General features: G+C 31.6%; 1 protein-coding gene across 1 annotated transcript; it reads left to right on the forward strand.

Annotated features, from left to right (window-relative positions):
- Nucleotides 1-17,774: 17,774 nt before the first annotated feature.
- Nucleotides 17,775-59,537, forward strand: LOC122503251. Its single transcript, XM_043613725.1, has 7 exons — nt 17,775-18,695; nt 36,373-36,798; nt 41,551-45,531; nt 46,641-46,718; nt 46,884-47,027; nt 53,013-53,156; nt 58,765-59,537. Exons 1-7 carry the CDS (start codon nt 18,236-18,238, stop codon nt 58,974-58,976), a joined length of 5,445 nt encoding a protein of 1,814 aa, XP_043469660.1. The 5' UTR covers nt 17,775-18,235; the 3' UTR covers nt 58,977-59,537.
- Nucleotides 59,538-72,089: the final 12,552 nt, after the last annotated feature.

The following is a 72,089-nucleotide window of genomic DNA, read 5'->3' on the forward strand; positions in this document are numbered from 1 at the left end:
TGTTATGTAACAAATTTTATTTCTTTGAGTGCCTGTGTCATTTTTTTCTTTTTCGGAAAATAATCTTTTTCAAAAGTTAAAACAGTAGCCGTGCTTGGTCGTGGTACCAGCCAGAGCATTCTGAAATCATATTTTAACCTATAACTTACTTTTTGCTTTTGATTTTTTACAATATGCAATACAATATTGTATCAATATTGCCATCTTATATTCCAATAAAACTTATTTATTTACATGAACTGTTGTTGAAAGGAATATTTCAAATTTTGTAAAATACCGCTGAAAATACTAAAGTAGACAAATTACGAAAATATATAACAATGTATACGTTTGTTATCAATATAAATGTTCCTTGCGGTTGTGGAATATACAACAGTTGATAAAAATTCAGTTAAATCATTATAATATATCTGAAATGAAATTATTTGCATTTTATGATGTATGAATAATGCAAACATAAAATAAATAACAATATTCATGCCTTAGACGTAGATCTTATTTTTGACTAGTTAAATAGCAGCCAAACTTGGTTACATGGAAGCTGCCACCATTTAAAACAAAAGTTTACAAAATTATAATTACTACACACAATATCACAATATTGCCATGAAATACTTCAAATGTTGCTTGACACTATCATAGCATTATTGCCTCGTAATATTTAGACAACTTTGTCTAACAGTAATATGCGATGTGTGAATAATCCTATATATTTTATTGAACATTTTTTGTTATTGTGGCTTATACTTATTTATTTATTTCCAAATTTTGACGCGTTTCGCTGCAGAATTCTGCATTCTCATCAAAAAACGAAATGTCTGTAAAATAATAATATAATAAATACACAGGTTTAGATGACTCATACATAAAAATATAAGTTTTCACAAAAAAAAATTATAAGCTTTAACATACGTTCCAGAAAATATAAAAGTCAGAAATAAATAAACATAGAAACTTATAATAACGTTCTGACATAACCTCAAAAAACAAAACTTGTCATAACTTCTTACATTTTCAACTTTAAAAGAAATCATATAAAAACAGTAAGAATCACGTTCAAAATAATAATAAAAACTTTAATTTACATAAGTCGACACGAAGCGATCCATCAAAGTATTAATTTAAAAAAACATTTCTTTCTTACAGGATTGTACAATAACAAAATAAAAGTTTTTTTGACATATGACACATGTTTTTCATGAAGTATATTACTTTATACTTTGTATAGAAGGGAATGGTGAATATATATAATGTAGACAAGGTCCATAGACAGCATGGTAGATGAAAAGAGAAGAATATCTCAGAAAGTCACTGTAAGGGAGCATTCACACGACTTTTGGAAAAACCATTCTTGTCTTTGTCTTTTCTATGACAAAGGCATAAGTTTGTCTCATTCTACATTTTCAATTTTTGGAGAAAGTAAGAAAATGTAGAGTGAAACAAACTTATATGCCCCTATCATTAAACAGAGAAAGACAAGAATGGTTTTTCCAAAAGTCGTGTGAATGCTCTATAAGGGTGCATTCCCATGGCACGTCGCTTTGCAGGGTGCCTCGCGATGTGTATTGGGATCTGAAATCACGTGAAACTGACCCACCCCTTAGCCTTTTTGTGGCAACCATCTTGCATTTTATCTTTTTCTTGAACGTATATCAAAAAGAGACGAAACAAAAGATGGCTACCACAACAAGGCTCTCACTAGATGGCGTATCGTAGTATTTCAGATCCCAATTCTGATGAAAATGTATTTGAGTTTAAATAAACGTCAATTTTGTACTAATAATAATAAAATATTAATATATAAAGGATATTTGTGAACATTTTGAAAATTTTATGTATTTTGTTCATGAATAATAAATAAATAAATTTTAATAGATTAGGTTAAAGTTCATTATTGTCTTTACTTGAAACTATTTTTCCAGTAATATATTTTTTAATTTTCTACATTTTCATTGTAAAAGAATTTATATTAATGAACACTCTATAATAAATTACATTTGTCAATAGGTTCTGCTGAGGAAGATAGCAGTAAGATTATTAAATTGAATGTTTAATAATGAAATACAGTGCATTGTAGTTAAGAAATCCAAAATTGTCCCAACACTTTCATTTGCAAAGCGCCGTGCAAGGCACTCTTTTGCAGGGTGATTCACACTGTATTTACCTTGTGCCTCGTAAAGCGCGTGAGCGCCGCGGGGTATCGCATAGAAGCTTCCGTAGCCAAGACAATATGTATGTTTTCGTTGCCTGCACTAAGTGTAAAGGCCTTTCTCCAATAGGTTACCACAAGTGTACAAATAACTGCGTTGCGTTGATTTTAGCATATGTTGCTATAGCAACCGACGCAGACGCAGAGTTTTAGGAACCTATTGGAGAAAGGCCTTAAGGGTACAGTCACACGATCTATTAGGTTAGGTATGTTTTCGTTGCATGCAGAAACATTTGACCGTTCACACCTCATTTTCCGCTTTCGTAAAATCATTTTTCTGTCGGGATATTTAAAATTAAGGGTGGAGTCCCATGACAGCGTTTTGCGTTGCGTCGTAATGGGAGAGAAAAAGACGCAAATATACGTTTGCTGCATTCTCTCTCATTACAACGCAACGCAAAACGCTGCCATGGGACTGCGGCCTAAGGGTGGAGTCCCATAACAGCGTTTTGCGTTGCGTCGTAATGGGAGAGAAAAAGACGCAAATATACGTTTGCTGCATTCTCTCTCATTACAACGCAACGCAAAACGCTGCCATGGGACTGCGGCCTAAGGCTGGAGTCGCATGGCAGCGTTTTGCGTTGCGTTTTGTAACTAGGCCATGAGTGCAAATAAAGCAAACATATATCTCCATCTCTCTCACACTCATTGCCTAGTGACAAAACGCAACGCAAAACGCTGCCATGGGACTTCAGCCTAATTAAAATTTAAAAATAACGTATTACTAATTATTACAATAGAAAATTAAAAAAATTGAACGTTTATTATAAGGAATTAATTGTAAATAAATTTCTCTTAATTTGTGCCATATTTTAATATTGTGCATTTGTATTATTATTTAAAATATGACACAAATTAAGAGAAATTTATTTACAATTAATTCCTTATAATAAACGTTCAATTTTTTTCATTTCTTATTTTAATAATTATTAATACGTTATTTTTAAATTTTAATCAATTTTAATTATCCCTCCAGAAAAATGATTTTTCGAAAGCGGAAAATTATGCCTGCATGCATCATGCAGATATAAGATCGTGTAACTGTACCCTTAGGGTCAGGTCAAACCTTCGCGTGCTAAACTTATGCATGCAGGTTGCCATAATTGCGTTCAAGAGTGAGAGAAATATGAAATTATTCTATCTCTTTCACTCTTGAACGATACCATGGCAACCTGCATGCATAAATCGTGCATGCGGAGGTCAGAACGCTCCCTGAAGAGAGAAAAAGTCAGTTAATAAATGATTATAACACCCCACTTTTTTTTGCTATCGACCACTCCATAGCTTTGTGATTTTATTTCTACCACCATTTTTTCAAGGTAAGTAAAATTAAATCAAACATTTGTTTAGTAAAAATCTAACTGTGATTGAAGCAACCATTGTTAAAGACTGTTAGAAAGTTACAAAGTCAAGACTGCCAATGAATTTAAGGCGTACTTGCGTTTGCGAAGGCAAAAAATAGGCCCCACTTTAATATTTTTTTTCACAGTCATTTTATTTAAAATATTAAAAACGATTTTTGCACCTTAAAGTACATTATAAAAACAAAAAAAAGAATTTTTTTTTTCGATTTTTAACCGTTATTTACGATTTGTCGAGGGCCCCAAACATTGCGATCTCAAATTTGTAAGAGTTTGCGGTGCCCCGCATAGAGCCTCTCCTGACTGTCTAAAATCAAAAAAACAAAATTTATTCTTTAGTATACATTAATACCTAGTGGACGTATATGATGAAATTTAAAAAAAGTAAAAAAAACGAAAATGCGGTACTTTTAAAGTCAAAAATTCAAAAGATCAAAATCATCATTTCTTAAAAATTGACTTTAAAAGTACCGCATTTTTGTTTTTTTTTTACTTTTTTTTAATTTCATCGCGTTAGTACACTAGGTATTAATGTATACTAAAGAATAAATTTTGTTTTTTTGATTTTAGACAGTCAGGAGAGGCTCTATGCGGGGCACCGCAAACTCTTACAAATTTGAGATCGACAATTTTTGGGGCACTCTACAAATCGTAAATAAGGGTTAAAAAACGAAACAATTTTTTCTTTTTTTAGTTTTTATAATGTACTTTAAGGTACAAAAATCGTTTTTAATATTTTAAATAAAATGACTGTGAAAAAAAACATTTATGTGGGGCCCATTTTTTGCCTTCGCAAACGCAAGTACGCCTTAAAACCCCTTTGGTAAAATGAAAATCATTTAAAAGTTAAAGTCGTGGATATTGGTCCTGGAATCCACCATAACATCTTGGAATTGGTTTTAGGAATTTCTATTTAACATACATTATCGTAAAAGGAACCTGCTTTCAGCCGCTTCTAAACTGTCATTTTATTTCAACACATTTCTTTTACAGGTAGGTACAATAAAACAAAAGAATTTTATTAATGAAAATTGAACATTGGTTTGTACTATCGTGATTAGAAATAAGTTTACCTATATTCTATAGTTTCTAGGCCTAGATTCAATCTAGGGAAAGCAGAATTCCCTGGAGGTAGTCGTGGTAACATATAAGAGTAAGAAAGTCATACAACTCAAATTATGTTTTCTCTCCTTTAATCCAGTTGCGGCTGCCTGCGCACTGCGCAGGCAAGCAACCTCCATAAGAGTGAGTGCGCCTTTAATATTCTTAAATTCGTATAAATATAAGGGTGCGATCCCATGTATGCAGAATACGTCGACCGAAAGCAGAAAATCATGAGAGTGAAAAGAACAACAATATCTACCTATCTCTTTTGCACTCATGATTTTCTGCTTTCGGTCGACGTATTCTGCTCACATGGGATCGCACCCTAAGACTGTCGGTAGAAAAATATTCACCAAAAAATGGCAAAATCGTCTTCACACGAAGCTTTAAAAGTGTTTTTGCAACAGCTTAAAAAATTTTTCAGCCTGGAGTCCCATGGTAGCGTTTTGCGTTGCGTTTTGTAACTAGGCCATGAGTGCAAATAGAGCAAACATACCCAGTAAAAAAAACTATTTCAAACGGATTGAAATGAATTAAGATTTTTGGTAAAAAGCGGGATTCATTCAAGCTCTTTGTATATTCGATTTAATTTGCCTGAAGTTGTGCAAACGAATTCGCATTCGTAAGAAATGACCAAAGCATGCATTGAATTCGTGCTGACGAATTAAAAAAAATTAAAGGCCCAAAAACTTTTCCATTGAATTAGTAAGAATAGAAGGTTAGGAAGTTCAATACAGTTTGACGAATTCAGGAAAATTGCAACATACACGGAGAGAAGAGAATAGTGAAGGCGACTATCGGTTCAGTTCTGATAACTAAACATTCTTGTTAATTTTCGACGGACAAATTTAACAGTCGCATCTACTACACTATAGTAGGAACGACTGTCAGTTTAGTCAGGTATACTAAACAGGAACTAAACCGCCAGGGGCGCTACAATCGCTCTCCATGTGTTTCTGCTACTAAACGCGTTTTGTTGTCACGGCTATAACTCTTCTCTCAGTGTAGCTCCAATTCGTATTTGTCTCAAAGCGGGATTCACTGAAACTCTTTGTGAATTCTTTTTAATTTATTTCAATTAGTTTTTGTTTACTGGGTATATCTGTATCTCTCTCACACTTCATATTCTGCATATAAATTTGCTACAATTTACTTTAAATTTAATGATTTACAGTAAATTTATGTGGAGAATATGCAATTACTTGCAATAAGACAAAAAAAGTATTTTTACTCTATTGTAGAAACACCTTTTCAGTTTTGTGTTAAGGCGATTTTGACATTTTTCGGTAAATTTTTTTCTACTGACAATCATATAAATGCACCCTTACTGTCACCGATATCCCCTCACGGGAAAAACCATACAGATATATATTCTACTATTAAAAATATAAAAATTCTAAGACTAGGGAGAATTGTATTTAGGAAGCTATAAAGTTTAATTTAAAAAAGGTATTAATATTTTATCTAAATTAAATAAAAATCCTATATTAACTTATATACCGCATCCCAAAATTTTGTATCAATATATAAACCCAAATTGTCCAAAACACGTTAGACGTATTAATGTATTAAAATACATTAACATATGACGGTCCGCGTCAAAAAAAGGATCGTCAGTACAGCTTTAAAATTTTAGGTTAACTTGTTAACCCTTTGAGGACCAAATTAATTTTAAAAATATCATGATTTTGCAGTTTTAAAAACGTTTTTCAGCAAGACTAATTAACGGTTTCTGACGGTATTGTAGTGTTTGAAATCGGAAATTTACTAGATAAGATGAAAATAAAAACGTCGTTTCGATATTCAGTTTAAAAAAAAAGTTATGCATGAGTTACCAAAAAAATTTTCATGTTGCTTGAAAGCAACCGTGGTCCTCAAAGGGTTAAGTTTGTGACAGATTTGAATATAATTATTTGAAATCTGATAAAGTTTTTATTGAATATTTTGCCAAAAAACTTAAACCGAAACAAGATATTGGGCGCAATCTAACCACGCCTTCATAACCCCACTAATACTGATTCACTGCTGTTAAGTCCAACGCACAATAGATTCGCGAAAATCGTTCGCGAACAAAATGCATGAGATAGAAAAGGACACAGATATATCTCTGTCCTTTTCTAACTCGTACTTTGCGTTCGCGAAGCAGTTGTGCTTAGGCCTTTAAGGCCAACGCAGAATAGATCTGTAACCGGAACCGCAATCGTAAGCGTAACCGTAAGAATGAGTTAAAGAAGGATAGGTATATTGTTTATCCTTCTCTAACTTCTTACGGTTCCGGTTACAGATCTATTCTGCGTTGGCCTTGAGTGAGAAAACAGCAGAGTTCGCACTCCTGTCTCTAATTTTCAGGCTGATTCCAGAATAGCTAAAAATCGTCTCGACTTTCAAGACGATTCGATGCGCGTTGTTTACTGCGCATCGAAATCGAGACGATTTATTTTATTGTGGACTCAACCTCATGAACGCACCACAAGTTGGACAAACTCCGCTCCACGTGTGGTACGAAATTACGTCACTTGCGTCCGTACGCTCGTGAGCCCTACAGGCTTCCGTAGATATTTGAGTGCTATTGTGGACACCACCTTACGATTTCAATGTGTCGTATTTCAGACGTTACTGTAGTTCATTGGTTTCAAATTGTGACTATTGAAAACTTGGCCTAAAGTGTGCATTCCCTATACAGTGTATTGCATCATTCTAATTTGCTCATTCTTTCTGGATATCAGTTACAACTTGTACGTTGATAATAATATGTGATTTTAAAAAAATGGTTTCACTCTTTCCTATGGATTCAACTTTTGTATTTAAAATACTAATATGAGTAAGGTTCGAGGTTTTATTCATTTTTTGTCTGGAGAGTTCAAATCACAAGTGTATTATTAGAAGGTAATATTATAAATATATTTAATGTTTGGTGAAAAATGTCTTTTAATCCATTTTGAATAGTACGAAGTTTTCGGGTCAGTTTGGAAGTTCTGAATTTTTTAGAGCAGATTAATGAGAACGTGCATTTGTTTTTATTTTATAAACATAGGTTTTGTGTAAAGAATATGTTATTTTTTAAAGCACCTAAAAAGAACGCTGCTTTTGAAAGGTATGTGTCTTCCAAACTCTCACAAATACTTACGACTATTCAATTTACGACGTATACAAATATCTATTTACTCTGTTAAGAAAATGCTATGAGTTTTTAAATATTTTTTTTTAATGACATTACTTCTAAAACCCTTTTTCAATGCTGTTAGATAATGATATTTGTTTATGTATTTTAAAAATCTGCCAGATTAATTTTGAAGCGTCGGTCATTGTAAACTAACACGACGGACATTTTGTTTGATATAACCTGCAAACCCTACATATTTTCTATAGAAAAAATATTTCTTTAGAAACATCTTTTAAAATGAACAAAATTTAAAGGAAGAAACAAAATTTACATTTTTATAAATCTAAATCATTTTAGTTATTAAGTTTTTCTTGAAATAGAAATAAATTTTCTAAAGAATTTGTAACTCTATAAAAACATAAAATTTCCAACTCCTGAAATATTATAACTTTATCAACATTAGAATTTGTAATTTTTCAAATTTGGACAATTTACTGTGAATAACAATTTTGCAGAATGGAAAATTGCTTGAATAAGGTTATGTTTCGTAACATTATATATATTTTAAAATTCAATGATCATTGTTGTTCTTAAGGCTGCATGACGCCAATTTGTCAAGCGCCAATTTGTCGGAATTCAGATTTTTTTTATTTTTGTTCGTACATTTTGATAAAATGATTTTGTATAATGATAAAGAAAAGATTTTTTTTTATTTTCTATTAAATAAAAAAAATTTGTTTCTTTCAGTAAATAAATAAAAAAAAATGAAATTATCGGAAATTAGGACTTTTTAAATTTACAATAATTTACTAACAGAGATTCGACATTTGTCTCTTTTATATTAGTAGAATGAATTTTAATCTTAAAAAGTACATTTCACAAAACCTAAGTAATCGATTTTTGTGTTTTTCTTTTTAACAAAGTCACTTACACTGAAAGAATTTTAGGCAGGCTGCTGGCTTTTCATGTCCGAAATTAGTGCCCCTTGCTCAGGGCTCGCAGCTCACCTCAAAAAAGCGAGCATCTACTCCCGAAATGTGAGCAGCTGCCCCTGAGGAGTTGCTGCTTACCTTTCGGGAGTAGATTCCTTTTTGAGGTTAACTGCGAGCTTGAGGCAGCGAGCTCTAGCGGCACTCATGTAAAGCCTGCAGCCTGCCCAAAATTCTTTCAGTGTATATTATAGGAAATTTTTACCGTACATACGCGAAAGTAGTGTTCTATAATGTTCAAATGCTACATACCGTTATTTTAGTTTTGATTGTGTACTTTGGAAATCAAATTCTTTCAGTAATCAATTTTTTAATAATTCAATTGTATTATTCTTTAATTGAAGGATAATTTGTTAGCATGTGTCGAAATTCAGTGCAACTACTTAAATAATTGTAATTAAGAACACTACTTTTTTTGAAATTTTAAAATTCCCGTTTATATTAGTGCGACTTTGTTAAAAAAAATCGAAAATTGATTATTTGTTTTAATAAATGTTATTTTTTAATTACAATTGGATTTTTTTAATTGGCGGAATTTTAACGACTTATAAATTTAGGTCAGTTTTTAATAATGTTTAAATTGACTAAATATTTACGACTTACGCATATTTATTACACATATCAAAGATTATTTCAGCGGCCAAACCCGAATACAGTACCGGCCAAAATTGTCAGTCCACCCGTTTTTGAAGGAATGAAAAAAAAATTTTAACATAAAATTCATGAAAACTAAAATTTTTTTGGGTTTATATTTTGAAAGACGATAAAATTTTGAAAAGTAAAAAATTGCAGGTTAATGCCTATAAGTAATTCTTATTCCTAAGAAAATGACCTTTAAAATAAAATTAAGATTAAAGATAAGATTATTAAAAAGCGTTAATTATTGTAGAAGTTATTCAAATTTTTGTAAAACATTGAAAATGACGAATTTTAAGAATATTTTCTACAAATTTTGGCCAAATGACTTCTGTAAGGTCTTATTCTTTTCAAAATTTTATCGTATTTCAAAATATAAACCCAAAAAAATTTAGTTTTCATGAATTTTATGTTAAAATTTTTTTTTCATTCCTTCAAAAACGGGTGGACTGACAATTTCGGACGGTACTGTATTTACCAGGAAATTAATTGTATTTTGGAAAGCCTGTTTATTTGGCTACAATTTTGCTATTCATTATTTTGCTGTAGACTGCGATCCCTGCGATATACGAATGAAAAAGTAATCAAAAATTTTTAACTATCCTTGCCCCAGTATTGGGGCAAGAAAAAAAAAGAATAAGAAAGAAAAAAAGAATAAAAAAAATCCGAAAGTTATAAAAAATCAGTAAATTTTCGTTCTCTTTATTTTGTTGGATTTAGACTATTCAATATTTATGTCTGAAGTATTAACAATATGTTTTGAACATTTTCTATAAATTTTAATTATTGTATTAAAATTCGACTGAACTAGAATCTCAGTTTTAACCAATTTTCTTCAGATAACTACAATTTCTTGGTCAATAAGCTTTATATTTCTAATATAATTACGCACTATTATGTATATCAACCTAAAAGGAACAATTAAACATTTTTTTTATAATTTTCAGTCGTATTAGCAGGATTTTACCGTGCCATATTAGCTCTAACTATCCTTGCCCCGTGGGGGGTCGAGAAGCCCAGATTTCAATTTTTCCTAATTTTTTGTGAAATGACGTTAATTTAATTGAAAATGAATACGATATTCGTGTTCTGCAGGAAATTCCACTCCGGAAGACACTTAAGTACATAAATATTCCGAGGTACTAACATAGAAAACAATATAATATAGCGTCACAAAAATTCCGTTGACATTTTTAAAAAACAGGTGTTTTTTAAAAATAAACTCCTAATTTCGCAAACGGTGGCATCCTTGCCCCATCCTACCCTATATAATATAAAAAAAATTGGCCAAAATTGTCAGTCCACTCATTTCTGAAGGAATAAAAAAAATTGTTTAACATAAAATTTATAAAAACTCAAATTTTTTTGGTTTATATTTTGAAAGACGACAAAATTTTGCAAAGAATAAGACCTCACAGAAGTCATTTGGCCAACATTTGTAGAAGATATTCTTAAAAATCGTCATTTTCAATGTTTTACAAAAATTTTAATAACTTCTAAAATAATGAACGCTTTTTAATAATCTTAGGCTTATTTTAAAGGTCATTTTCTACGGAATAAGAATTACTTATAGGCATTAACCTGTAATTTTTTATTTGGAATAAGCATGACGTCAAAGTTGGACAAAAAAATTGGAAAAATTTGAAATAAAATTTTTGTACTAAAAACTATTCTAGAACATATATAAAACATGATATGGTGTAGATTTTTCAAGAAAATTTAATAAAAAAATATGTTATAATTTCAAAAATTATTTTTCTTTTAATAATATCTCAATTTTTTTGAATTTTTTTGTCCAACTTTGACGACATGCTTATTCTAAATAAAAAATTACAGGTTAATGCCTATAAGTATTTCTTATTTCGTAGAAAATGACCTTTAAAATAAGCCTAAGATTATTAAAAAGCGTTAATTATTTTAGAAGTTATTAAAATTTTTGTAAAACATTGAAAATGACGATTTTAAAGAATATCTTCTACAAATGTTGGCCAAATGACTTCTGTAAGGTCTTATTCTTTTCATAATTTTATCTTCTTTCAAAATATGAACCAAAAAAAATTTTAGTTTTCATGAATTTTATGTTAAAAATTTTTTTTCATTCCTTTAAAAATGGGTGGACTGACAATTTCGGACGGTACTGTATACTAATTTCATAGTTTATCCAGAATATTAATTTTTTTCATTTCTTTATCTCCAATGTAAACATCTTGATATCATTGTTAATTTCACGTCATTTTGCCATTTGTATGATATTTACCATAGGGTAAAGTGCGAATAGATGCCCCCTTTCTCAGATGAAAAAATGTCCGAAATTTTTTAAATCACTGGACAAAATTTCTCATTACAAGAATCAAGGATATTTAACACGCTAGAAAATATTTGCAATTTTTTTCTTCCTTGTCTCAAATTAATTAGAGAAACATAAAATCGGCGTTTTAGATTTTTAATAATAATTATTGTAATAAATAGTAATAACTTACCGCAGGGAGCGTCTAATCCACCCAGGTGGGATATATGGCCCAATGCGTTATTTTTTCTTGCACACGGAAAAACTTTTTTCAAGAGTTACTACAAAACTTATGTATGGGTGATTCTCCGCGTAGCACAGAACTTGGGTTTTTTCATGTTGTAATGGAAAAATAATAAATAATTTTCATATATTTTTACAATTCCAACGTGAAAAGATTATCTATGGATGATTCTTCGCGTAGCGCACAATTTAATGTCCCTCATGTTTTTTAAGAAATCAGTTTCATATATTCTAATAAATTCAACGTGGATAACTTATTTTCATGATAACAAATAGAAGTCTATAGTCATTTTCAGTTAAAAGTTTATAATTTTACTTAAAAATCTGTTTTAAGGTGCCAAAACGTCATGGTGTAATCAGTCCCCACTACCATTTCATATATAAAATGTTATTTTTTTAGTAAAATATAAAAATTCACTTTCTATAAATATAATGAATATTGACATTTTCTTATTGTCTAAATTAGTAGAATTGAGAAAAACAAAACACTTATGGAAAAAAAAAATTATTTTTTTATATTTTTGTAGATATTTCTTGTCTCCCGTTTTCGCGTCATGGTATCATCACTTTGTAAAATTGCCTAATTTCCATAAAAAATCAAATCGAAAAATTACTTAACATTAATAAAAAGCATTAATAAACTCTCCTAAGTAAATTACTAAAAAAGAAATTAATAAAAAAATTTATTTTTCTGATTTATATGTGTTACACACAGTAAAAACAAAGTCTTAAATTTAATGGTGGCTAGTTTTAATTTTTGACTTATCTTAAGCAAACAACTTTATTTAATCATAAAAACTAACTGAAAATTAAAGTTAGTTGTACTCTTAGGGGCCGTCCATAAATTACGTAAGGTCATTTGGGTGGGGGGGTGGGTGGACAATTTTTCTATGTTAACTTACATGGGTGGGTACCTGGTTAAACGAATTTCTTACGTAAGATATATTTTCTTACACTACTCCATAAATTTCGGAAATTCTCAAGCTATGATAGGGTCGTTCCAGAATGAGCCAAAACGCAACGAAGACGCGACGCGTCCCAATGCCAAAGATGGTAATATTAAGCTAAATTTCTGCATTAATATTTATTATTTTGACCAAGGAAAAATATGTTTAATAAATTTTATATAAATTAAGTATATTCTAAGAAATTCAGAACTATACACTAAACACCAAACATTTGTTTATTGATTTATTTTATTAGTTAATAGTATATTAAGGAACAAGAGGATAAAGGCAGCCATTTCTTTACGGTGATTTTTGTGACACGAGTGGAGGTCGTAAAGAAATTGGCTGCCTTTATTCTCATGTTACTTACGACATATTTTATTCCTAATGCACAAAATGGGCGATTTCAGATAGCAGACGACAGGGAGTAAAAGTCATTCACTTGTTCGACTTGTATGAAAATGGCGGCCGTTTTCTCCCATGTGCAAGAAAAATGCATGTAAACAGCTAATTTTCTTGCCCTTGGGAGAACACGGCCGCCATTTTCATACGGTCGAAGAAATGAATGACTTTCATCTCTGTCGTCTGCTATCAGAAAGCGCCATTTTTGTGCATGTGGGATAAAAACATTTTTTTGCAATGCTACTAGTAAATTCTCGTAAAAAATACCTAAGCAAAGACTTACGTACACGGAAAAAAATAATTCGGAAATAGTTCCTGAATTCGTTCCGAAATTGAGGATATGAGCAAAAGTCGGTAATTATTATAGAGCTGTTATTTGGAAGAAATGTCGAACTTTCAAAATAGATATTCAGGAATTATATGGTAAGAACTCGGTATTTATGTGATAGCTTTACGAAATGTAGCGGCTGAGTATTTCAGATAGTCTGGACGGTAGAACTTCCGATGAGTTCGGGAAAAATTCAGAGGGTCGCTTCATATATGAAGAAGCTCTTATAAGGGCTACAGAATAGTTCCGGAACAGTTCCGTAGCAAAGAAAATAAAAAAAGAAGTTGTGTATATGCGTATATACTTGATCGACATTCGTCAAGCAAGGCGAACTGTGATTGGTTGAGGAGGATACACACACACACACACACACACACATACATACATACGTAATACACTTATAGCTACCTACATATATTCTAACGCACACATAATTTGTACACAAATAAACGCAAATACACGGCGCATTGAATCGCACGCTGGTTGTAGGGACCTAGGAAGTCTCTTATATACTAGACTTTACTTTTATTCAGCGCTTGTGAGAAACGGGGTCGGCACATCTTTTCTTTCGATGAAGTTCGGGAATTATTATGAAATTTAAACTGGAGTTCTCCTTGATTAGACGCTTGTAAATACTATTTTAGAAGAAATATAATTTCTACGACAAAATTTCGATAATATTATAGACCAGTCCTGTATTTCTCCAGGAATTTATTTACAATGCTGATTTTGAAAGTCTCACAAAAACCGTTTCGTAATTAGTTCGGAACGATTCAGATATACTTACATTGAATTTCTAAAAATTTCTGGAACTTTGCACAAATCCTCAATTATGGAACAAATTCAGGAATTCTTACAGAATTTATTTTTTCCGTGTAAGATAGGGGGGGTGGGTGGTTCAAAATCTTACGGAACCTTACAGACGTGGTTGCATGGGACAAAATTTAAGAAAAATGCCTTACGTAATTTATGGACGGTCCCTTATTAAAATAAAACTCATTTTGTAATTTATTTGTAGTACACCGGACTTAATTTCAGATCCAATGGTATTAATAAAAAGTTAGATGAAATTAACTTCTAATAAGGTACGCCTACAGCTGACTGTAAGTCTGACGAGGCTGAAACTGTTGATTGTAACGTCACAAGGGACGCATTTTGCAAACGTGAAAAGTCTGAATAGCGCGTCGCGTCGCCGGTTTGTCGGTTTACTTTTGACTCGTGTTTTATTAATAATATACAAGTGCATAAATTATATTTATAATTGGTGAATCTTAGACAGAAAGTTTAGTTTTATTAGTATGTTAATATTTTAATTCGATTATAAATAAGTTTATAAACATTTTATAATCTTAATTTCACCTAATATATATGTGCATTAGCATTTAATTCTTTATCTTAAAGAGAGAAATTTCCACTGATAGTTTTAATAATTGTTGTTTGTAATAAGAAATTAAATGTGACATATGTTTATTTTAATAAAATTCAAGAATATGAACATACACTGTCAAAAACAAAGTCTTCCTTTAAGGCTTCAATGGAAAAATCGCATCGACTTTGACATTGCCTTTAAGCCCGAAATTTGTCTTTTTTCAATGTGTAAACGGAAGACTCCCCAATTGATACAAGTAAGGTGTTAAATGAACTGAAATTCAACTGTAAGCTTGTAAGAAGGCTGAAATTTAGCTAGATGGTTTAGCTAAATTTTAGCCTTCTTACTAGCTTACAGTTGAATTTCAGTTCATTTAACACCTTAATTGTATCAATTGGGGAGTATTCTTTTTAAACTTCTAATCATTACTGACATTCAGACAAAATGGTCTACTTCCATTTACACCTTGAAGAAAGACACATTTTGGGTTTAAAGGAAGACTTTGTTTTTACAGTGCAAGCATGAAAGTTGCATAGGGAATCACAGAATCGTCATGGTCGAATCATAATATATTTGTAATAAAATGAATAATTATTTATATTTTACCTCAAAACAAGTTTAGTAGTATAAAGTAAGTGGAGTTCGTATACGAGCTCAGTAGCTCGTATGAGAAATATGTTAAAACTCTCATACGAGCCTTTTCCGTAATGAGAAGTGTATAGATGCTTGTATACGAGGTGACTTTTAAAGCATTTTTCTTAATATAACACTATTTTAAAGTAAATGTAGATAATAGAAATGAATTTTCAAAGTATAACAAAGCTAAATTTATAAAGGAAATGAAGTTTTAAGAAAAAAAGGATAATTTTGTTCAAAAGATTTATTCACACTGAAAAAAGGTTAGAATTTGATAATTCCTTGTTACTCTAACTTACCGACATTAGATATTTCTCGGATGTGGTAAGCAGATTTTGTATTAAATTCAATTATTTTATATAAGAACATTTATATACAATATAAAATACAATACATACAAAATCGTGCTTACCGCATCCGAGAAATATCTAATGTCGGTAAGTTAGAGTAACAAGGAATTATCAAATTCTAACCTTTTTTCAGTGTGAATAAATCTTTTGAACAAAATTATCCTTTTTTTCTTAAAACTTCATTTCCTTTATAAATTTAGCTTTGTTATACTTTGAAAATTCATTTCTATTATCTACATTTACTTTAAAATAGTGTTATATTAAGAAAAATGCTTTAAAAGTCACCTCGTATACAAGCATCTATACACTTCTCATTACGGATAAGGCTCGTATGAGAGATTTCTCATATTTCTCATACGAGCTACCGAGCTCGTATACGAACTCCGCGGTCCGTGTATCAAATTTTTTTTACTGGGTTTTACATGGGTGTTTATTGTAAAAAAGAAAATTATAATTGTTTTGTCTGGCCCACCACGAATATTTCGTTCTTAAATATTGAACTTTAAAATTCTATTTCGACTTTTACTTAATTTGAAAAAAATAATTACTTTTGTATCTAATATTATAATTATTCATAAATAAGCGGTTTTAAGGCTAAAAACGTCAAAATTTTACCTATCCCCACAGGAAGTTTAGAAAAAAGTTAATAATTTTAGTAACATGCAATAATAAATACAATTACTATTGACATTTTAGTATCGTCTACTTTAGTACAGTTGAATAAAAAATTTTTTTTTAAATTCATTTTATATGTTTTTTTTCAGTTTATGCTTGACAGCAAATTTGAATGCTATTCACTATTTTATTAACAAACAGTAAATTATTTAATTGAAAATCAAATGTTAACTTAAAATTACTTTTGTAAACACAAAAAATAACTTCCTTAAGTTAATTTAGGAAAAAGAATCAATGTTCTAATTGATTTATTCATTTTTCACTCATTTTAAGTTGGAAATTTGATAAGGGAATCACAAAATAATCTCCACCGACCTCCACCGGCCCTTAAATATTTTACCACAAATTAAACAATTATTTATAAAAAAGGTTAAATAAAGCGTAGTTATATTGTTTTGGCCAATACTAATGAGATCCACTTTAAACCGATTAAAAATTAATGATAGTTTTTTCAAAAAATTAAAATATCCAAAGTCGGTTGAAAAAGTTCCCACCAGCCTGAGTTTCCACCGACCTTTGTATTACGAAGAACATAGTGCAAATGTAGTGTCATGGTGCCACATATATAAGGAATAAAAAAAACCTATAGCTCAGGAAAGTTTACCATAAATTACTTAAATAAATTTCCATAAATTACCACAAAAATTTTGATAAATTACCGCAAAAATTTCCATAAATTACCGAAATAAAAATTTTCAATTATGATTTCTACTTTGCATATTTTTAAAAATTACCGACAAAATTTCTTTAAATTACTTTACAAATTGTCTTAAATTACCTTATAAATTTCCATAAATTACCGCGAAAATTTTCATAAATTACCAAAATCCAAATTTTTAATAATAATTTAAATTTTACATATTTTTATGAAATATCGCAAAAATTTCCATAAATTACCATAAATTTCCATAAATTACTAAAATAATAATTTTTAAATGAGATTTACGCTATAATATTGTTTAAATTACCGCAAAATTTTTTTTGACAGAATGTGTCCAAACAGTGAATTAGTTAATTACTACACTTGTTTACAACAAAAATTATAAATAATTTTTCCGGCCCGCTATGGATTTTTCTTTTAAAAGCCTTTATCTTCAAAAAAATATATTGATAATAATCATAACGATAAAAAATTTTTTCTTAATTTCATAAACCAAATCGTACGCTACGCGGAGATAACTCGTATACAAAGTCCTTCACTTTGTAGGAAAAAATGTGAGACAAAATTATTGTTACTGAAATACTTCAAGTTTGAAAAATTCATAACCAGGGTGCTCACCGCAGTCAGCAAAAATCAGGGAATTTTAAAGAAAAAGACATGTGATCTGAATTCACTGACTCTCTTACTCTTGTATGTTGCCATGACAACCTGCAAGCTGGGGCGACCTGCAAGCCTTTCCTTTATTAAAAAGGATTACGTAACTTTACAATAATATCCCTATCTCCCCCATCTAACATAATTATAATCTCCCCTCCTACTTGATGTTACGTAATTTGTGAATGCTCCCTTTATGAATGAACATTTACATTTTTTTACTATTTATATTGTTACTGAAAAATTCTTCTTTTTTCCCTACAGGTTAATACAAATGAAAAATGTCAACCTTTAACAAAGAAAACATAGACGAAAGTTCTTTCGAAGTTCGAGTTTTAAAAGGAAAGAACAGATGTGTATTCACGAATAAATTTATTAAAAAAGGTACCACTGTGCTGGAATACCGTGGGGACCTAATAACTAGTAAAGATGAAATTGAGAAGCGAGAAACTAAATATACAAAAAATAAAAAAGGTTGCTTTATTTTAGAAATCACATTAAATGGAAAAAAAGCATTTATAGATGCGACTCGAGAAACAAAATTTAAGGCTAGACTAATGAGTCATTCCGACAATCCCAACTTAATACCATTCAAAACTTTAGTTGACGGTGTTCCTCGAGTCTTTTTCAAAGCAAAATTCGATATTAAACCAAACAGTGAATTAGTGTGGGACTACGGAGAGAGGAGAAAGGCCATTCTCGAATCGAATCCGTGGTTGAAACCGAGAAGAAGATCTGCAGGTAAATTTATGTCTTAGAGTAATGTCATCTTAAGTGGACCACCTAAGCTTTTTTTTTAAAAAAATTCTTTATGTAATCAAGTGTCAAGGCACGACACAAAGTTTGCTTGGTAATTCGGATTGTGTTTCAATCGACTCAAATAACGCTAGCAAGATTCTACACAGTATTTCATGCGTGTTCTTAAAACTTGTCTTCACACGACACGAATTACCAATCGAATTTTGTACGAATTACTAGGCGTACTTTGTGCCGTGTCAAGACACGGACACGGCGCGAATTTTTGTGTTTTTTCGTTTCCGTGTTGGTCCCTGTTTTAAACCATAATAGCTTTCATTTTTTTTATTTGGAAAAAATAGGCTGTCTCCTCCCTTAACTTTTACATATCTTGACCTAATGAACAGCAATTCAGTACAATTATTTATTTTTAAGTGCAGATTACGGGAAAAACATAGAAAACCTAATTGGCTGACATATTTGCGAACTAGGAGAGAAGGAAATTGAATTTTTTTTAAAATTGCAAGAAATGACCCTGCCTCCCCTTAACTTTTACAAATCATGACCTAGTGAGCTGCAATTCGGTACAAATATTTATTTTTAAGTGCAGATTTTGTGAAAAATATAGAAAACCTGATTGGCGGACATATTTGCGAACTAGGAGAGAAAGGAATTGGATTTTTTTGAAAGAATTGCAAAAACTGACCCTGTGACCCATATCTACAAATAAAACATAAGAATAAATTGATAGTTTGTATTAATTACCTCCAATATTTTCTTGTAATTTACATTTAAAAATAAGTATCTATATCGAATTTCAGCTCAATAGGTTTATATATATAGTAATTAAAATAGGGGATTATCGTATGTGGCTCATTTTCTTTAAAAGGTATAATATAGTTTTGCAGGAAAGTTAAAGTGTAAATTTTCGATTTTGTGTTTGTAATTAAGTTTTTTTTTTAATTTAATGTTTTAAAAAATCGAAAGAGATACACGGAGAGAAGAGCGTAGTAAATTCTACTGACATGACAGTTAATTAATTTAATTCTACTAATCGGAATCGTTACTTTTGGACTGACGGTACAGACAGTGCCATCTACTGCAACACATCTACTACAACAGATTTCGGACTAATCCAAAATTTGTCCGAAACAATGCGGTTTTTGGTCAGGTTTTTGTCACCCGAATTTAATCCGGAAAAATCCAAACTCTATACGGTTTGTGAACAAGTAGTAAATTTGTAAAAAAATGACTGCAAAAGTAAATATTTTATTTACCATAAGTAAATACGCTGAATAAAAAGTGAGACAAATTTCGGACTAATCCGGAATTTATCCGCAACAGTTCGGTTTATTGTCGAGTTTTTTCATCCTGAATTAAGTTTGAAATCAATACAGTTTTTTATAACTATTGAATCCTTAATTAGTCCGGACATTTAGTTTAAAGCAAGTAAGATTATATGCAACTAGTAAATGCAGAAGTAATCCGATTGATTTAACCAGTGAATCCGCAGCTAATCCGAAAGAGTCTGCTTATGGACAGGTTTTTGTCACTCGGAATTTGTCCGGATAAATTCAAACTCAATGCGGTTTGTGTATAACTAGTGAATCTGGAATTAGTCCGATCGAGTCCGAAGTTAGTTTGATAATACGCAACTTGCAAATGTGAAATTATGACGATTAAATTCGGAATTAATCTGGTTTTTGTCAGGTTTTTGTCATACGAAATTATAATTATAGTTTGAATTTATCTGCATTTAATACAAATTGTTTTTAATATACAAATTTAATATTATACCAAAATCATTCCGGATTGGCTCTTTGAATTAGATTGAACATGTATTGTTTTGAACTGTCTGTGGATTGTATATATATTTACAAATTCTTATAATAATAAGACTTATTTTCGGACTGGGGTGTTTTGATCGGATATTATTCGGATTGACGCTGACTATTACCAGATTCTTTGCATACAGATTTTGGATTGTTCCATACTTGTTTCGGATTTAATCTTTTAACTGGATAAAATATTCAATTCTAAATTGAAGCGGACTAATGTCGTATTCTTTGTGTACAGATTTCGACTTATACCTTTTAGTTGGAATAAATCCGTATTGTTGCAAACAATTTTCGGTTTCTTAGCATACAGATTTTGGATTGTTTCGTACTTCTTTCGCACAGAAAAAAAAGTCTTGAATAAAGTCTGCAAATAGCTAATTTTAAGATGTAACAAAAAGTAGTCATCCTAGACTTAAAATTAGTTTGTAAAAAGAGTCTTAAAAAAAGTCGGTACTCAGGCTTAAATAAAGTCGCTATGTAGTCTTAAAAATAGCCGATAGCCAAAAAGTGGACTTAAAAGTATTTTCCTTTTAAACTTCAATTTACTCTGCAAGTCAAAATAGTGAATAAAATAAAGCTTTCTTAAATACTTAAAAGTAGTGAATAATACAGTTCAAATTTATTTTTCTATTGCATATAAAATTATAGTTATTAACTATATTTTCTAAATAAAAAACGTTTAGAAGAAGATATGCATCATAATTCTGGTCTGAGTTTTACACATAAAGAAAACCTGGTTAATTTGACTGCTTTTTAACTATTTTGATTGCAGTTTTAGGAGATGCTAGTAACAGATTGTATAATAGAAGCATCTGTAAGAAAAGTTACATTAACTATTTAAAATAATAAAATGAAATTATTTATTTATTTTTTATTATTGAAGTCCAATTTTTCATATACTTCCATGATGACATTTGTTAACATGTACCTTATTAGTAATCATTATTTAATAATAGACAAGAAATCGGTTAATTGAATCAAATTTATTTCAGTTCAGTGTAACTATGCTTGCACTTTATATAATAAAAACTTATTTATTTATTCGGTACACAAAAATATCAAAATCTACAGGTGACAATGGACGAAGAAAACACGTACACTCAAGGCAACGCCATGACAACTAATGACACATTTTAATACGACGATTATTTCAGTGAGGGGCTGTAAATAAAAAAAAGATTTCAATGCTAAATAATCACAATCCATAAACATCAGGATTCAACAGGAGCATAAAAAACCCTTTAGTCAGAATTAATCAAAAGCTTCAGGAAACATCAAAATTGTCACAAAACATCAAAATTTCTGACGTTTTCTCTTTATTTCTGATTTTATTTTTAACAGGGAATTAAATTTTTATACATTCTCATCACATATGAGAAGGTAGTAGTTTTGGTCAAAAATTGACTTTCGCTAATTTTATGAAATCTTGACGTTTTTATCTTTTTTTAAAAAGTTTTTTGCGAATTTTTGACTTTTTGTGTTTATTCTGTGGGTAAATTTGTATGTTTTTTTTCGTAGTTCAAATATTTTTTTGAAATGCTGATCTAATTTTTTTACTACTTTGTTCTGATGGAGTATCCAAACTTTTCTGTCATACAGTTTCTTGGAAAAAAATCCATGTTAATGCCTATAAGTAATTCTTATACTGTTGAAAATTTGGTGTCGGTTTTTTTTTATTTTTGCTTAGGGACTTTTGGGAAATCTGCCTACAGATACCTTGGATTCCGCACTCCAAGGTTATGTGGGGTTGGTACAATGAAACAAAAGGAAATATTAAAAAAAAAGATAGATAAATAAATGTTATAATAAATGTAATAAACTGGCGACCTACTACCAGACCGACCCACTAAAACCCGTAACCCTTCTTCTGGAGCCCTTTACCCTCCCTGGGAACTGTCGTAAGACTTTAGCCTTCGAGGGTGGCGCTCCAACTCTGTCGCTAATGCGACCTTCTCCCTTTCTCTGCGATCCTCCTGCGTCCGTAGTTAAAAAAATGATTAAAACTATTACAAAGTCCAAGCGGAATTCACAGCACAACAATAATAAAAAAAACAAATATTTTAAGAAGTGTAAAAAGTCAAAAGATAAAATTGTAAACGGATATAAAAAAGAAAAGAAAAAAAAGTAAACACGTATATAATTTTGAAAAGATAAAACTGTTTAAAGACGAATAAAAAACACAAAACAAATTAAACAAAAAAAATGTATAAGGACAAATAAATCACAAAATAAATTAATAAAAAACAAACAAACAAATTAAAAGCTGTTTAAATCACGCTTTTTGGCTCCTTTTAATACTTCTTATTTGCTTTTAGTTCTTGCGAGAGTCTTCTTCGCCTCCTCAAGGGCCGTCCTGAAGACTCCGCATCCTCCGCTGCCTGCAATATGGGTGGTTGACACCTTATTGACAAATTTTTCCTTGCACAAAAAGCAACTTGGGCTCTTCTTACAGTTGGAGAACCTGTGACCGGCTTCACCGCACTTAAAGCACGCAGCCGATCTGTCCACCTTCTGGCATTTCGCTCCAATATGACCGTATCCCAAGCAACGATGACACCGGACGACCATTACTCTTTTTTTAATTGGACAACACATAAAACCAATTTTTACGTGTCCCAATTTCTCCAGCCTGTTCGCCTCTTCCGGGTTGGTGACTACAACCGAGAGCTTCATCCCTCGGCGGTTGGGTCCTAAGACCGTCACTTTCCTGTATCCTGGCTTTCCTATCGCTTCCGTCGGCTTCTTGGGTAAGGCAATCCAAATCACGGATCTCGAGTGTAACTCTTCGATCCAACGACTGCACCTTACACATGCTTCCAACCGCTTTGGTGACCTCAGCGGTGAAAGCGCCCTTGTCGGAGCCTCCTCTGATCTTAATCAGAAGGTCTCCCTTCTTTGTAGCTTTTGCTGCTACTATTCTCGTATTGCAGTCGTCCGGGTTGACCTCTTTGCGAAGTTTACCCAGAACGTCAGCATACGTTAATCCTTGACCGACTCGGATTAGAACTGCGGATCTTTTTGACCCCATTCTTTCCATTTGAGGAATCTTTGGATCTGGTACTTCCGTTTCCACTGGAGGAGCTTCCTCCTTGTTCCTCTTATCGGTTTGGGTTCGAGTCTCCCCTGGACTGTCACCCTCTCGCTTCCGTTTTTGAGCATCTCTTAGGACGCTTTTGAGATTACGCTTATAGGAACGCTCTTTCTTTTCCTTACGATCCTTGCGGTTACACTCCGCACCGCTGAGAACGCATGCTAAATCGAAGTCCGACTCATCGGCTTCGACATGCTTTACTTTTGCCTCTTTCAACAGGACTTCGATGGCTCTGAGTCCATTTTTTACAGTTCTGTTGACGTTCTTCTGAATGTCGCAAGATTTTATCATCTTTGCGACCTCCAACTCCATTTTGTCGAGGCAAGTCGCCTCCTCCTTTCTGAGCCGCGAGCATATCTCGCGAGTCTCTTCTATAGCCTCGTCGTCTACTTCTGAGTGGATAGCGCTATGTACGGTCTTTCCGCTACTGCAGCTTCACACACTCAGAAGGCTCGACGCGCTTCCCTTTCTTAATTCTTCCTCCTTCCTTTCTTAATCCTCCTCCTTCCAACTTACATTTGGTTTGAACCCCCAGAGGCAAAGTCCTGAGGCACAGAGACGACGACATTTGTTTCACCGATCTGACTAGAGTCTGATCGATTAGCGAACCATTACCCCTATTTTCTAAAGCATATAATCGTGACTGATCATATAGTGCGATGTAGAGGTGGGGTGGAAGTATTTTTATCCTGAATCTCCTCAGCAATCAGGTCAACTGAGCAAGTTTCATAGTTTGTCAGAATTTTAGATGCAGTATCTTTATTATGAAGCTCTTGATTTGAATTCGTATTAAGCTTTGGGTTAAAGTTCATCTCCATTTGAGAAATTTTGTTCGAAACACGCAGAAACGACGCAGAAGCTGTTTCACCTAATCGGATGTCATGTTCCTTTCAAAAATAGGGATAGACAATTTATCATTAATAGTGTTATTATTATTGTCGGTTTTACTGTTGTTTTGATTCTCGAGATTATCCCCTTTTACAATATTTAGAGATTTGAAATTCAAAGGACCCCGCAGGATTTACATTAATTTTGTCTCTCAGTCAATTTTTTTGTAACTTTGGGATTTTATAGTTCTTGCTATTTCTTGCTATTTTAAATAATAACTTTCAAATCCCAAAGTTACAAAAGAAATTCACTGGGATCCAAAAGTAATGCAAATTTTGCGTGGTCCTTTATATACCGGGAAATCATTTGAGGACGCTATATGTTTCCTTTTGCAATTTTTACATTTATTATTTCCATTAGGATTAAGACAGAAATATTATGATGTGTCTTAGATCAGTACTCGCAATATGGTCTAGACGAACGACATTGAGACGGTTTATGACAAAATCTCTGATAATAGAAACAACCTTCGGAATAAATATATAATTATATTTAATAAATATATAATATATATATTATAATATAAATTAATAAATAAATATATATAATAATAAATATAAATATATATTATATTATATATTATATTATAATATAACAACCTTCGGAAAAGTATTGTTGGATTCTTGTTTAGTAAATACTGTCGGCCTGTGGTACAAAAGGTTGCTAAATTTTAGAAAAATTGATGATAAACGACAATTTTTTCATCAATTTTGGAAATTTTTATGGCTTTACTGTAATTTTCTGTGCTTTTTACCATAGAAAATCTTTGTCGATGCTAAAAAAAATTCGAATCCTCCGGCTGCTACTCTTGAAAAAATTGTTTTTCTATAGAATTTCTTTAAATTTTGAGAAAATATCTCTTCGGGTGTCCTTTAAATGTGGTAAAAATATCAAAACCCTTTGCGATGCTAAATTTTGAGATATTCAAGTTCAAACGTTACCTTTACATGCGATTACCTATGTTAAAAATAAAAAATGCCAACCACAATATCTCGTTTTTTGATATGGCAAAGAGTTTTGAAATATTTACCACATTTAAATATTTACAAAGAAACATTTTCTCCAAATTTGAAGAAAATCTATTGAAAATCAATTTTTTTTCTTTAAAGAAACATTGAAAATTACTGCAAAAATTGAATAAAATCTCTTTTTTCACATTCAATCACCTTTTGGGTCCATTAATTATTCACACATTCACTTTATTATTTTTGTATTTGTTTTTTAGATGAAATGGAAACTTTTTCAGCCCGGCACTCATTGATATTAAATAATTTCACAAAAATGGCCAGGCTAATTTCTATTCTGTACTTAATTTTGAAGAATTTTTCACCGAACAAAAATTTGAATTCGTAGATGTTCAGGACTAAAGTTTAGTATATAAAGTGTTAAATTAGCAAATATAGGACGTTCTTAAAACATTTTAATTCCACTGGGTATCTAAAATCGCTATTTGGAATTATAGCCAGCAGTCATATACATAAAATATAAACACAATACATTAGATTAAGGTAATAAGACCGGATTAGAAATAAAATAAATAAATACGGTAAAAACAGAATCAAGTACTTGAGCACTAACTACAAATAATAATGAATATATCCAAATTGAAGTATTTAAAAATATTTTTGTCATATCTGCGCCATTTCATTTAAATTGTTATAATCGTGTCCTTTGAGGATAAAAACTTTTTGGTATAGTTTTTGGTAAAATTTATTTTTGAATGTCGTGAAATGAAATCTCTTTTAATATTTTTCAACTTGCAAGCATGTAAAAATGCTATGTATAATAATGGCAGCACGAAATGCAGGCAAAATATCATGGGTGTCCCATATCCAGGAATGAATTATTATTTTTCAAGTGAATGTATTTTCGTAATTTTAATTCTTCCCAAGGAAAACAAAATTTTGCAGTGAATTACAACTTCCATATTTAACTACCAATCGGGAATTTAACCCTAGAAGCTGTACATTAATTTACTCACCCTCTAAGGAGTAACTGGAGTGTCCCGACACCCCACACTTTAAACTTGTTTTATAAGGTTTCTATTTGACGTAAAAAAATTAATTATAATGAATTGATTGGTTTTTTAGTAAGGAATACAATAAACCCAAAAAAACACCAAAAAATTGCAACATTGACTTTTTTCACAAAAAACGTAGTTTCTTAAAAATTTGACTAATTTAAAAACTATTTTAGGTTTTTAAAGTTAAATAGATACTAGAGCTGTGCAAAATAATTCGAATCGAACTGTTCGAATTTTTTCGCCTAGTTCGAATGTCGAAAATTCGACATTCGAGTTAGCTTAGTTCGAATGTCGGTTTTCGACATTCGAACTAGCCCAGTTCGAATGTCGAAAAACCGACATTCGAACTAACCCAGTTCGGATGTCGAATATTCGACATTCGACATTTCGGCGCCTCAAAACCGAACTAAACTCGGTTCGGTTCGAATTTTGCACAGCTCTAATAGATACACTTTTAGGGGAAAAAATTAGTTTTGTATTACTTCCAAAAAACATAATTATTTAAACATCTGAAGTGAAAGAAATTAAAGACAATTGACGAATAGTGAAAATCATAAAAATGAACTATAAAATGGACTTAAACAATTAATATTTACTAAAAATCGAGGAGGAATTTACTAGTAAAAATAGTGTACACTTGACTCCCTGTTCCACTTATTATCATTATTACCAAGTATTACCGAGTATTACTAAGTATTACCAAGTATTACCAATTATTATCAAGTATTACCTCTTATTACCAAGTATTACCTATTATTTTCAAAATATTCCCGCATTCAAAAATTTAACACTTTGAATTTCACTTTCTTATACGTAGAATTTACAACAAAATTATTTAAAAATCTTATTTAAAATAAAAACTACAATGAAACGCAGAGAAATAAATAATTAAATAGTTCGTACATACAATAGACAATAATAATTTAATTGAGAATTGTCTCCAGTTGACGGATTTAAAAATCAAAATATGTATTATTTTCTCGTCTTGAATTGCACTATTTGAATATTTTCCTTTAATTTTTTATATTTTTTATATTATTTGTTTATAAAATGTTAATAAAGAAATATGTTCTTCACGTCCTAAGAAAAGAATTAAAATTGTATTATATTCGTTAAATGTCTCCGAGTATGAAACTTAAATTAAAGGAGATAAAATTTATAACAGATTCCTCTAAACCGATTTTTGAATTTTTATTTGTTTATATTTTTTTGTTACTCAAAATTAACAATTTACAATATTTTTAGAAAAAATCATGTTTATTTTTTTATTTTTCCATTGCACATGATTGAAATCAATTTAAATTAGTCTAGTATATGTGCACCAGATAAATAATAATATGCATAATGCAATTTATTTAAATTGTTGAAAACAATATTAATTAACAAATAGATAACTTTGGTCATAGTTCATAAAACAATTGTTTTTTTGCAAACAAAATGTTTATTTAAGCAATTTATGCCTATTTTGCTAAAAAATTATTTTGAATTTAATAATTACTGAATATATTAACATTAAAATTAATAACTTATGAAATGATTCTGTAAATTAATATTTAATGAAAGTTTTAATTAACAATTCTTAATACCTCTAATATACATTAAAATATTATTAACAATATAGAATTTATAATTTAAATTTGACTGTCATATACTACATTTTTCTGTAGTATATTTTTTTGTATAAAAATGTTTTTTTTTTATAAAATACAACTTTTTCATGCATAACCTATCAATTTATACTTTATCAGATGATTTTAACTGATTAAAAACGATTTTTAAAAAAAATTGAATTTACTTATCTTGACAATTTTTCTAACGTTACGGAGTAACTGGGGTGTCCAGACACCCCAGACGTATTTTAACAGGAGATAGAGCTCTTCCTAGAGCAAAACTTTTCGCGGCACATACAAAAACATCTTTGGCATGGCGAAGAATAAGGATGTATAACTTTTGTTTTACTTCGAATTTTGCAATAATATTTTAGGAGAGTATTCTTGACACTATAAGAAATCCGAAAATAAAAACAAAAAAAAATCGATTTTTTTGACATTTTGAACTGGAATGTCCCCTTAACGGATTTGTTAACTTCTGATAAAATCGCATATTTTGTTGAATGAAACTGAAGTTTCCAACGTTTACGTCAACGAAATGAGATAAAAACTTCAATTTTTAAATACTCAATTGACTTTCCCTCCCCGATTGGATTAAAAATCAGAAATTATTTGCATCTTAATCTTTAGAAAAATTCTTTTCTCAGTTTGCGTCAACGAAAATATTACTGACTTCATTTTTATTATTTTGAGGCATTTATAATAGAATAGTTAATATGACTTATGATGACAAGAATAACCTGAAGTTTTCTGTTAGTATATAGGAATTAAGTATTATAAATTACATGATAACAAAAGTAGGTAAAAAAAGATGAAATAATGAATCTCAATAATAATAAATAAGAATAAATAATTTTTTTAAAATAGTTAATAAAACTGTTCCTTTTATTGGGCCTAACTAGATTCTCTAGGTAGAACCAGGCTAGAAGAGCGTGACGTTTCAACCTAGGGCCTACAAGGATAAACAAGCTAGGACCAAGTTAATAAAGGGGAAATCTAGGTAGAACCAATAAAGGGCCATTAGAAAATTTCCACACGGGATGGGAATACTTTGAATTTTGCTTGGGGTGTCCAGACACCCCAGTTACTCCTTCCAGGGTTAATTTTATTGGGAAAAACTAATAATTAGTTACATTAACTATTTCATTAAGAAAATATTACTGTTTGAATCAGTAAATGACTTTTCCTATCAAATACTATTTCTAACTAACTCAAATTTACAGAACAGTATTTGACAATTTGTAGTACCTTATGCGTTTGTAGTATTTAAATTAATGTATTAAGAATTAATCCTAATTTTCCACCAGCTTTTGGAGTTATGTAGAGTCTAATTCGAACTAATTGTATCGCAAGTAGACCCTACGTTACGACATCTAAAATAAGACCTGCTATATTGTAGGCTGAATGTAGGGCTTAAATTTTGCCAAATAAAAATATTACATCAATAAAAATTAAAGAAAAAAGCAATTTTTTAAAAACGAATTAATATAATAAAACTTTTTTAATTAGATAAGAAAATTCCCGGTTTGGGAAAAAATTCCCGATTTTTACTGGTCGAATTAAATTTCCGGCCATTTCTCGGTTTTCCTTCGCGGTTGATAGACACTCTGTTAAATGTATTAGTAGAAACTATAACACGTTTTCGATTCCCACATGGGAATCTACATGGGATACACTTTCATAAAGGAAACTATATGGATTCCCGTGTAAAAAAGTGCTCATTCAAAAATTGGCAACTGCTCGCCCTCGTTACGAAATATACTATTTTAGTACAGCGTATTGGTATCTAATTCATATTGCACTAGTACGAAATAATAGAGTATGTTCATACCAGTACGATACTAGTATAAAAACGGTAAGTCGTACGTTTAGAATTCTAAAATTGCCAAAGTACTCCGTAAGAATATAATAATAGGTATAATACCAGTTCGTCGGAGTTTCGCTCGAACTGTCGATCAGTTCAAATTTATAATATTTGATACTTTTCAAATTTATAGTGATTCCTGTTATTTTATGATGTACTGTGTTTTTCTATCAATTTTTTATTACCCGATATAGTGAACTATTGTTTTTTGTGTTTTATATGTGGAACAGTTGCAATTATCATTTCTGCAATTTTTCTAATTGTAATATAGAAAACAGTTATTTTTCATACTACGTGTTTCTGTGGTGAAAAATAATGATTAAACTATGCATCTCGTTTCAGTGCACCTTTTGAAGTGAATATAGTTGTCCTATTTTTATGTGCATTCCCCTTTTGATGTGCATCTTTTCTTTTTTACCCATGTTTATCATTCCTGGCATCTTTGGAAAGGATTTTGATATAACGGTTTTACGTTCTGAGGTATTGTTATATTGCTAAGCATCTACATTGTCCACAATGGAGGAAGAGAGATGGAATCAATTGTTTACACAAATGAATGATGTCACTTCGTCCCAATCGGAACTTAAGAAAGGAATATCTACAATTAACAATGTTTTGGAAACGATGAACAGTAAATTCGACAAACTTGAAAATAGAATACAATCTGTGAAAAAAAATTCCGTTCATTCTGATAGATATCAAAGAGCAAAAAATATTGTTCTCTTCAACCTGGAAGATTCCGATGCAATTAACAACGAGTTAATAAAAGTGATAGGTCAAATTTTCAATGCAATTGATCTCAATATCCCCGATCTGGCTATCGAAGATGCTTTCCGCCTCGGAAAAAATAAACCTAATCGACCGGTATTAATTAAGTTCATTGGTGCAAGATAGGTAAAACTGGCATTTAAGAAGGTGAAATAGTTTAAAAACAATAAATTTTTTATAGCAAACGACCGCACCGCTGAAGAGAGAGAACAGCACAGACAGTTATTGCATAAAGTCCATAAAATGCAAGATAAGGGTATAAGAGCGAAAATAATTAAAAATAAGATTCAAATTCTTAAGGACTATAAATTCGATTCTGTTTTAAATAATTCTCTGAAACCTTTTTCAAGAAGTCAAGATACAGCAAAGTCAAGCGATCCCACTCTTCAAAATTCCCCCGAAAGTGAAAATTCCCTTTCCATTCAACCTAATAGTGTAAAGAGGAAGAGGGGACCGAAACCAAAGGTACACTCTATACTTTCGAGTTCAAAATCAATGAAGGATTTCTTATCGCCTGGTACGCCCAAATAAACGGATGGTGGGGAGCATTCGAATAGTCCTCCTGCTGCTAAGAAGTTGAATTTGAACGAAGGCAAATAGCAACGAGATAATAAGGAAAAAGCAATTCAGAATCCTGGTTTCAGTGTATCCCATAAATGCAATAATTTGGAGCTAGGTAAAATAGTTTTTTGGAATGCTCACGGAATTAATAACATAATTGACATTAAGAACAATATTAACACTCAGGATATTGTATGTATTTGTGAGACCTGGAATGAGACGGACTTGGTCAGACCCCTACTTTGTAATAACGATTTCAAATATATTCAGGCTCGAGCAACGAGAAACAACAAGTATGGAAGAGCGAAGGGAGGCCTTCTCATGATTTTCAACTTACGTTTGTATACAGCTACTGTAATATCAATTCTTAATAATCAAATATTTGTAAAATTTACAGTGATTTCGAATAATTTTTGTTTTATACTAGGTCTTATCTATATTGCTCCGGATGAATGTCTTGAATCTTTCTTAGATGATTTTAACTGTAATATTGACAAATTTTTTTCTGACTTTCCAAATACACCGTTAATTGTAGGCGGTGATTTTAATTCAAGAGTGGCTGATTTAAATCAACTGGATCATGACTCTTTTCAATTTTCTAATTCTGTTTTTAGTAAAAGAGTATCTCTCGATAAAATTTTAAATAGCAGGGCTAAATCTCTTGTTAATAATTTATAACTAAATGATCTCATTTTACTTAATGGTCGTTGCTTGGGAGACGTCCCAGCTAATTTTACTTTCTTGGGTCCAAATGGCGCGAGCGTAATAGATCTGGCTTGGTGCTCGACGGAAGCCCTTCCTTTTATTCAGGGTTTACAAGTCCTTCAATTGGCCACTCTTTCAGATCATTTTCCCCTGGTTTTAGATATTTCATTTGTTCTTGGTAACATTTCAAATGTGAAATCACTCAAATTTCAATTTAATAATGAAAAAGCTAATCTATTTTCGTGTTGCATGGCTAACAAAAAAGAAGTGGCTAATACGAATTGTGACATAAATGGGCTGAATTCGACTTTAATTTTAATAATAAAGGACGTCGCTTCAAGTTTAGAAATGTGTACTTTTTCTGTAAATAACAATAACTTTGTAAAGAATAAACCTTGGTTGGATAAGGAATGTAGGTCAGCTAAAAAACGTGTTAAGGATGCGCTGATGATATGCAAGGGTGATAAATTTTCAAACTTATCTAGAAATTTATATTATAAAGAAAAGCATAAATATATAAAAATTATTAAGTCTAAAAAAGAAAAATTTGATAAGGCTCGAGTTGATGCAGTGAACAATTGTAAATCTACTTCTCACTTTTGGAAGATTATCAACGCATCCCGGCCTAAATTGTACCAAAAATCGCCTATTGATTTGGAATCAACTACAATTTTTTTAAAAACTTGCCTAATAACTGGATTTTATATATGAACAATTTATTTAATAAAATTTTAGATTTAGAAGAGGTACCTAGAGAGTGGGGTAATTTGTCCACTATTATGTTTTATAAGAAAGGTGATTCCATGGATCCTGACAACTATAGACCAATTACATTAGCGAACTGCGTAGCAAAAATTTTTACCCAAATTTTGTGCAATAGACTGGTTTTATGGGGAGAAAATAGAAATCTCATCCCTGAATCACAAGCAGGTTTCCGGAAAGGAAGAAGTTGTGTAGACAACCTATTTAGTCTTTCGTCAATTATTCAGATTCATTTAAGCAACCCGGGCTCTGTTGTTTACGCCGCATTTATCGACTTTAAAGGGGCCTTCCCATCTGTTTCTCACCAACTTTTATGGAATAAGCTATATTATCTTGGTCTAAGTTCTAAAATAATTAACATTAAGCGTGATTTTTATTCGAAGGCTTCCACTTGTATTAGAACGAATGACGGTTTTACTAAAAATGTTAATGTTACGCGAGGGGTATTGCAGGGAGAGGTTCTCAGCCCACTTGAGTTTTTGTTGTTCATTTCTGATATGGAGGATTTTTTTATTGAGCGCGATTGTAAAGGAATTTCGATTGACAGTTCTACTGAAGTTAATATGTTGGGTTATGCTGATGATTATGTGCTCCTGGCTGACTCACCGATTGAACTTAATAAAAAGCTTAGAGCTTTACATGATTACTGTGTCTTGAATCAGCTAGAAGTAAACATTAATAAAACAAAAACTGTAATTTTTACCAGGTCCGGTAACTCGAAGGCAAAAAGGTTTAAATTAATTAAATTTGGCGAGAGCTATGTGGAAGTGACAAATGAATATGTTTATTTAGGAGTTCCCTTTCATAACTCTTGCTCGTTTTTGCCAGCCGCTAAAAAATTTAGTAGTGCTGCTAATACAGCAGTAGGCTCGATCTTAAGAACTATTTTCTCGGTCGGGGTAAGCTCATGGGAATCTTGTACTAACCTTTTACAAAGTTGTGCACTGAGCACATTGTTTTATGGTTGCGAGGTGTGGGGAATAAATTTCGTAGAGCTTATCGAGAGGATTCAACTGTCCTTTTTTAAAAGATTATTGAACCTTCCTATCTGCACTCCGAATTGCGCGGTAAGATTGGAAACAAAAAGTCTACACCTTGCTTATAAAATTTTCAAAATTAATCTATCCTGGATCAATAAAATTTACTTAATGAGTAGTTCTCGGTACCCCAAAATATGCTTTGAAAAATTATTAAAACTTGCGAAAAATAACCCAAGTAATAAATTTAATTAGATTGCTCGACTAAAATCAGAATTTTTTGACCCGTGTGGCCTATCGAATCTGTGGGACAAAATGAGCCCGCAGGATTTTTACCTTGACCAGAAGATGGTTCTAGAGAAATTTGAGCACTTTATTAGATCGCGCGACATGGAGAGTCTTAGAAACTCTAAAAGCCTAGAGATTTATCCCCATATTTTTAATGAGACAAGGAGTCAAAACTACCTTTTTTTGAGTATGCCTATTTTTTATAAAAAAATTTTTGCTCAGTGCCGACTCCTGAATAAACATGTTTCTAGAATTGTTTTTAACAATGGAAAATTTGTATTCGACTCTGATGCATATTGTACTTTTTGTAACCTTGAGAAAGAAAGCTTATATCATATCCTTTCTGCCTGCCCGGCCTGGAAACATTTATTTGAGGTAATATATAATTGCGAACTGAATAATCTTGAGCCAGTGGACAGGTGCCTAAATGTTTTGTCGTCCAGTAATAGGACATTAATTAAAGGAATTGTAAATACTCTTATTAAGGTCATGTCTAGTCGTTTTTGAAATGTACATTTCGTCTTGTGTCTTATATTATTGGTTTTTCTATTTTTATGTACTTATATGAATTTAAATGAAAGATTTAGCCTTTAAAAAAAATAAAAATGATGTGTCCCTGACTTTTACATTATTTTACTTTGAATGCAAAATTTTGTATTAATGCGTTTCTAAACATTTATCCAGTGATCAAAAAACTATTTTATGACGAATTCGCACCCGAAAATAACGACGAATCAACTGAAAAAATTAAATATATAGTGTTTTCAAATGTGCCAGCTTTACACTGTAGCAGAAAAAAAAGATTTTAATGTAATTAAATAACTGTCATGAGTGTCCCATCTTGAAAATTGGTTAATTACTATTTTATATTCAACATTAGTATAAAATTAATAATAATTTTGGATTCTTTTTCGAATGATACAAGAGTTGTCGATATAATTATAACCTGTTTAACATATAAGCAAAAACGAGCAAAATGTCATGAGTGTCCCACAAAGGAGAAGAGCCCTTAAGGTCTATATTTTGTCCATTTGGGATTTTGATTTTAATCATTGAAATGTATGTTTTTATAACTAAAGGGTTTTTTTAATCAAAAAAGGAAAGGAATAAGACACAAAATTTTTAAATTATAATCCAATTGACTCAGAACTTGTTATTAGGGGATTTTGACGTCGATGATTACGAATCTGAAGTCAAAATTCGAAAATTCAAAATGGCGGACACAATATGGCGAACTTAAAGCGTAGAATCTATACTTCAAAATTTTTCAAAGTACAGCATATGTGCTTCAGAGTACAGAATCTGTCCAATAGTGGCACTGCTGCTGCGTTCAACCTGGGGTACTGATGCTGAACTATGTCGAATTCAGATTCTGTGCTTTTCTTTTCTCAGTGTACTTAAGAAAAATATTTTAAGTAAAGTAAAATTTTATTTAAAAAAATAAATTAAAAAAATGATATTAGAACTTTTAAAAATTGAACAAAAATGAACATTGGACAGAAGCATCGAAGACAGCCAAAGGCCGTCTGAGGCGCTGGTCTTATATAAAATAAAGAATGTATATAATAGCTGAATTAACTGTAGTTAATTCAAAGAGTAAAAAAGCCGTACGAAAGCTGGACATTTTCTAAAAGCCTAGTAACCCTGGTAACCCTAGTTTCAACCGAATTCCATGAGTTTTACAAAATTCTTTGTTGAACAATGAATATAATAATTAAATTGAAATCGATTGAATATTTTTTTCCCAACGAATGTAATAACCTTTCGATATACTAAATGCAATTTTGCATAAAATTCGATGTTTGAAAAATTAATGGCTGTTTTGAAACTGAAGGAAGTGGGGAGTAATGAAACAGCGTCAGAAGGAGATGATGTTAGTTTAACCTAATTAGAATTTTTATAAGCCTTTAGTATTAATCATGAATGATTCCAATGTTTCATGTAATATTGCAAGTAATTTAAATATTGATTTTTAACTCCTTGACAGTCTATGGCACAATACAGCCCATTTAAAGTCATGCCACCACAAAAATAGAATAATAAATCTAATTTGATTTAAGTATAGGTGGGTATTCTAAAGTTTTTATCCAATATGGAGGAATTTTTGAAATTTCTATCGGTGTTTCACAACTCCCCACCTTTTTTTGAAAAATCAAAAACAGTTTTTTGAAAAATAAGCAAAATTTTAAATCCGTTCTGTATCATAGAATTCAAGAAGAAAATTTTTTTATAATATTTTTGACCCGACAACAAAACCCGTTTCACAACTTCCCATTCTCCCCTACTAAATAAATATATTATGTTTTAGTTGCACATCAAAATTGGAAGGAAGCTTTCGTATTATTAGAAAAATTGGATCCGGAAATCGAAATTCAAATTAAAAATTTAAATAGGACAGAAGGGAGCTGGTTAGACGGGTCTATAGATTCTTTTAAAACGTCTCAAATTAACAGCAATTCTACACCATTAAATGGATCAATGAATTTATCGCAAGATCGTGTTCTTTTTGATTCATCGGTACAACTAAAGAATGCACGTGTAGTTTTGGAAAATTTGTCATTTTCACATACAGAGTCAAATAATACTAGTGCTCCGCACAGTGGTGCGTCCGAGCTATTAGACATACTAGGAGAGACTTGGATGAACAGCTCAACTGACCCTAATGGATTTAATGAAAATGTATTTCAGTCAACTCGTTTAAGTGTATCCAAAGACACATCGACTTGTGAGTGTGGTAAGTGCCATTAGAATAAAACCAACCTAATTTTTTTTACTTACTGCTACTGGTAATAAGTAATTTACTTTTTTACATTCTGCTTTTAATCTCTTGTTGCTTAATATTTATTATATATCTATTGTATATTAAACTAATAACACGTACCCTCAATAAGATTTTGCTGTCCCGTAAAGGCGATTTCTAATGCCTAAAAACGAACACCCTCTCCCTTAAGCATCTAATTTTCCATGTTAACTGTTGTAAATTCATCTTCTACAGAAATTTTTAAAAAAACGTTTTTTATGTTAAGGAGAGGTTCCCATTGCAGGAGTAAAAAAAACCGATTTCTTTTTTATTCCATTTTTTGAAAGTTATATATGTGACCGGGTCTGAGAAAAGGGACCTACTTACCAAAAAAACGATTTTTTTATGATGGTTTCTCATAGTTTAAGGTCCTAGAAATACAATGCAATCAGTCCCGATTGTTAAAAAATTTTTTTGCAATTGAACCGCCGGATCGTAGAAGGGCATATAGCCAATGTAATTCAAATGGGCTATATGCCCTTCTACGATCCGGCGGTTCAATTGTTTAAGGAGGATGGTGACTGAAATAAAAATGTTAAGAATTTTTTGAAATTTGGAAAAACTCGTTGTTAACCCTTAAACCGCACACTGCCGAATCCATCCTTAAACCGCACACTGGGTGTGCGACACCCGGGTACTTTTAAGTGTGTTCTCCAAGCTGGAATAGGATATTATCTTTTGGAAAAATTATCTTATATAGCTCAGTACATCTATTTTGAAGGAAAATAGGTTTCATAATCATTTATTTAATTTTAATAATTAAAAAAGAGTTTTTTAAAACTACTGAAATTACCTTAAACCAAAAACTGGGTGTCAAACAAGCAGAAATTTTTCGCCGACAACTTCATAAAGTTATCAAATACACAAAGACACTTGGGAGACTAATGTCCCTCACGGAACATAAAGTTAAGTACAAAATGTATCGTCCAATAACGACACATGTTCAATTTTTACGAATTTAACCGAAATATTAGAGTAAAAAGCTAGAATATGGGTGTCGCACACCCAGGGTGCGGTTTAAGGGTTAAGAATGTCTAAATTATAGAACAATTTTTTTTTTAATTTTTTACTGTCCCGTTTTTGAAAATTTAATTGTTGAAATTGCATGTTTTTATATGGGCTCTTATGGGGAGTGTTATGTAAAGTGCACTATTTTGGTAATAACTTGTGTAAAAAAGTTAAACTTTTTTTAAAAATCATACTCTTTTAAAGTTTAAGGCGTACTTGCGTTTGCGAAGGCAAAAAATAGGCCTCACTTTAATGTTTTTTTTCACAGTCATTTTATTTAAAATATTAAAAACGATTTTTGCACCTTAAAGTACATTATAAAAACTAAAAAAAGAAAATTTTTTTTCGATTTTTAACCGTTATTTACGATTCTTAGAGGGCCCTAAACATTGCGATCTCAAATTTTTAAGAGTTTGCGGTGCCCCGCATAGAGCCTCTCTTGACTGTCTAAAATCAAAAAAACAAAATTTGTTCTTTCGTATACATTTATACCTAGTGGACGTATATGATGAAATTAAAAAAAAGTAAAAAAAACGAAAATGCGGTACTTTTAAAGTCAATTTTTAAGAAATGATGATTTTGATCTTTTGAATTTTTGACTTTAAAAGTACCGCATTTTCGTTTTTTTTTACTTTTTTTAAATTTCATCATATACGTCCACTAGGTATTAATGTATACTAAAGAATAAATTTTGTTTTTTTGATTTTAGACAGTCAGGAGAGGCTCTATGCGGGGCACCGCAAACTCTTAAAAATTTGAGATCGCAATGTTTGGGGCCCTCTACGAATCGTAAATAACGGTTAAAAATCGAAAAAAAATTTTCTTTTTTTAGTTTTTATAATGTACTTTAAGGTGCAAAAATCGTTTTTAATATTTTAAATAAAATGACTGTGAAAAAAAAACATTCAAGTGGGGCCCATTTTTTGCCTTCGCAAACGCAAGTACGCCTTAATACTTTTGGAATAATTTAAAAAAATAATTGACTAAACCGACTGTCCTGATTTTTAGAAATAACATTAAAACTGACGTAAAATTACAGATTTTCTAACCTCTCTAACATAATACACAGAAACGTGGCAACGTCGCATAATGTAATCATATACGAATGAAATCTTATTCAGTGTTACCAACACTGTTTCTAGCATGCATATGGAATGCGCTGTTGTCACGATCTCCATGCTCATAACATTTTTTTACAAAATTTTTTTTACCTAATTAAATAATTATTTTTTAAAATATTTTTTAAGAATAATGAATTGGAATTATTAAAAATACTATTTTTTATGTCTAATATATTAAGTATTGCATATTTCACTTTTAAAATATATATTAAAACAGTTGGTATTTGCAGTTTTAATCCCATATAAAAGCATGTGAATTCCCCTCTCGCCGCCTGCCCCGAAAAGACAGTCACCATCCTATTTAAACAAATTTTAAAAAAAATGTTTTTTTAAATTTTTTTTATGAAAATATAAGTAATTTTAAGACAAAAATTACTCTTGGTTGTCTAAGTGTCAAGAATATTTCCCCTAAATCTTTAATTGAATGCCTAAACCATTTACAAAAAATTCGACTTCATTTCTCGAAGATGATCCCCAAGTATACCCGTCATCGGCAACCTGGTTGTGCAAGTCAACAAATAACTGTGGATTATTGTAGAGTTCAGAATTATTCATTATTGTATCAGTTCTGAACTTGCATAAAAAATTTCAGACCTCTAGGGCATTCGGAAGTCTTTTAAATTAATTTTGAAAATTCCATAATTTGACTTTTGCAAAGTAAATTGTTTATAACAATTACAGGGTTATTTGAACAATTATTTAACCATGAAAATTGGATTCAGCAAAAAAAAATACATAAAGAACACTCATCATGTTAATTTAAATATAAAATATTCCAAGAAATCTAATTTATTTGGATAGAAAACTTTAAACGCGTTTTTCTCGAAAAGATGATTTTCGTAAGTAGGTCCCTTTTCTCAGACCCGGTCACATATGTGTAGAATAAGTGTGTAAAGCCCTTTTTTACCCAAAGAATAGTTTCGTTTCTATAGAGTCTTGAACTCACCGGCGTCCCGAGGACTGAGTAATAAATATCAGGCAAATCGAATCGATTTTTAAAAATTTTGCAAATCTGACATCAGAATCTTAAACAGGAACCCTAAAATCCTATAAGAATTTATCATATACGCAAATTGAACAAGAATGTCAAAGAATATAATTATTAAACAAAAATGTTTCTAAAACTTTAAACAAATTTTTCTCGAAACAAGATTAAAGGTAACTAAATTCTGATGGGGTTATACCTATAATATGATCCAATTGTTAACATTAGAGATGTTTTACAAGAGGTCAAATATGAAAAAATAATGCAAAAACGCAGTTTTTTAAAAAAGTGTCTGCCATTTTGTCATTTGTTAACTTTTTAACTATTTTATAGGTATAGCGTATTCTTGAGGATATCATCTTCGTAAAACTTTTTGAGTTTTTGTTTTAGACTCAAAATTGCGCAGTGTAAAGTGCCCACCGTTTCCCTTGTCTAAAAAACATTGTTTACTAAGCGTCATATCGGCCGCCATTTTGATTTTTTTACATGAAATACACTCAAATTCCGGTTTAGCGGACACCGATGTAGCAGACTTTTTGGGTTGGGATTAAAGATTTTCTTTGTCCTTTCTCGTTACAGGTATAGTTTTTATTGTTCGCTTTAACGGACGACTCCCCCAGACAGTCCGCTAAACCGGCGTTCGAGTGTATATGTGACCGGGACTGAGAAAAGGGACCTACTTACCAAAAAATCGATTTTTTTATGATGGTTTCTTATAGTTTAAGGTCCTAGAAATACAATGCAATCAGTCCAGATTGTTAAAAAAAATTTTTTTTAATTGTTTAAACAAATTTTAAAAAAATTTTTTTTTAAAATTTTTTTTATGAAAATATAAGTAATTTTAAGACAAAAATTACTCTTGGTTGTCTAAGTGTCAAGAATATATTCCCTAAATCTTAAATTGAATGCCTAAACCATTTACAAAAAGTTCGACTTAATTTCTCGAAGATGATCCCCAAGTATACCCCGTCATCGGCAACCTGGTTGTGCAAGTCAAAAAATAACTATGGATTATTGTAGAGTTCAGAATTATTCATTATTGTATCAGTTCTGAACTTGCATAAAAAATTTCAGACCTCTAGGACATCCGGAAGTCTTTTAAATTAATTTTGAAAATTCCATAATTCGACTTTTGCAAAATAAATTGTTTATAACAATTACAGGGTTGTTTGAACAATTATTTAACCATGAAAATCGGATTCAGCATAAAAAAATACATAAAGAACACTCATCATGTTAATTTAAATGTAAAATGTTTCAAGAAATCTAATTTATTGGGATAGAAAACTTTAAAGGCGTTTTTCTCGAAAAGTTGATTTTGGTAAGTAGGTCCCTTTTCTCAGTCCCGGTCACATATGTTTTAAAAGTTCAAGGATGTATCTTTATTTAGAAAAAAAATTACATCTCTAAGTCATAACTGCTCCCCGTAGAACATTGTCAAAGTTTGTGTTGATTTTGGCCTCCGCAATGGGAACCTTCCCTTAATATTCTATTAAACTGAATTTTGATCCAAACTAAACTAAATTTTACCAATGTATATACACCGACTATTATTATTCTTTAATTATTTAGATCATGAAGCAGCCTATTCTACCTCACCACGTAAATTAATTCAATCGGAAACTTTTATTGTCAACAAAGATGAGGTGAATGAAAAACATAAACTCCAGATATCTGAAGAGCAAAACCTTTCACATGGTTGTAGATCCGCAGAAGAACTTAAAAGGGATTTAAAAGTTTTACTTCGAAATGATGATGTCAGTCAACTCAAAAATAAATCGGTGAAATTAAATACTCACCAATCACAAGAGTTTGAAAACACGAATGGAGATATTTCAATTAATTCTGTTGAACAAGATTTTTCACATTATAATAGATGCACCGAAGCACCTGAGAAGGAAAAAAAGATTTTAGTTAGTAATGATCTCGAAAGTAAATTCAAAAATAATTATGTAGAAGCTGATACTCACCTAAAAAAAAATATTAATGAGGATTTAATTCTTTCTATTGAGAAATCATATTCGCATAATAGTAGAGACACCGTAGTACCTGAAAATGAAATAGAAGTTTTAGTAAAAAATGATGGTCACAGACACGTTAAAAGTGAACTTGTCAAAGATCAATCTCTTCTATCAGGACAGACTCAACTTGAAAATAGAAATTCTGTAATTCAAACCGTTCATCAATCCCCTTCGCATAACAGTAAATTTGCTGTAGTAACTGAAAGACAAATTGGAATGTTAATTAATAATGGCGTCAATAATCAAATTCCTCCTCTCTTGCCGGAACAGATTGAAATTATACATGGAGATTGTATAATTCATACCATTGAAAAAGAGTCTTCACATTTCAGTAAATGTTGCGTAGTACCTGTAAGAGAAGTAAAAGTTTTGATCAATAATGATTGCAACAGTAAATTAAAAGATAAGCATCTGGAAAGTTGTACTCACCAGTCAGAACATGTTAATGCAGATTCAACAATTCATCCCGTTAAGAAATCTTCACTTGACAGTAGCTTGGACGAAGTACCTGAAATACCAATTAAAATATTAAGCAGCAATGACAATAATCCATTCAAAAATGATCTCGACAAAAATATTCCTCAACTGTTAGAACAGTTGAAACAAATAAATGGAAATTCATTAGCAGATTCCTCTGAGAAAATTTCTTCAACTGGTTGTAAATCTCCCATGATACCTGAAAAGCAAGAAGAGTTTCCAATTAATAATAATTGCAACAGAGAATTAATATATAAGCATCTGGAAAATTATACTCACCAGTCCGAACATATTAATGCAGATTTAACAATTCATCCCGTTAAGAAATCTTCACTTGACAGTACCTTGGACAAAGTACCTGAAATACCAATTAAAATATTAAGCAGCAATGATGACAATAATCCATCGAAAAATGATCTCGACAAAAATAATCCTCAACTGTCAGAACAGTTGAAACAAATAAATGGAAATTCATTAGCAGATTCCTCTGAGAAAATTTCTTCAACTGGTTGTAAATCTCCTATGATACCTGAGAAGCAAGAAGAGTTTCCAATTAATAATAATTGCAACAGTGAATTAATAGAAAAACCCCTTGTAACTCCGACTCACTTACTTCATCCAGTTAAGGAATTATCTCTGCTTGACAGTAGATTGATTTCAGTTCCTGAAAATCAAATTGAATTTTTAAACATTGGTGACGACAACGTTAAATGTAATAATCAACCAGTAGAAGTACTTACTCATTTACAAGAACATTTTAAACATACTGAAAAAGTGAGCAATCTGGACCAATTTGTAGACATTGCAAATTGTGAAATTCTATTTGTTGATGAAAATTCTGAACAAATAGTTAGTGATAACTTTCAAGGATTTATAAATGAACTCGATGTAGACAATTTTACTCAAACTGGTGCCGCCACTATTATTTCAGATGGTCAAGCAATTGGTTCTGTTCTTAACAACAATTTTGGAAATACTGATTTAAATCCCTCTCGTTCTACTAAACCTAAAATAATTGAATCCATTATAATTAAACCCAATGAGAGAAAATTATTAGCTTCTACAATCAACGATAAAAGTACATTAATTGAAGTTAATCAGTTGTCAAATTCGGAAATTTATTCACAATCTTCTACGGTCGCAGAATTCGAAGATATTATTGAAATCCCAGAAAATGAGGAGGATGATGATGATGAAGATGATTTATGCGATAAAGATTATTTACCCCAAGATGATGAAGATGAGTCTGATGAAGAAGAATTCGATGATGAAGAAGAGGTCTTAAACAAAAGTTCTGAAAGTACCTTGAATTCTACTCAAGACAGTACTGCTCAGAAGTCTCAACCAAATACATCTTTTTCTTATTTATGTGCTCTTTCTAAAAAGTCAGCTGTACCGGCAGAAAGCATGCAAGTTCCTCCATCCTTGGGTAAATCCGGGAAATCAAAACAACACTTTTGCTGCTTTTGTAATACTTTGCAATTGCAGATTGCGCGCCATTTAAGAAGATGTCATAAAGAAGAACCTGCAGTAAAAAATTTCATGTCCATGAAAAAAAATACTAATGAAAAACGTAAAGCAATTGGTGTTTTAAGAAAGAAGGGGGATTTTATTTACAACACTAGTGAAGATCACAATAAAGGATTCTTAATAACGGTTCGAAGACCACAGTTAAAACTAAAGAAAACAGCAGAAGAGTTTGTTAATTGCCCCAAATGTTACGGATTTTATACTAGGAACAACATTCGTCACCATTATGCAGAATGCACACAATCGAATTCATCGAATGCAAGATGCATTTTACAAAACGCCGCACGTCAAATCGGACGAGTACATCAAGATGCGAGCTACAAAATGAGACATAAAATACTTCCTGTTCTTCAAAAAGACGACATTACTAACATTATTAGATACGATAGGCTAATAATTCTATTTGGAAACTTGCTTTCGGTAAAGTATAAGAAACCTCAACAAGATAACATGATCCGATCTCAGTTAAGATTACTCGCCAGATTCGTCTTAGCATTAAAACAAATTGTTCCGGAAATCGACGATTTAGCGGCAGCATTTCACCCGAGCTTCTTTAATAACGTGTTGGAAGCTGTGAATATTGTCGCAGGGTTTAATGAGGAAACGCAAATTTACGCAGCCCCAAGCACAGCATCTGCTTTAGGAACGGCTCTTAGAAAATGTAGCCTGATTCTAAAATGTGAGTATATTACTCTTATGGACAAGACAAAAAAAGGATTGGTTGAAGATTTTATGGTTGTTTTTGACACTAAATTCGGAATTTATGTTAACAAAAATGTTGCTGAAACCCAGATCGACATGCAGCGAAAGAAACAAGTCATCCTTCCAAATGTAGATGATATAAGTAATTTAATCTCTTATTTAACAAAGCTACGCGATGAATCATTCCAGTCACTTCAGAAAACATTTTCGATCGAAAATTGGAAAATTTTAAGTGAGTCAGTCTTGATATACCTAATGGTATTTAACCGAAGGCGTCGTGGTGAAATGCAGTTTTTAACTGTTGAAGATTTCAATAATCGATTAGAAATTGACGAAAGCGATGATTTGTATAAATATCTACCAGAAAGAGGGAAGCAAGCTTCTTCGGAATACAAGCGTCTGCTTATACGTGGGAAAAAGGACCGACCAGTTCCCGTTTTAATTTGTCAAAGATCATTGGAATGCATGCTACTTCTTAAAAAGTTTCGGAAGGATGCAGGAATTCATAAAAAAAATACATATTTTTTCGCTGTGCCTGGTAAAGATATAAATAGATTCAAATCCTTGGAAGCTTGCGATCTATTAAGAAAATATTCAAACCTTTGTGGCGCGAAAAAACCCGAGACTCTCAGAGGAACTGCATTGCGTAAACACTTGGCTACAACTTGCTCCTTAAATTATTCAGAAAAACGAATCAGCACAGTGGCAAAGTTTATGGGTCATGATTTGAAAATCCATAAGGAGATATATCAGCAACCGACGGCGGCAACTGATATAGTGGAAATGTCCGATGTTTTGAAAAAAGCCCAAACTCCTAATATAGGTATTTATTTAACTCAATTAATTATGATTTAACTTGAGCATCATAGTGTTTCAAATGGCGTCGCGAGTGAGAGCTCGTGCATTTTTCCATGCAAAGGTTGTAACAATAAAATTTAAGTAATGAGTTTAAATATAGTTTAGTCTTTATATTAGTAGGGGAGATTGGGGAATTGTGGTCCACCTCCATTATTTAATAATATTTATAAGTTTGTTCGCCCAATTTTTTTTAATTTCCTTTCGTCCATCCAAAGTAAATTTTTAATTAGCATTTCATGACTTAAGAACGATTTACAATTATCTATAAACCGTAAACAACAAAAATGTGAAAAATTGCATTCGAATACTTATTTTTGGCGTTCATATTTTTATAGTTTTTACAAAAAATTTAATTTTGTGTTAAAATTAATACAGTTTTATTAAAGTTTAAGAAAATTCTTTTTAAAAAAAAGAATAAGCCAAATCGGTTAATATTTATTCAAGGTATTCGATTTTATCGAAAAACAGTCGATATATTGATAATTATACTCGTGGTTTTTCACATTTTTGCTGCTATCATCTGTAAACGCAATGCCGTCTGGAACGCCATGCTGCTCAAGTGGTTAACATTTAAAATTTTTATCTTTATTTCAACGTAAAGTATTTATTATTTGAAGATTATACATTTCAGTTATAATACGTTCTACAAAGTTTAGATAATGTTTACCTGATTTATTTGAAACTTTATCTTATGTTTGCACTTTAAGACATGTACAATAAGCCCTCTAAAACACCGAGCATTAATTAGGTGACAGATTCTGAGTTCGTTGTCTTAAAATTAAAGATTTCTTTTACAAGGTTTTACAGTATAAGCATTTTATTTGTGAACAGAATATATGAAATAAGTTAGAAATAATACTTTGGTCAGGTAGTAAATTATTTAATTATTTTTTTGGATTTTAATCCTCCGTGATAGATTTGAAATAATGGAAATCTAAATGTCATATTGACTACTAAGTCTTAAAGAACGACACTAAAAACCTTTTCATTAATTTTGTGATGAGTTAAGCTGGAATAAAGTTATATTCACAAATTGAATGATGGATCAACAATAATATTTTTGATTTTTGTTAGGTCACAATTCGAAGAGCCTTGCTGCCTCACCCGAATCTAGTGCTTCAACTGATGATTTTCTTCCGAACCAAAACAATGGTATGTTTTAGCCAGATTACTCACATGCAAAATAGTGTGGAAACTTTTATTGTAAATGTCTTCAATTTATAAAAAATTTTAAAACAAAACTGAAACATTTTAATTTTTTGGGTTTTATTCAAAATTGATAAGACGAATTTACAATAATAATTTTTTTTCTATTAGATCGAAAAGCGAAAAGGAAAGCTTCAGTTTCTGATAGCGAAATCGATGATTTCATGGATGAATTAGTTTCCAATCCAAAGAAGCGGGTTAAATTTTCTAATGAAAAGAAATTAGCGGATTCATCAGCGGTGACGAAAAGCAAAGGTATATTATTAGCCATATTATTAATATTTATTTATTCTTCTTGATGCAGCATGGTTCAAGGATCCATATAAAATATTCTTGCAACTAAAATACAAATGTCTTAACTAAAAATACAAAAAACCTTTTAAGCTATTAGGTACATATTCGCAAACATTTTATCTCTCTTGAGTGCCTGGGCTTCTATTTCCTGTTTTCATTATTCCCATTGTGGCTTTTGCGTATTATTTCCCAAAGAAAAATCAAAAGTAATGTTAATTAACGCCCACCCTTATCATTAAATTACCCCTCATACATTGCTCTTCTCTCTTCCAACTTCAATCAATTCTCGAGCTTTAGGATTATTTGTAGCTTTAACCAAGTCTCGAGACTAGGACGAGCCTTAAGCTTTGGTTTATTTTTAGCTTCAACCAAGTCTCGAGCCTAGGGCGAGCCTTAAGCTGTACGTTTATTTTTAGCTTCAACCAAGTCTTGAGCCTAGGGCAAGGCTTAAGCTTTAGGATTATTTGTAGCTTCTATCAAGTCTCGAGCTTTAGGATTGTTTGTAGCTTTAATCAAGTCTCGAGCAGCAGGATTATTTTAAGCTTTAACCAAGTCTCGAGCAAAGGACGAGCCTTAAGCTTTGGTTTATTTTTAGCTTCAACCAAGTCTCGAGCCTAGGGCGAGCCTTAAGCTGTACGTTTATTTTTAGCTTCAAGCAAGTCTCGAGCGTAGGGCGAGCCTTAAACCTTAGGAATATTTGTAGCTTCAACTAAGTTTCGAGCTTAGGGCGAGCCTTAAGCTTTAAAAGTAATTGTAGCTTCAAAAAAATCTCGAGACTAGGACGAGCCTTAAGATGTACGTTTATTTTTAGCTTCAACCAAGTCTTGAGCCTAGGGCAAGGCTTAAGCTTTAGGATTATTTGTAGCTTCTATCAAGTCTCGAGCTTTAGGATTGTTTGTAGCTTTAATCAAGTCTCGAGCAGCAGGATTATTTTAAGCTTTAACCAAGTCTCGAGCGTAGGGCGAGGCTTAAACTTTAGGATTATTTTTAGCTTCAACCAAGTCTCGAGCGTAGGACGAGCCTTAAGCTGTACGTTTATTTTAAGCTTTAACCAAGTCTCGAGCGTAGGGCGAGCCTTAAGCTTTGGTTTATTTTTAGCTTCAACCAAGTCTCGAGCGTAGGGCGAGGCTTAAGCTTTAGGATTATTTGTAGCTTTAACCAAGTCTCGAGCCTATAGCGAGCCTTAGGCTGTACGTTTATTTTAAGCTTTAACCAAGTCTCGAGCGTAGGGCGAGCCTTAAGCTTTAAACGTATTTGTAGCTTCAAAAAAATCTCAAGCCTAGGTCGAGCCTTCAGATGTACGTTTATTTTAAGCTTCAACCAAGTCTTGAGCCTAGGGCAAGGCTTAAGCTTTAGGATAATTTGTAGCTTCTATCAAGTCTCGAGCTTTAGGATTATTTGTAGCTTTAATCAAGTCTCGAGCAGCAGGATTATTTTAAGCTTTAACCAAGTCTCGAGCGTAGGACGAGCCTTAAACCTTAGGAATATTTGTAGCTTTAACTAAGTTTCGAGCTTAAAGCGAGCTTTAAGCTTTAAAAGTATTTGTAGCTTCAAAAAAATCTCGAGCCTAGGACGAGCCTTAAGATGTACGTTTATTTTTAGCTTTAACCAAGTCTTGAGCCTAGGGCAAGGCTTAAGCTTTAGGATTATTTGTAGCTTCTATCAAGTCTCGAGCTTTAGGATTATTAGTAGCTTCAATCAAGTCTCGAGCGTAGGGCGATCCTTAAGCTGTAGCTTTATTTTTAGCTTCAACCAAGTCTCGAGCGTAGGGCGAGCCTTAAGCTGTACGTTTATTTTTAGCTTTAACCAAGTCTCGAGCGTAGGGCGAGGCTTAAACTTTAGGATTATTTGTAGCTTCAACCAAGTCTCGAGCCTATAGCGAGCCTCAGGCTGTACGTTTATTTTAAGCTTTAACCAAGTCTCGAGCGTAGGGCGAGCCTTAAGCTTTGGTTTATTTTTAGCTTCAACCAAGTCTCGAGCGTAGGGCGAGGCTTAAGCTTTAGGATTATTTGTAGCTTTAACCAAGTCTCGAGCCTATAGCGAGCCTTAGGCTGTACGTTTATTTTAAGCTTTAACCAAGTCTCGAGTGTAGGGCGAGCCTTAAGCTTTAAACGTATTTGTAGCTTCAAAAAAAATCTCAAGCCTAGGACGAGCCTTAAGATGTACGTTTATTTTAAGCTTCAACCAAGTCTTGAGCCTAGGGCAAGGCTTAAGCTTTAGGATTATTTGTAGCTTCTATCAAGTCTCGAGCTTTAGGATTATTTGTAGCTTTAATCAAGTCTCGAGCAGCAGGATTATTTTAAGCTTTAATCAAGTCTCGAGCGTAGGACGAGCCTTAAACCTTAGGAATATTTGTAGCTTTAACTAAGTTTCGAGCTTAGGGCGAGCTTTAAGCTTTAAAAGTATTTGTACCTTCAAAAAAATCTCGAGCCTAGGACGAGCCTTAAGATTTACGTTTATTTTTAGCTTTAACCAAGTCTTGAGCCTAGGGCAAGGCTTAAGCTTTAGGATTATTTGTAGCTTCTATCAAGTCTCGAGCTTTAGGATTATTTGTAGCTTTAATCAAGTCTCGAGCGTAGGACGATCCTTAAGCTGTAGCTTTATTTTTAGCTTCAACCAAGTCTCGAGCGTAGGGCGAGACTTAAGCTGTACGTTTATTTTTAGCTTCAACCAAGTCTCGAGAGTAGGGAGAGGCTTAAGCTTTAGGATTATTTGTAGCTTCAACCAAGTCTCGAGCCTATAGCGAGCCTTAGGCTGTACGTTTATTTTAAGCTTTAACTAAGTCTCGAGCGTAGGGCGAGCCTTAAGCTTTGGTTTATTTTTAGCTTCAACCAAGTCTCGAGCCTAGGGCGAGCCTTAAGCTTTGGTTTATTTTAAGCTTTAACCAAGTCTTGAGCGTAGGGCGAGGCTTAAGCTTTAGGATTATTTGTAGCTTTAACCAAGTCTTGAGCGTAGGGCGAGGCTTAAGCTTTAGGATTATTTGTAGCTTCTATCAAGTCTCGAGCTTTAGGATTATTAGTAGCTTCAATCAAGTCTCGAGCGTAGGGCGATCCTTAAGCTGTAGCTTTATTTTTAGCTTCAACCAAGTCTCGAGCGTAGGGCGAGCCTTAAGCTGTACGTTTATTTTTAGCTTTAACCAAGTCTCGAGCGTAGGGCGAGGCTTAAACTTTAGGATTATTTGTAGCTTCAACCAAGTCTCGAGCCTATAGCGAGCCTCAGGCTGTACGTTTATTTTAAGCTTTAACCAAGTCTCGAGCGTAGGGCGAGCCTTAAGCTTTGGTTTATTTTTAGCTTCAACCAAGTCTCGAGCGTAGGGCGAGGCTTAAGCTTTAGGATTATTTGTAGCTTTAACCAAGTCTCGAGCCTATAGCGAGCCTTAGGCTGTACGTTTATTTTAAGCTTTAACCAAGTCTCGAGTGTAGGGCGAGCCTTAAGCTTTAAACGTATTTGTAGCTTCAAAAAAAATCTCAAGCCTAGGACGAGCCTTAAGATGTACGTTTATTTTAAGCTTCAACCAAGTCTTGAGCCTAGGGCAAGGCTTAAGCTTTAGGATTATTTGTAGCTTCTATCAAGTCTCGAGCTTTAGGATTATTTGTAGCTTTAATCAAGTCTCGAGCAGCAGGATTATTTTAAGCTTTAATCAAGTCTCGAGCGTAGGACGAGCCTTAAACCTTAGGAATATTTGTAGCTTTAACTAAGTTTCGAGCTTAGGGCGAGCTTTAAGCTTTAAAAGTATTTGTACCTTCAAAAAAATCTCGAGCCTAGGACGAGCCTTAAGATGTACGTTTATTTTTAGCTTTAACCAAGTCTTGAGCCTAGGGCAAGGCTTAAGCTTTAGGATTATTTGTAGCTTCTATCAAGTCTCGAGCTTTAGGATTATTTGTAGCTTTAATCAAGTCTCGAGCGTAGGACGATCTCGACCTTAAGCTGTAGCTTTATTTTTAGCTTCAACCAAGTCTCGAGCGTAGGGCGAGCCTTAAGCTTTGGTTTATTTTAAGCTTTAACCAAGTCTCGAGCGTAGGGCGAGCCTTAAGCTTTGGTTTATTTTTAGCTTCAACCAAGTCTCGAGCGTAGGGCGAGGCTTAAGCTTTAGGATTATTTGTAGCTTTAACCAAGTCTTGAGCCTATAGCGAGCCTTAGGCTGTACGTTTATTTTAAGCTTTAACCAAGTCTCGAGTGTAGGGCGAGCCTTAAGCTTTAAACGTATTTGTAGCTTCAAAAAAAATCTCAAGCCTAGGACGAGCCTTAAGATGTACGTTTATTTTAAGCTTCAACCAAGTCTTGAGCCTAGGGCAAGGCTTAAGCTTTAGGATTATTTGTAGCTTCTATCAAGTCTCGAGCTTTAGGATTATTTGTAGCTTTAATCAAGTCTCGAGCAGCAGGATTATTTTAAGCTTTAATCAAGTCTCGAGCGTAGGACGAGCCTTAAACCTTAGGAATATTTGTAGCTTTAACTAAGTTTCGAGCTTAGGGCGAGCTTTAAGCTTTAAAAGTATTTGTACCTTCAAAAAAATCTCGAGCCTAGGACGAGCCTTAAGATGTACGTTTATTTTTAGCTTTAACCAAGTCTTGAGCCTAGGGCAAGGCTTAAGCTTTAGGATTATTTGTAGCTTCTATCAAGTCTCGAGCTTTAGGATTATTTGTAGCTTTAATCAAGTCTCGAGCGTAGGACGATCCTTAAGCTGTAGCTTTATTTTTAGCTTCAACCAAGTCTCGAGCGTAGGGCGAGACTTAAGCTGTACGTTTATTTTTAGCTTCAACCAAGTCTCGAGAGTAGGGAGAGGCTTAAGCTTTAGGATTATTTGTAGCTTCAACCAAGTCTCGAGCCTATAGCGAGCCTTAGGCTGTACGTTTATTTTAAGCTTTAACTAAGTCTCGAGCGTAGGGCGAGCCTTAAGCTTTGGTTTATTTTTAGCTTCAACCAAGTCTCGAGCGTAGGGCGAGGCTTAAGCTTTAGGATTATTTGTAGCTTCAATCAAGTCTCGAGCGTAGGGCAAGGCTCAAGCTTTAGGATTATTTGTAGCTTCTATCAAGTCTCGAGCTTTAGGATTATTTGTAGCTTTAATCAAGTCTCGAGCAGCAGGATTATTTTAAGCTTTAACCAAGTCGCGAGCGTAGGACGAGCCTTAAGCTTTAGGTTTATTTTTAGCTTCAACCAAGTCTTGAGCGTAGGGCGAGGCTTAAGCTTTAGGATTATTTGTAGCTTCAATCAAGTCTCGAGATTCAGAATTATTTGTAGCTTCAACCAAGTCTCGAGCCTAGGATGAGCTTTAAGCTTTAGGTTCATTAGAATTAGAATTAGAAATTAGAAATTAGAATTTCTAAACAACCTATTGGCAGTAAAAAGAACTTTCTTTTTGAGTTAATTATTTAAAAAATGAATGATAAATGAAATCGAGTATACGCGGTCAGTCGCGTGGTGAGAAGTTTCCACTCTTCGCATCAGAACTTCCCGACATTTGCTGCTTTCAAATTCAATAACAAATAAGTAAAAACATGAAAAATCCCAAAATTTGTTTAATATAAAAAAGAAGAGTGCTGTGAAAGGTACTGAGAGTATGGAATAATAATTTTTTTTATTTTAAAAGCTATAAATAAAGAAAGAAACTGGGTGAAAAAACTTCTCACTATGCAACGGATGGAGGGTTAATATTTTTTTCGTGGTCAGAAACAGTTTTATAATTTGTGTTACGTAAATTATTTAAAAAAGCATCTTTCTCGGGTTTTTAGTTTTACTCTCTATGTTTGTTATTCTGAATATTCAAGTGATATTTTGAGACATAAATCTAAACAAGCAATCTCAAAATCCCTTCACTAACAATAAACTTGAGAATAATTATGCGGGAACATATAAAATTTGAAAACCAAAATTAAAACATTTTAATTTTTTTGAGTTTCATTCAAAATTGATAAGGCGAATTTACAATAATAATTTTTTTCTATTAGTTCGAAAAGCGAAAAGGAAGGCTTCAGTATCTGATAGCGAAATCGATGATATCATGGATGAATTAGATTCCAATCCAAAGAAGCGGGTTAAATTTTCTAATAAAAAGAAATTAGCGGATTCAACAGCGGTGACGAAAAGTAAAGGTATATTATTAGCCATATTATTAATATTTATTTATTCTTCTTGATGCAGCATGGTTCAAGGATCCATATAAAATATTCTTGCAACTAAAATACAAATGTCTTAACTAAAAATACAAAAAACCTTTTAAGCTATTAGGTACATATTCGCAAACATTTTGTCTCTCTTGAGTGCCTGGACTTCTATTTCCTGTTTTCATTATTCCCATTGTGGCTTTTGCGTATTATTTCCCAAAGAAAAAATCAAAAGTAATATTAATTAACGCCCACCCTTATCATTAAATTACCCCTCATACATTGCTCTTCTCTCTTCCAACTTCAATCAAGTCTCGAGCTTTAGGATTATTTGTAGCTTCTATCAAGTCTTGAGCTTTAGGATTATTTGTAGCTTTAACCAAGTCTCGAGCGTAGGGCGAGGCTTAAGCTTTAGGATTATTTGTAGCTGCAATCAAGTCTCGAGCTTTAGGATTATTTGTAGCTTTAACCAAGTCTCGATCTTAGGACGAGCCTTAAGCTTTAGGTTTATTTTTAGCTTCAACCAAGCCTCGAGCCTAGGGCTAACCTTAAGCTTTAGGATTGTTTGTATCTTCAACCAAGTCTCGAGCGTAGGGCGAGGCTTAAGCTTTAGTATTATTTGTAACTTTAATCAAGTCTCGAGCGTAGGGGGAGCTTTAAACTTTAGGATTATTTGTAGCTTCAACCAAGTCTCTAGCCTAGGACGAGCCTTAAGCTTTATGTTGATTTTTAGCTTCAACAATTTACCGAGATTAATAATTCTTAAATTATTTGTGAAAATGTTTACGACTGAACATATGCATTTGAACGTTAATACTTCCGTACTAAAAGATTCTTTAGCGTTTTTTATTTGTTAGTTTAACGGATCTTATTTTATTAAAGTTCAATTCTTACACTCACTATTATTATATTCTCATTCCTTTAACTCGCATTGTTCTCCACTCACACTAATTATTTAGGAAAGTGTGGGGCAAAGGCGCTAGGTTTACATTTATCGATGTATATTTTTTAAATTAAGCAATTAATTTATGCGGTCTTTGGTTTCCATTATTCTAAAACTAATCAACAAGAAATTTTAATAGTTGTTATTTAGTGTATTATAGTTATAAATACATTATTTAATGAAATTCAAAAACAATGTAAAAAATGGCTTTGCCCCACACGCTGGGGCAGCGACGTTTTTGCTTATATTTCTAAAAGAAAGCATTTAGAAGCCTTAAAAAAATTAACAAGTGATATTTATCAGTATAATATTTACGAAACATAAGGTTAACAACATATTATTAAAAGAATTAAAGTATTTAAATAAAAAATAAAAACTTTTAGAGTTTTTAACCTTATATTATAAATTAATACATAGAAAAGTCGAAGATTCAATTGTTTTTAACCAAATTAATTTCAATATTACCTTTGCCCCACATAACAAACTTTTTTTACTTTAAATTAAAAATATTTAGATACAAAATTAAACTAAAACACCACGCCAATTGTGTAGAGAAATATTTAATTTATTTACATGTTATGTTTTTTGAAAATTAAATACTTAAACTTATGTTATAAAAAATAAGAGTTTGTTCAGTAAAACTATCATTTTAGTTTTGCAAAACAATTTTTGTTATATTTCTTAAAATATTTGATATTTTTAGGTTTTTCTTTTTTTAATCAATTGGTCTGATTGCATTGAAACTAAATTTTTAATACCAATTGGAATAGACAGAAAATAAAGAAGATATTTTTAAAAAACGTCTTTGCCCCGCATAGCGCCTTTGTCCCACTCTCCCCTACTCCTGTCACGTATTTTTATTTTTTTAAAGCTTAAAACTTGCAATTGGAACCCCTTGATTTCCGTATTTACCACGACACCCAATTTCGCGAATTCCATATTGGCAGCTTGGCTCTCGTAATATGGAATCCCTTAGCTCATCCTAATACTTTTTTACAGGATACTCACAATTAGATTTTTTTGTGCTATGTAACTTTTTAAAATTCGTTTAGAATTACAATTACTTATAAAACTATAATTTTAGCGCAAATATTTGAAATCTTCATTTAAAGTAATCCGGGAAAAAATAGTTGTTTCGTAAAATACACTTAATTTAAAAAGAAAAGAATATTTCGGGTTGGGATTTTTTGAAAGTAATAAAGGAAAAGGGACCCTACAGGGTTAAAAAATTGTTTAAACATTTAGTTTTGAGTGAAAAAGGGCTTTTATAGAATACACTATTCGTTGTTTACATACGATATTTGGAAGTAAAATTTATTTAACCGCAGTCATTAGCTGAAATTGGCGCCCCTTCTGTACCACCGACACATGGATCCATTCACCTGTGTGTTCGCCGCCATATTGTCTTTCACTTTTGCCAAAAGTGCAACTTTTTAACTATATTTTTAAATACTTTTATTAAAAATTGCTTGTCAATATGGAGAAGATTCTCTATCAGTACAAAGAAAAAAACCGAACTCAAAGTGAATATCATATGAGACTCATTTTGAACTGCAACAAGAATGATACCCCTTCGACTCATTCTGAGTTTCTGGGGTAAAGATTCAAAATCAGTCAAAAGGGGTATCATTTTATGTTTATGATAAAATTACAATCATATTGGAAAAACTAAGAATAATTCATAAAAATATGAATTAAAATAATTGTTTAGAATGAATAAACATGTTGCACTTGTCAAAATATTATTACATGCAGTCGATTTATTGTTTTTATGAGAAACGAAAAGAATTTTAGGTTAGACACTTGTGAATTGACTGACAGGGATGGGAAACCATGTAACACGAAACATGCGAAACACAAAAAAGTAACTAGAACATTGTCATTTTACTCATTTTGAGTCACTTGAAGTTGTCGATTACTCAATACTCATTTGAAGACCGAAGCCCTGAGCAGAATAAAACGGGAATGGAACGCAAGCATGAGATAGAAAAAGATAGGAAGTAGGTTTGTTCTTTTTTATGGCATGCTTACGTTCACGTTACTGTTTTAAGGGGCTTGTATACCTCCTCCGTTCTGAGTATATTCAGAAACGTCCAGCGTTTTGATTGGATATGCTTATAGAGAATTTCCAAAACATTAAATTTTTTGGAAATTCTCTATGAGCATAGCCAATCAAAACGCTGGACGTTTCTGATATACTTAGAACGGAGGAGGTATACAAGCCCCTTTAGGGCCAGTTTCACCAACTGGCGGTTAAGCTTGGTTCAACTGAACTCGTTCAACTCTTGAAGGCGAGAACAGAATAGCCTACGTGAACGTGAACGTGCTGACGTCACCCATTTGAATAGCATGGGTGACGTCATACGTTCGCGTACACGTTCACGTTCACGTAGGCTATTCTGTTCTCGCCTTGATCGTCAGAGTTAACCGCTAGTGCGTTTCACCAGCCTAATCCCAGTTTAAAATGAACGCGTTTAGTTAATCTACATTCCCTAGAATTTCCTAGTGGTTATGGCGCTTAAATCTAACCACGGAATGTAAATAAACAACTGAACTAACCTAAAATATAAATGTCGCATAGGTTCTTTTGAGCTTAATATCTATTATTTTAAATTAAAACCTTAATAAAAAATGAGTAGTGGAGTAAAAAACAAGTTGTTCTTTTCATGATCATTTAGCTTCCACAATATAATATATACCAATTGCTTAATTTCTTATTCTAGAATAATTATTTAAAAGTATTTTAAAAAATACAAAATTTGAATTTTTTGTTAAAAATAAAAATATCGTCCGATTAATTTTATAAATATTGATAAAATATATACTTTATATACATGAATCGATTCGTTTTCATGGCAGAAATACAATTTTGACAAAAGTAAATTAAAATTTTAATAAAGAAAAAAGTTATTTCAAAAATTACAAAATATAAATTTTTTGTTGAAAGCAAAATTAGACAGAGAGAGCCAAACTTTTTTTTAAAGTCCTTTTTATATTTTCTTAATTTAATAACATAATAGTACATACATATTTTGTGATTGTGGTGTAGTAGATCAGATTTGTAAATTTCAATACGAATGTCAATTAAATGACCATTTAAAAGTTGTAATGGCTTTTATATGAATATTTCTAAACATTTGTCAGATTAATTTTTCTTTTTTGAAAATCCTTCTTTCTTTATATTTTTTTAATTTAATTTACATTTAATAAAGTTAAATCTGTTGAAACAAAGCATCTACATGCAATATTGTTTTGATAGTGGGTCAGTTTGGGATAGAATGCTTTGTATATATAATGATTCCACTTATTTTGTTAAGTAAATAATACACTGAATGTTAATTAATTTTTTATATATAGGTAGTAGTCCCTTAAGAAAATCAACAAATCGTAAAAGTTCGCACTGCGCTTCGGGAGAGTTCGGCAAGTTGAACGCGGTCAACTCTGCTTAAACCGACAAAATTCAGCGATTAAAATATAAACTTAGTTCAACCGAGTTGAACGTGGTTAAGTAGATGGTGAAACGTACGCAGAGACTTGATCTCGTTCAACTCATACTTTGAACAAGTTCAGTGCTTGAACTAGTTTGGTGAAACTGGCCCTTAGGGTACAGTCCCATGTTGAGCAGAAAACACAATGCAAAGCAGAATTTCGTGAGAGTGGGAAGGATAGTGATATCTGACTATTTCTCTTGCACTCACTAAATTCTGCTTTGCATTCTGTTTTCTGCTCAGCATGGGACTGCACCCTTATTCTGCGTTGGGCTCGACTCCCAAATGAGTTGCAACAAAAATGAGTAGGGTTTTTTCTGTGATAAACTTTTATCTAATTAAATCAAAAAATCGTAGCTCGATATCTTTTCTCACTTAGAAATGAGAAGACACGCGGTAAACCACTTTTTAGAGGAGCATTTCCCAGATGCTCTTAAGGGCATCCGGGAAAAATCGAGCCCAAAAAGTGTTTTCCCGCATGTCGTCTTACTCCTAAATAATTAGAGATATTTAGTTCGGATTTATCGTGATAATTAAGGGAATTCATGATGATAAAGAATATTCTCAAAAATTGCAAGTAATTTTTGAAATAAATATTGAAAAACGAAATTACAAAAGTTGGATTTTTGGCGAAAGTGAGAGACAATATGGCGGTGAGCACACAGACAAGTGGATCTATGGGTCAGTGGTCAAGGAGGTGGCGCCAATTCTCGGAAGTGGTCGCGAGTTGAACTGAGGAAAATGTATTAACCTCAAATTACTCCACTTTCAATCCTTAATAAAATAATTTCATCGCAAAATTATTGCAAAAACGGAGAAGGCCGCTCCTCGGAGAGTCTTCCTCTATCACCCTTCCAAATATGAACCCGAAATATTTTAGCCTCTCAAAATGAGACGTCTATACTGAACCGTTTAAACCCCCTTTTTTCCGTATATTTAAACAATTTTTTTCAATAATTATTTATCAAAATTTCTCTAAATTCCGAGAGGACCGCTGGTCCCAGAGTATTTCTCTATATTTACCAAAAAATCCCGACTCAAAATATTCTTTTCTTTTTAAATGAGACGTCTATCACGAAACTATTATTTTTTCCCGGATGCCCTTAATGCTTAATATTTACGAAATTACTCTATAATATTTAACTTTATTTTCTTCAAATTATAGATCTCAGTGATGAGAAAATTAAGAAAAATCGATGGACCCAGAATGAAGTAAATGCAGTTTTGAATGCATTTAAACATAATATTGAAGAAAAGACCTTACCATCCGCAGCAGAAATAGTGGAATTGAAGGAACAAAATGAATGTCTGCAAAATAGGAGTACAGCTACAATCAAATCTTGGATTCATCATTACAATTCGAAAACAAAAGCCTAACCATTTGAAAATGGTTAATAACAAAGTTAAGAAATTTTTTATTACTTATTTAAAACCAGATGGTTCCAATCATTTCTTTTTATTTGTTCGTTGTTTAGTATTCCAAAAAATCCCCGAGTTTTTTTAATTGCCCGGCAATGGTGGGATAATTTTTTCTTATAATAGTTGATTTGCAAAATTACCACTTTTAGTTTTTTAGACACTCTCACTAAGTGAGTGGGATGTCCCAGTGACAAAATTGTCCCAGATGAAAAGAATTTCATACTTGCAAAGACAAATTTATCTTTTTAACGTTAAGTGAGTCAATTAGTTCAAATATCAAAATTTTGTACTAATGAAAGAAAACAGTTTTGGTTATAAATTAGAGCTGTGCAAAATAATTCGAACCGAATTTTGCACAGCTCTATTATAAATGTAAGAAGTTTTATTGTTTTTCCATTTGAACTATACTTTAACAACCTCTAAATTAAAAAATTTCCTGTACGTAACAAGTTTGAGAAATTTTGTTGTTCTATTAAAGTATTATAATTTAGTTATGAATTGATCTCTCTTAAAAATTTCATGTACGTAACAAGTTTGAGAAATTTTGTTATTCTATTAAAGTATTATAAATTAGTTATAAATTGATCTCTCTTATAAATGAAATATTATATATTAATATATGTGGACATATATTTATAAATTACAAACAACGCTTACCAAAGATAATTTTAGTGTTTAATTATAAATGTATAATTTCAAGCATACACTTTGTTGATGTCGTCTTGTTCTGTCCTAAAACATTTCCTTCCTATACATCCTAAATGCCTGCAAAATAAGTTACAAATGATTGTGTAATTAAAACTACAGTTCTTAGTACCATGATCGACCAATTCTTCCAAGACAAATGCTAATTGATACTTTTTAAAACTTTAATGAGAGCACTTCCTACATCATGACTAAAAACCGCTGCCAAGTTCATTTCATGAACACTTTGCTTCCTCCTAGAGATGTTAACAATAATATATTAGATAAACAAATAAAATTATATTTTCGCCAATTTTTTATTTTTAAAATACCAATAATTTCATAATTTCTGACCGAACCAGATTGAAAAATAGGCCAACGAAGGGTTTTTTAATGCTCTGCAAGTTGGTATATAATGATTATTTAAAAATTAATTTTACATTTTTCAACAAAATTTTCAAAAGTCTTATTTTCCAAAAATTTAGATTTTTAAAAGTTTAATATCTCCGGATAATATGGACGAAAAATGTTCAATGAGGACTCAAAAGATGCGTCTCAAAAAGTTCTACAAAACAAAGAAAAAACATTTATAGGTGCCCTAACATTTTTTTAAAGTTATAACCAAAAAAACTTTTTTTTTGCAAAATTAAAAATGCAAAAAAAATTAGTTAAACTTTGTGAATCGCGCTGAAAATACTGTCATTTTGTGTCCCCCGAGGAGACCTACAATTTAAAAAAAATTGAAGCTTTTAGCCCTTCTTGGTTCTGAGATATTGAGGCAAATGTAATGTTAGTACACATACACGCCATCCGGACATTTTTTTAAACACGTTTTTTGGACTTCTGAGCTCAAATTACATAGAAATTTTTATTTATTTATTTAAAATATTTATACAATGCTTTCTCTATGAGGAAGCAAAATACATTTATTATTATTATATATAGAAAATAGTGGTTAATGTCTAATTAATTATAATGAACGTTGTGAAAGTCGTTTGTGATTTTCGTCAAATTATATAGGCTTTTTTATATAGGGGAATGTAGTCAAGGTTGGTCTACTGTCTAGGTAGGCCATCGCGATTTTTTGGACAAGTTCACTAGCGCCACCTACACGCATGCTTGTCGAAGCTTGTCTTAGTGTAACCTAACTTTTTGTTCAATTACATTTTCGGAAAATCGAAAATTGTGTTTTCTGTGACGTCGGTACAAAAAAAAGCTCAAAAAAAGTTTTGTGCATAATTTGAAAAACCATTAATAAAAGATAAAAAACAAATTGAATCGTCAAGGCAAGTATGCAGAAAATTTGTGGGACTCATGGTTGAAAGAAAAACAAAGTAAAAAATCGAATCCCGAAACGTATTTCTTTATGGTTACAACAATTCGGTAATGTTACTTACTGTCAAGGTCGGCCACTATGTGTTTAAAATGCGCAAAGATGAGGACGAGCTACTTCATTTGCAAAAACTGCAATTCTGTATAACTCATAATATAATTCATCATCTTATTAATATTTTTATTTAATTTTATTAATATTTTAGTGCAAAATTTTTTTTTATTTATATTTATTTTTTTATATTGTTTATTGTTATTATTTTGTTATTTCATTAAGTTACAAACTGTAACCAATAAAGAATCAATTTTCCGTAACTCCAAACATGTTATTTTATTTTTTAACGATTAATGCCCTTTGAATTTTAAACATGGCCGACCTTGACTGTAATGGCCAACCTCGACTACAATTTTTTTTTTTAAATCTTTATAACTTTTTCATTTTAAAACCATTCAATTTACTTTGCACAGAAAAGATGTTCCTATTAAACAGGACTTTCCAACCATATACTTCAATTATCCAAATTCATTTTTAAAAAAAAGTTATAAACAAAAGTCAAAAAGGTGGCCGACCTAGACTATGTTCCCCTACCTTGTTAATTTACGTCGTAAATTTGTCAGAGACTTAAGATGGTTGACCCGTGTGACGGCCGTTTTTGAGAATTTTTTTTGGAGAGCGATTAAAACTTACAACTTTGGAATTTCCAGAATGTCATGGCGACCATTTAAAAGAAGTAATTTCGAGAAAAACGAGTTTATAGGTTCAAGTACCAATCAAGTTATGAAATTATGATTTACCACTAATCTGCGATGTCTGAAGCATACAAGACCATATATAAAGATGCAATTTATAATAAAGAAAATTTTTCGATTTTTGGAACCCATTACATGGGTCACCCCCCTTCAAATCATGTTACTCAGAATGTCGTTTTTGAAAAAATTGAGTTTCTTTATATACTAACTGAGCAGATTAAACTCAAACGTGTTATTTAGAACACGTAGAACACGTATTTTAGAAATTACAAAGCTGGTTACAGTTTCTCCAAAATTGTTCTGCTTAAAGTAGTGAAAGTTTCTGAGTTTATGAAAAACTTCGTTAAGGAATCTTAAATATCCGCTAGTGCGAAATTAGTTTCGTAAAATGTACTGAACTAATTTTTTCCGTGTAACGCTTAGAGATTCGAACCTACACCTATCTAACATTATATCGCACCGAAATCGAATACACCAACCAATATACCACGCTCGCATGGGAGTTCAAATTCATAATAGAATTTATGAAGTGCCACGAAAAGAAATGACAAAAAACTAACACATCAGTGTTAATTATAATATTGAAACAAGATAACTAATAATACTAGTAAATTTGTAAAAACAAATTGACTGCAGAAATAAATATTTTATTTACCATAAGTAAATACCCTGAATAAAAAGTGGGACCGATTTCGGACTAATCGGGAATTTGTCCGCAACAGTACGGTTTATTGTGGAGTTTTTTCACCATGAATTAAGTTTGAAATCAATACCGTTTTTTATAACTATTGAATCCGTAATTAATCCGGTTTAGTCCGAAGTTAGTCAGATCATAAGCAACTACCCAGTGTGCACGTTCTGGAACTGTTCTGTAACAGTTAATGGAAATAAAGAACAGTTACAGAACGGTTCCGGAATTGTTCCGGAACTTGCACACTGGGTAGTAAATGCAGAAGTAATCCGGTAATCCGAAAGAGTCTGCATATGGTCAGGTTTTTGTCGCTCGAAATTAGTCCGGATAAATCCAAACTCAATGCGGTTTGTGTATAAAACCAGTGAATCCTGAATTAGTCCGATCTAGTCCGAAGTTAGTCTGATAATACGCAACTTGCAAATGTGAAATTATTAAATCCGGAAATAATCTGGTTTTGGTCAGGTTTTTTGTGATACGAAATTATAATTATAGTTTGAATTTAATACAAATTTAATTTAATATAAATTATTTTTTATATACAAATTCAATATTATACAAAAATCATTCCGGATTGTCTTTGAATTGGATTGAATATGAATTGTTTTGGACTGTCTGTGGATTATATATACATATTTACAAATTCTTATAATAATAAGACTTATTTTCGGACTGAGGTGTTTTGTTAGGATATTATTCGGAGTTCCGCTGACTATATGGCCGGATTCTTTGCATACAGATTATTGATTGTTCCATACTTGTTTTGGATTAAATCTTTTAACTGGACTAAATTTTGATTATTGACGACTGATTTCGTATTCTTTACATATTGACTTCTTTACATATTATTCCGTATTTATTTTAAATAAATTTTTTAACGGACATAATTTCGTATTGTTGTGGAATAATTACGAACTTAATTCATACACATTCAAGATTACTCTAGACTGATTTAGGATTTATAATTTCGCTCGGAATGATGATAAAATAACGCGGATCAGTTTCGAACATTCTTCGTACAATTATCGGACTAGGAATTTTCAACACTAATTAAAGGGTGTCATGACAAAAGGGTTCAAGCAACAATTTCATGTTATTATAGGAATCGAAAATAACACTTTTAAAAATTTTTCTGGTCATTAAAGAAAAATCTAAAAAAAACAGTTTAGAGATATTACTTCACTTTACCAGTAGAAATACAATTTATGAAGATAAACATACATATAAGAGGGAAAAATAAGTAAAAGTGGACCATTTTGGGGTTACGTCAAATGTGCATATTTTCTTATAAAATTAATTGTTAAAAAAATATACAGATTAAAGAAAAACTGAAAAATTAGTTTTTTAATATTGAATTGACGAATTGAATGCAAAAAAGTTTGCTTCAATAAAACTGTTTGTTTTCAAGAAAATTGTTAATTAAATGTTAACTTTTGATAGTAAACCGTACACAAATTTTCAAATCAAACTGCAAACAGGAATATTTAAAATTAACAGAAGAATAATATTTAAATTATTGAAAATTGGGTAAAGAATAAAACTATTTCAAATAGACAACAAAAAATTCAGCGAAATTTAATATATATTAAATTATATCAAAAAGAAAGCAATATTTTTAACCATATTAACCTATTCATAATAATACCTATTCATTTCTTTTGCTTTTAACTGAATTGCATTGTAAGTAAAAATTTAGGCTATTTTTTATTATTTTTATTAAAAACGAGTTTAATAAACAATTTACAAGAAAATACTTTTACATAACTGTGTAAATGAATTTACTTGATTTTTTTATGAAAAAATCTCAATTTCGAAAAATTGTTGTTTGACCCCTTTGTCATGCCACCCTTCAATTCTAAATTTAAGCGGACTAATATCAGACTTCTGCTTAAAGAATTCGGATTGCTTCGGACATTTTGCGGATTAAGTTTTTTTAACTAAATTAAATTCGGATTGTTGCGGACTGATTCCGTATTTTTTACATATTGATTTCGGATCATTTCACTAATCTGTCCGTCTTTAATCCGGAATTAGTCCGAAACTTTTACCAGGGTCACGTGCGTTTTCCACGACCAGTTCTCAAGTCTTGCTATAAAAAATCACTTTTTATTGTATTTTTTAAATCTAAAGCATTTAAAAGCTAAACGCCGCCTTTGTTGTTAAGACATACACCCGGGACCATTTTTTATTAACAATAGTTCCTGCAAAAGATTCAATCCTATTGTGGCAGGTTCCACGCCCAACGACTTGACTTCATTTGTCGGTTATCTATGTCTATAATATAAATCTGGACTAATAGTTTTTCTACAGCTTAAAATTTTTTTATTTTTTTACAATATCAAAAAATAAGTTTCTTTTCAGCGGTAGACCCGACAATTAGTTGTGCCTATACATGTGGCAGGATCCACGTTCCACGACCAGCTGTTTGATTTCATTCATCAAACAATTATCTGTACTATATGAAAGTTTGTAGAAATAGTTTAAGTTTATTATTAGTTTTAATTATTCTGCAATATGTTACATAATTCTAAAGGCATGTAAAAATTGAGTCAATTTTAGGCTCAATTTTTACTGACGAAACATACTCTCTAAATCTGAATATGTGAAATTTCACTTATTGTAAGTTATAAGTCGTCTTCTCGATCAATAAGTATGCATATACACTTATAAATAAGTGAATTTTTCACTTATTCTGAGTGAAACTTTACTTATTGTAAGTGTATATGCACTTATTGAACGAGAGAGCGACTTATAACTTATACAAATATGTGAATTTTCACATATTCAGATTTAGAGAGTAGTTCTGGTACTTTTATGTTGTATCAATATAAGTTCTTTAATGATTGTACTCTATTGTTGCAGGTCCCACGATCAACTTTTTTTATAAATTTTGATCTAGATATCACTTATGTTTTCAAACGTATCTGTTGTTCTTATTTAAATAAAGACATATTCCACGACTGGTAGAATTTTTAGGTTCCACGACCAGGCTTTTCGTTATTATGAAACTTTTTCAAACTTCGACATTCTCCTTCCAACAATAGTTCTTATGAACAAAGATGTTTTATCTGCACGGAGAGAAAAATCAAGCGTTTTTAGTATGGAGACTTCCTATGGTAATTTTGTATGAACGCCCTGCTTAAGAGGCGTGTCCTTATACCTCAGTTGCATGAAACATATACTAAAATAGCATGGATCTCTTGCAATCGTAGTATACTGACGTCCCATGCGTTTAAAGGTAGAACTTTTATGCTGATAACGTAGAAATTGATACAAATGCAGCAGAAATTTTACGCCTATTGCGCATGTGCATTCTTTTACTAAATAAGGTTAACTGTTCATACTAAAAACGCTTAATTTTTCTCTCCGTGTGTATATAGCTTTGCGATATTGTTACAATATTGTGTATATACTATTTTGCGGTATTTTGTTAAATATTTTTAAAATTTGGTTATAAATTGTGGTAGGTTCCACGACCATACACGGCTGCTGATTAATCTTCTGAAAAAAAGTATTTTCTACAAAAGACATGAATTATTTAGCTTCGGTGACTATTGACTATTGCGAAATTAAAAAAATAAAAAGTAATTGACACTTTTCTGCATTTATTGTGGACATACTATGTTGTGGTATTTTGTTATACATTTTTATAATTTGGTTTAAAATCATGGCAGCTTCCACGACCATGCACTTTTTATTTATAAAGACATATTTCGCAACCGGTAAAAACTTTTACGTTATATTTTCTATTTTCAATAACTGTTTAAGATTGCGACAAAATAGTAAATTCAAAAATTTACTATTTTGTCGCAATCTTAAACAGGTAATATTTTCTTCACACAGTCGATTATTTATATATTATATTTGGTATATTAGTAATTTTTTTGTATCACAAAAAAGATTAAATAGAAAGCCGGAATACTGTGGCAGGTTCCACGACCAGGCTCTTCAGTAAAACTTCTTCAAACTACAACATTTTCCATCCAACAACAATTTCAATGAACAAAGATGATTTAAGGAGCGTTTAGACCTCTCAATGCAAAACTTATGCATGCAGGTTGACATGGAAGCTTTCAAGAGTGAGAGAGATATATAAATTTCCTATATCTCTCACTCTTGTACGTTACGATGGCAATTGCATGCATAAATTTTGCATGCGGATGTCTGACTGTAGCCTTATCTGTATATATCTTTGCGATATTAACGCAATATTGTGGACATTCTATATTGTGGTGTTTTGTTATATATTTTTCAAATTTGGTTATAAATCATGGCAGGTTCCACAAGCATACACGGCTGCTGGTTAATCTTGTGCAAAAATATTTTCTGCAAGAAACATGAATTATTTAGCTTTGGTGACTATTGCAAAATTCTACTCTGAAAAATAAGAAGTAATTACACATTTCATGACAAATTTCGTTAATTTGACTACTTTTTATTTATAAAGACATATTCCACGACCGGTAGAAACTTTTAGGTTAAATTTTCATTATTGATAACTTTATGCAGTCATAATTTAGTATTAAGTCGCAATCTTAAACAGACAGTATTTTTTCACTTGGTCAATTATACATTATATTTGGTGTTGCAGTTAATTTTTTGTCTCACAAAAAAGGGCAAATATTAAATCGGAATACTGTGGCAGGTTCCACGACCAGGCTCTTCGATATTGTAAAACTTCTTCACACTTCGACATTTTCCTTCTAACAACAATTCTTATGAACAAAGATGTTTTATCTGTATACTAGCTCCTCTGACGGCCTCAAGCGGCCGTCTACGGTGCTGGTTTTTATATGTCCATTGTCCAAGTCCATTATTTCATTAATATTAATATTAATTATAATACAGACATTATAATAATCAAATTTTTCCACTTAATAATTTGTTTATTTCTATTTAAAATGTTGACGTTTTTTTTGACAATGCAAAATAAGATTTATTATAAGTACTTTCTCTTAACAAAAATAAAATTTATATATTCGCGCTCTTTTTAAATAACATACGACTGCAGCGCCACCTGCACATGTCCAAACAATTTTGAAAACACCCTTCTATTAAGATTTTACATTCTCATTGCCCATTCTTTACTTCGATACTTTTCGATATATTCGACCTTTCCACTCCATGTCTTTTTTAAGAATGGATAGCTTTGCGATATTGTGGTAATATTGTGGATATACTATTTTGTGGTATTTTGTTATATATTTCTAAAATTTGGTTATAAATTGTGGCAGGTTCCACGACCATACACAGCTACTGATTAATTTTCTACAAGAGACACGAATTATGTATAGCTTTGGCGACTAATGCGACATTCTACTTTACAAATAAAAAGTGATTTACACTTTTCTACATTTATTGTGGACATACTATGTTGTGGTATTTTGTAATATATTTTTAAAATTTGGTTATAAATTGTGGCAGGTTCCACGACCATACACGCGGCTGCTGATTAATCTTCAGCAAAATGATTGTATTCTGCAAGAGACATGAAATATTTATCTTTGGTGACTATTGCGAAATTCTACTCTGAAAAATAAAAAGTAATTACACATTTCTTGACGGATTTCAATTTTTTGACCGGTAGAAACATTTAGTTTAAATTTTCTTTTTTTGACAACTTTATGCAGTTTTGATTTTCTATTTTGTCCCCATATTAAAAACAGGCAACTTAGATTAGGAGTACTCGCATTCGCCTGGACATTTGGCCAGGGGAGAGGAAAACAGCAGAAAACCTACTTCCCGAGTACAACCGGTTTATTGACGTCGAGTCATGAATGTACATTTGGATACATCACAAATGCACAAACATAGCCTCGGACGTCAAACTTCCCGTATGATATATCTCGATCAGTGAAAAAACCGAGACTGTAGCGATATTCACAGAGGGTCACCCATCCAAGTACTAACCGCACTCAAAGTGGCTTAACCTCTGTGATCGCAAGCAACGGGATTCCACCAACCGAGCTATAACATCAGTTTAGTTAAAAGTATTGTTGAAAATAGTTATTTTCAGAATTTCTGTAGTAAAATTATCCATTTTTTAATAGTTACAAAAAGATAAAAATTACCATTTTCATATAGTACAAATAACAGCTGAAAATTGTTACTTTTATGACTTTTTTAGTTAAAAATAAATGTTTCTTACCATTATAAAAATAAATTATCAAAAGCTAGTAAGAATTAGTTCTTTCAACTACATTAAACATAAAAATATCAACTTCCAGCAGTTGTTTTTACTCTATGACAACAGAAAGTTTTAATTTATATTTTTCAAATAACAAGAAATGTACATTTTTACTACAGAAATTCCGAAAATAACTATTTTTAACAATAGTTTATAATATGTTTCACTATTGTTGATTCATTCACAATCATAATGTGCAGTAGTAATTTTAAATACATAAAACCAACTATTTTATTTTTGTTTCCTAACTATGGAAGTTTAGTTAAAATGCTGCCGAATGTAGTAGTTTTAACATTTTTTTAATTGCATATATGTTAGGGTGACCGTTATTTTGTGAAAGTTGGAATTTCTTAGTTCGCCGGGCAGAATTTGCTTCAGAATGTGAAAAAATGAGCTATGCAAAAAACAGCCTAATTGATCAATATTAACCCGTGCCACCGAAGGGTTAAAGTTTAAATGGGGTTTAACATAGGATTAGTGCACTTTTTTACATTTTGTATAAAAACTTTTTTTTTAATTAATATTTTTCCTTGGCGTTATACATATTTATGGTTTTGGATGTGCTGAACACGAATCGATGTCAAAAACAAGTTTTGACAGCTTCCAGCTGTCAAAAAAGCTGTCAATCTTTTTAAAATGACAGTTTTTGTCAAAATTTAGACAGTTTTTGTGTTTAGTTTAGTAAATCAAACAAAATTTTGCTCATATAAAAGTATTTTCAGAAAAAAAAGGTCAAACTAAATAGCAATATGTAATATTCACAGTTGACAGCTGTCAATTAAACTGTCAAACTTTTAAAAACGAGACTTTTTGACAGTTTTTACATTAAATTACTGAGATAAAAATATTTTCAGTGTATTGAGGTAAACCTAAATAGAATTATGGAAGTTTGACAGTTGTCATTACTTGTATACAAGTGTTTTTAAGCACACTGAGGTTATTATATTAGCAATATGAGGCATTTTACGTGAAATGTCCTAAGTTGAAATTTCAACTTCTTGAAAAAAATTAAAAATCGGGTAATTTGTTGTTCTATCAAGTAGAAATGTGTCCCAAAAAATATTTTTGATTTTTTCGAAAAATTGGAGGGGGTAGAGGGGGATTAATTTGATCAATTTTGCCAACACCGGCTACTTTGTGAATTTTTTCTGAACACGCTTGTAATGGGAAAAATTTTTTAGAATATGTTTACTATTTTAATCGCGCAGTGTGTTTGAAAATTTACCTTTGCAATAATTTGTGTATTTAAATTTATTTTCATTTAAATAGCATAAATAATTAAAAATAAATAGTTTTTGACAAGTTTATAAAATTGTGTACTTGAAATTTATAAAACATCATCATCTGCTTAAGTATTGTATTCCCAAGTAGCACATAATATTGGGAACATTCCAGCAATATGCCACAACATTGAGGCAATATTGGTAATGTTAAGGCAATGTTTCCAATATCGCTGTAATATTACGTGCTACTGGGGGTTTGACTCGAAAATCTAGTGCCTATTAAAAAATTAAAATACCAAGTCGTGTTTAGTGTAGTGGTTATCGTTCCGGGTTTCAAAGTGCGTATTCGTTAGGTTCAGGTGTTCGCGTCCCCCTGCGTCAAATATTTATTTCATTAGTTTAAATTAATTCCAAGGTATATAAATGCAAAGTAAAATATAAATATGTTTAATAAAATAATTAATTATTTTTTTTAATTATATTTACTTTTTCTCTTTTATTGGATAATAAGAATTTGATTAAGAATTTCAAATAATTATGATACACAGTGTAAATCTAATATTATTATCCTAGTCAATTTGACAATTTTTTCCTGATTTCATCTACTAATTTTCCTCGTCACTTTAACTATATGCTTGAATTTTATTACTTGACTAGGATTCTATAGTTGGCTCCTCTCGTAACTAGGAAACCTAGGCAATTCCTGGTATACGGGTCCTAGACATTTTTTTCGGTGGACATATGTGGTTGTTTCTACCATTCCCATTTTTTCTTTATATTTTCCATAACTTTATGCATTAAAACTGCATAAAGTTATGGAAAATATACAGAAAAAAATGGGAATGGTAGAAACAACCACATATGTGAAATTAGAAAAAAAGTAGTTAAAACTACCATATTCAGCAGCATTTTAACATTTTGTCGCCATATTAAAAACAGGCAATATTTTTCCACATAGTCAATTGTAGAGTAGAAGGGGGTAATGTAGTGCACTTTTCTTTCAAAGACTCCTGTGGTCGCAATTTTTAACCAATTTTGATCAATAAGGACTTGTTGGAAAGACAATGCTTCTAGCTACATTTATGGTGTACTTTATTTTTTTGTAAATGTAGATGGAGCTTTTCTATATCCAAAAAACTGAAGGCACTTTTTTTCGACATTCTAAAATTTGTGGGGCAATGTAGTGCACCACTTTATTAGTGAAATAAAAAGCAGAGAATATATTATAAACGATTTTATTTTATTAGATATGATATTAGAAACATAAGAAGCTTAAAAAACTATAAACTAGTAGTGATGCACACAAGACGAGACTTTGCATGTAAAAACCGAGACGAGATTGAGACTTTTCATGGTATCATCTCGTTTCGTGGACAGCACTGTAAACTACACTGAGAAAACTGGATAGTCAAACTTAGAGTGTTAGGTTTTGAGAGTTAAGCCTAATTCTCTGGTTAGTTAACTTTTCCCTCCGAGTGAGTCAAATTAATAATCGGAGTGTCTATTTATCCCTCCGAGATGTTTACGAAAAACTTAATCTCAAATATAGTCTGCTTGTCCCTCCAGATAGTTAATTGAATACTCCAGTTTTCTCCGTGTAGAGATTTCTTTGGCCCTGTGTTTGATAAAACTAAAAGAAAACTGCAAAAATTTGCAAAAAGCAAAGATGGTTAAATAATACATATTTAAGGTAGGTACTCTGTATAATTGCACTACATTGCCCCCAACCCCATGCACTACAATGCCCCCAAGCACATTCTTCACGTTTACTTCAATATCTCAATTAAAACAAAATTAAACGTCAAAACAGTACTAAATTTGTGTTAAGAAGTAAATTACATGGAAAAAGCACTTACCTGATACTTTTTTAATGAGCCTTACATTTTCTTCAAGTCACTAAAAAACGGAAATATGGTTTCGAATTCTAGTGTTTTTGAAGTGACGCCACAACTTCTTTTAGAAGAAGCACAATAAAGCCAAAATCCTACCATATTAATGGCAAGTAATTCAATTCATTCATTTAGTCACTAAAGCCAGTACACTACATTAACCCCTGCACTACATTACCCCCCTCTACTCTACACTATATTTGGTATATTTTAGTTATTTTTGACTCAAAAAATGTTTAAAATAAAGCCAGAATACTATGGCAGGTTCTGCGACCAGGCTTTTCATTATTATAAAACTTTTTCAAACTATATTTT

This window comes from Leptopilina heterotoma, unplaced genomic scaffold (assembly GCF_015476425.1).
Source record: "Leptopilina heterotoma isolate Lh14 unplaced genomic scaffold, ASM1547642v1 Lhet_251, whole genome shotgun sequence".
NCBI classification, from domain to species: Eukaryota; Metazoa; Arthropoda; class Insecta; order Hymenoptera; family Figitidae; genus Leptopilina; species Leptopilina heterotoma.

Coding starts and splice junctions, on each gene's coding strand:
- LOC122503251 (XM_043613725.1), top strand. CDS start 18,236: ATGTCAACCTTTAACAAAGAAAACATAGACGAAAGTTCTTTCGAAGTT. Junction 18,696..36,372: donor ACCGAGAAGAAGATCTGCAG/GTAAATTTATGT, acceptor ATTATGTTTTAG/TTGCACATCAAAATTGGAAG. Junction 46,719..46,883: donor TCTTCCGAACCAAAACAATG/GTATGTTTTAGC, acceptor TTTTTCTATTAG/ATCGAAAAGCGAAAAGGAAA.